This window comes from Emydura macquarii, unplaced genomic scaffold, assembly GCF_026122565.2.
Source record: "Emydura macquarii macquarii isolate MOO-44397 ecotype Brisbane River unplaced genomic scaffold, CSIRO-AGI_Emac_v2 contig_2422, whole genome shotgun sequence".
In the NCBI taxonomy this organism is placed as follows: domain Eukaryota; kingdom Metazoa; phylum Chordata; order Testudines; family Chelidae; genus Emydura; species Emydura macquarii.
This window is the reverse complement of record NW_027132559.1, coordinates 19566863-19626445: the sequence shown is the minus strand read 5'-3', so window position 1 is coordinate 19626445 and position 59583 is coordinate 19566863. Positions and strand designations below refer to the sequence as shown.

The 59583-nt window shown below is 42.0% G+C and overlaps 1 protein-coding gene across 1 annotated transcript; it reads left to right on the top strand.

Moving 5' to 3' along the window:
• Positions 1-21658: 21658 nt before the first annotated feature.
• On the top strand, positions 21659-57480 carry KLHL7 (kelch like family member 7). Its single transcript, XM_067562076.1, has 11 exons — positions 21659-22158; positions 30593-30695; positions 31526-31619; positions 32964-33088; positions 33855-34030; positions 36291-36465; positions 38032-38174; positions 47175-47415; positions 49795-49996; positions 51150-51247; positions 55014-57480. The coding sequence occupies exons 1-11, from the start codon at positions 22039-22041 to the stop codon at positions 55295-55297; spliced, it is 1761 nt and encodes a 586-aa protein (XP_067418177.1). The 5' UTR covers positions 21659-22038; the 3' UTR covers positions 55298-57480.
• Positions 57481-59583: the final 2103 nt, after the last annotated feature.

The following is a 59583-nucleotide window of genomic DNA, read 5'->3' as shown; positions in this document are numbered from 1 at the left end:
GAGCAACTCTTGATGAGCCAGTCGTCAAGGTAAAGATAAATTTGTATTCTCTGACGTCTGAGGTAGGCTGGAACTACCACCATACATTTTGTGAACACCCTTGGTGTTGCTGGGAGCCCAAATGGGAGGGCTGTGAATTGGTAGTGGTCTTCTCCCCCCAGGAACCATAAGAACCATTTATGGCCATGGAAAATGGAAATATGGAAGTATGCGTCCTTCAGGTCGAGGACAGCATACCAGTCCCTAGGATCCAGGGAGGGGATGACGGAGGCCAGGGAGACCATACAGAACCTCGGCTTCTTGAGATATTTGTTGAGGCGACTGCAGTAGAAAGTGAGAGCTTGGAATAAGAGGCCTAGTGAACAAGCATAACAGGACAGGAATGAGGCCTGAGGCCTAGTGAAATAGGCCAAGACAGAAGGCCTAAGGTGAAAGATTGGCCAAGCCTGATATAAAGCCAAGTTAGCTTTAGTTCAGGCTGTGAACTTACGATCTCACAGAAACGGGCAAGAAGTAAGTTGATACTGCAAACATATATATTTCCAAACAGTAGTTGGTGTAAGAGTCGGCAGAAGGTGCCAAGACATCCCAGCTCCAGAGATAATAAGGGTCCCCTCCCATGACACTTTAATGGATACATTAAAGTTCTGCCCACACATCATCTCTAATGACATCATCACTGGTCCTAACCACATCAATCACACCATAAGGGGCTCATTCACCTGCATATCCACAAATGTTATATATGCCATCATGTGCCAGCAATGCCCCTCTGCCATGTACATTGGCCAAACTGGACTATCACTTCGCACAAGGATAAATGGACACAAATCAGACATAAAAAATAACAACATCCATAAACCAGTGGGAGAACACTTTAATTCCCCAGGGCATTCTGTCTCTAACCTGAAAGTTGCTATACTTCTCCAAAAAAACTCCAAAAACAGACTTCAAAGAGAAACTGCTGAGTTAGAAATGATCTGAAAACTTGACACATTCAAACTGGGTTTAAACAGAGACTTGGAGTGGCTAATTTGTGAGTCTTTAAAGTGCCACAGAACTCTCGTTATCTCCACTAAGGTGTTATAAGTGCAAACAGATATGGGCATGTAGCAACTGTTTGTAAAGAGAAAACAAGATGCAGTAAATATGGGGGAAGAGCATTCCTATAAAAATTGTATAGAAGCAAGAGAGGTCAAATGTTGTAACTGCAGTGGTAGTCACTCTGGCACATAGAGGGTGAATTGCGATAAGTCAAGCTCAAGAGATACAAAAGACAAAAATTGTTAATATATCTTATGTGGAAGCGGTAAGGACATTCTCAAAGTATCAGGTGGCGTAGGAAGAGACAATCAGCACAGAAAAAGGGGAACTGCAGACAGCTTCATTCTATGAAGAATATCATAAATACTGTGGAAGAAATAGGTGATGATATACTAGTAATGAAAAAAGAGAGGTGTATTGCATTTATGATACAAGTGATAAATTGTACATCACAAACTGGGAAAAAATCAGAAAAATGAAAATTATAGCAAGGGCAGCAGAAAAATATTCGTATGTTAGCAACTTGTCAATGGACCATATTCATGTAATTTTGAATGAAGTTGATGAAATATGACGAGTATGGGGATCTCAATCTTTTGTTGGAATGGACACATGGTCAAGAACTAAAAGAAAATATCGTGGAAATGAAAACTAAACCAAATATCGTATTTATCCAGGAAACATGGTGGGTTGAAGAGAGTCTTTTAAATTCCAAGATATATTGCCATTAGGCAAGACTGAAAACTAAGAAGAGGAGGAGGTGTTTGTATTTTCATAAAGGGAAGATTCAACTACATAGCAGCAGAGAATGAAGAATTAAGACTAAAATATAATGCAGTTGAGATCCCAATGCAGTAGAATAATATATAACAAGAAATTGTGAAGAATACTAAAAGACCATATATCATGCAATGACCTAAACAGTCATAATAAATTGGTTTTAAATGCTTTTAAAAGGTTTAGTGGTTTTAAACAATGACACCCCAACTAAATTTAATGCAGCAGATGGTAGTTTTTCCTGCTTAGACCTGGGAATTATAACAACAGATATTGCAAGTAAATGCAACTGGGAAATATATAAGGAAGAAAGAATGAGAGCAATCATTTCCCTATACTTATTAATGGTAATGGAAAATTGCCCACCTGAAATTTTAAGAAAGTTTACTGGGAGCTATTTACAAGTGAATGTACTGAAATTGTGAGTTATCATTGTGTGAGTGATGACATAGAGAATTTCAATGATAATGTAAGAAAGGGATTAATAGCAGCAGCTTCTGTAGCCATAACCTAGGATATTGAAATAACCCACAAACTAAAAACTCTCTTCCATGGTGGAATGAGGAGTGCAAAATGGCAGTTAAAGAAACAAAGCCTATAAAAAAAGTGAAAAACACAAAGAATAGTGACAATCTAATGAAGTATAAAAGAAGTAAGGTAATAGCACATATAATTAATTTTAAAAAAAAATCAGAGAAAGACTTGGAGGAAGTACTGTGGGTAGATAAACAAAGATACCAAGACATCAGAAATATACAGTCAAATTAGAAAAATGAATAGAATTCAGACCAAGAGTAGCCACATCCCAGATCCTATTGGGACTGACAACATAGTTAGAAGCTCTGATAATGAGAAAGTAAAAGTTTTAGCAGAAACTTTCCAAGGAGTGAGTAATGATGAAAACCAAAGTGAAGTTTTCCTCCACATAAAAAGACAATTCATTAAAGAGATTCATGAGCTACTCTGTAGTTGAGATAGTCAGGGTAAACATGAAGATACTATACTGAATAAATGGTTTGTATGCGAGACTTGAGAAAGCTATTGATCAGAAAGAATAGATCCCCAGGTAAAGATAATATACGTAACAATGTTTAAATAGCTCTCTGAAAGTAGTTTGAGGGATATCTTGGAATTATTTAACACTGTATGGGGAAAAGGAGTGATACTGGTAGGAGGGAAACATGCAGTAGTAATTCCAATACAAAAACAGGCAAACTGTCCACAAAAGTAGATGCCTGTAAACCAATTGCCCTTGCATCCTGCATGGGTAAAATTATGGAGAGAATAGTGAAGGAAAGATTGGTTGCTTATTTGGAAAACAATGGCATGATAGACAAGATGCAGAGTGGTTTTAAGAGAGAAAGATGCACCACTGAGCAGATTGCTAAATTAGAAACTGAAATGCATAAAAGTATGAGGCACAAGGGTTTCATGATAGCTATCTTTCTAGATACTGAAAAGGCATATGACATGCTATAGAGGAAAAGTTTATTGTACAAAATAGGTGCACTAGGGATAAGGTGAAGAATATACGGGTGAATCAGAGTTGGGAAAGTTATGTTGAATATACAATATTAAAAATATAGCACCACAAATAAGTGTTATCAGCCTAACCTTATTTAATATTATGAAAAATGATCTCTCAAAACAAGTAAGTGCCTGGCAGGTGTCACCCTATTTGCATATGATCCTGCTCTGTGGGTTAGGAGCAGGAATATTGAGGTGGCTGAAAAGAGAATCAACAAAGCATTATGAGAGACCTCTAAGTGGGGGAATGCATGGGGTTTCAAGTTCTCAGTTGCTAAAATCAAAGGACTGATTTTTTACAAAAAGGAAACTTCCAAAGGAATGTGAATTGTATCTGTATGGAGAACAAATAGCTATAGCTACAAGATTCAAATTGTTAGAGGTAATATTTGCTACTAAATTACTTTGGAAACATCATATAAACTACACAGGAAGGAATAATCTTTTTAAAAATCTTGCTGGGATTAATTGGGTGGTGGAAAGAAAACACTGCTGATGTTAAACACAGCCTTAATCAGACCAACTATTGATTATATGGCTGCCAAGCTTTTGGGTCAGCATCAAAATCAGATCTTAAAAAATTAGATTTAATACAAGCCCAGGCACTATGAATTGCATGCAGTGCATTTATTACACCACCTATAGGCATACTACAGAGAGTGTGATTGGCATTTCACTAGAAGCTACGAATGAAACTACTGGACCTAACTTTCTGATCAAAGTTAATGGGAACTGCAATGATAAAAGTACCAAACAAATATGAAGATGGTTGGGAATTAGATAGGCAAACTATAGCACACGATGTTAAAACTCCACATGCCATTTGAGTTAAAGTGTGAATGCAGGAGTTAAAAGACAAGGAAAAGCTGAATGAAGTAAAAACTTTTAGTCATGGGAAAATCAGTTATGGATGGAAAGTCGCGTGTCCAAATGTGGATTTAGATTTATTTTATAAACTTAAGGATAAAGAGACAGTCATTATTAAAAATGAAGAGTACCAGTCTGTAGATGAAAAGAGGAGTTGGTTTTGTCAAATATATACAGATGGGTCCAAACAAGACAAAAACAGGAAGAGTAGGAATGGCATATTATATACCAAAATTGGGAATTAGTACATCTAAAAGAATATCTGATTATGCAGCTGTCATAACAGAGGAACTAGTAGCAATCATGCTAGCATTAATTTGGATCTGGGATGTATGCCCAGTAGCAGCAGCAGCAGTCAATTTTTCAAATTCAATCTCAGGCCTTATGGTGATTAAAAAAGGGTGTCTCCGTACGTAGAAGCGATTTAATCAATGAAATTGTATTTCTAATAACAGACTTAGTACAGATGGGGATACATGTAGCAATAGCTTGGATCCCAGTGCATATTGGGATAACAGGGAATGAAATAGCAGACAAAGCAGCAAACACTGTAAGAAATGGAAGGATTGACACAGAACTAGCCTTAAGTAAACAGGAATTCAAAAACCTAGTACAGAACAATTTAAAAGGGAAAAGCAAAAAATTTGGATTAATGAAAAAAGAGGAAAAAGACTTTTTGAGTTGTCCCCTAGAGTTGAAGACTATGACGTACTTTAGGGCCTGAATATGACTAATGAAGTGCTTTTGTTTCGAGCACTAACTGGCCATTGTGGCTTAAACAAAAATCTTTTTCAAATAAGTAGACACAACGATGGACTATGTGCACACTGTAAGGTGGAAGAAAAAACTGATCACCTTTTATGGGTATGTAAGGGCTTTGATCAAGAAAGGGAAAATCTTTCTGAAAAATTCAAATGTCTTAAGATTTCAAAAATTGCATTGTTATTTAGTAAAAATATAGGGGAAAAAAGTATTATTAAAAAGGTGCTGTTACATTACCTGAAAGACACATAGCAGAGTGAGAGAGTATAAAACACTAAGTATAGAGAAATTATAGTTGGTGGCTATAGATTATTCAGGCAAGTTTGTTTCGCCATAAAAAAGAGAAAAAGGAAAAGATCTGTAGCTGCTCAATACATACTATAACATCAGGGGCACTTGCCTTTGTTCCAGCCTCTGCTCCCCTCCAGCTTCAATATCTGGTTCTGCCTTTGGCTTACGACACTGGTTGACCCTCTGGTTCCGGCATGTTTCTGTGTCTCTGGTACTGATCCTGAGCTCTACCTCTAGCTTACTACTCCAGTTTACCCTCCAGTTCTAGCATTTGGCTTTGTTCCTCTGGTAGTGACCCTTGGCTTCTTTCCTAGACTCTGGCCACCCTGGACCCAGCTCTAACTGGTAGTTCTACTATTAGGCCTGACTGTTCACTAACCGATTGGTTACAAACACAGATAATTCAAGAAAAAATGGCAGTAAACTTTCCGTAACTCTTGTTCTTCATGATGTGTTGCAACTGTCCATTCTACTGTAGGTGTGTGTGTGTGTGTGTGTGTGTGTGCCCCAAGCATGGTCGCCAGAAATTTCTCCTTCAGTGGTACCCATCAGGGCGGCTTGGGCGCCTCCCAATGCTGCACACTCACAGCACCGGTGGAAAGGGCCCAGCCAGCTCTGATGTAGAGGGGTAGGAGAGCTGGTTATGGAATGGACACATGCAACACATCTTGAAGAACAACAGTTATGGAAAGGTTAGTAACCATTTTTCTTCTTCAAGTGATCGCACATGTGCATTCTACTGTAGGTGACTCCAAAGCAGTTGAATAGGAGGTAGGATTGGAGTTTATGGGCATGCTGACTGCAAGACCGCTCAATCAAATCTGGCATCATCTCTAGACTGCTGAGTGATGGCATAATGAAAAGAGAACATATGCACTGATGATCAAGTCATTGCTCTGCAAATGTCCTGAATAGGGATCTGTGCAAGGAATGCCACTGCTGATGCTCGTGCTCTCAGAGACTGTTGGGTGGATTTCTGGAATGATTTGGTCCCTTCTGTGTAGAACACTAGGGCATTGTCTATTCACGTGTGGTTTCAGGTAGAACACAAGTAAAAAGATTGCCTGATTGCTATGAAACTGGGAAACTACCTTTGGGAGGAAACTAGACTGAGGATATAACTGCACCTCAGCCTTAAAGAAGGCTGTGTATGGAGGTTCCGATGTGAGGGCATGGATCTCTGAGATCCAGCTAGCCAAAGTCATTAAGATAGCTAGCTTCCATGAAAGGTACAATAAGGAGCATGCTACCAACAGCTCAAATGGGGGACTCAGAAGCTTTTATAAGACCAGGTGTAGGTCCAAGTGAAGGACAGGTTCTTGCACTTGGGGGTATAATCTTTCTAGGCCCTTGAAGACATGGATAGACCTCTCATGTGAAAAAACAGACAAGCTATCTATCCGGTGGTGGAAAGCCAATATTGCTGCAACGTGAACCTTGATTGAGGAGATAGCTAAACTTTGCTGTTTCAGGTGTAATAACGCAGGAATGACCTGCAGCGATGACCCCATGGGCAAGACCCTGCATTGGGAAGCCTAGATGGACAACTGCTTCCATTTTGAGAGATAAGTAGCCCTGGTGGAGGGTTTTCTGCTACCTAATAAGACCTGACGAACCTGCTCTGAGCAGGCCAGTTCTCCGGGATATAGCCATGAAGCATCCAGGCCGTCAGATGGAGGGAGCTGAAATTGGGGTGAAGAAGGTGGAAGAGTGATCCCCAGCCTGCCTGCTGAGATAGAACATGGCTGCCATGTTGTCTGTAAGAACCAACACAATCTTACCTGTAACGTGAGGCAAGAAGGTCTGACAGACCAGGAGAACTGCCCTGAGCTCTCTGACACTGATGTGTAGAGAGAGCTCTTCTGGAAAACAAAGGCTTTGAATTCCAGGGCCCCAGGTGAGCTCCCCAGCCAAGCACTGACACATCTGAGACCAGGGATCTCAACAGTTGGGACTGTGAAAATAGAACATCCATGCAAACAGCAAGCAGATCCATCCACTAGTCAAGGGAGGCGGAAACTGGGGGAAGTACTGTGAGAACTAAGTCCAGATGGTGGTGGTTTGACTGAGGCCAGCCATGCCTGGAGGGGATATGAGGTGTAGTCTTGTGCGATGTACTACATATGTACATGAGGGCCTGTGACCCAAAAGCCTCAGACCATTCTGGGCTGTTTTAATTGGGTGGCTCTTGAGATGTACTATCAGGGATGTGATCGCTGAAACCAGCCTTCTGGGAGGAAGGCTTCAGCCTGGGCAGAGTCAAGCACCGCTCCCATAAACTCTGTCCTCTGCACCGGAGTGAGAGTGGATTTCTGTACATATATTAGCAGGCCTAAGGCCTTGAATGTTGAATGGATGAGGTGGACACTGGACTCCACCCAGGCCCTGAACTGACCCAAAAGGGCCACTGAATTGCCATAGGGCCCCCAGTGACCACTAGGCCAAGAACTCAATGGCACTCCTGTTTCTGGATCCACAGCAGGATAGGGAGAAGTGGCAGGGTCGACTCCTCCAATGAGAGGAGTATGACCCAACCTCTGCCTCTGAAGATGAGAAGTCTTTGTCTGGCGACCATGGAGGAGCAGTTCCCACTAGTGCCGGACACCAGTGCTAGGGCAGGGAAGCCTGTGTCAGGGTTACCATAGTCAGTTTCCCCTCTGATGGTACCTCAGGGCCCAGTACCAAAGCATGGCCACATGCTCTCTCCTGCCTACCAATACCACTGACTCTTGTATTGTCAGTGACACTCTTATTGACAACAATAGTAGGTCCCTGGCAGCAGCAAACGCCTCCAGCGTGGACGGCATCACAATATCACTATACAGTGCTGTTCCTCAGGAGCTGATGATCTACAGGTACCGGACTCAAGGGTGCCTGTGTAAGGGCTGGAGTCAATGGCACTGACTGCTACACTGCCAAGGCAGAGGAGTGGCCTGGCTTAGGTCGCACTCTGCTCTGCTCCACGTTCCTGGCCTTCTTAGGTGTCGTGAATGTCCCCTTTCAGCCAGCTGCTTCTTGTGTCTCTTCCTTGGCACCAGGGATGGTGAACGGTGCTGGGACTCCCACACAATAGGAGGACTGCTTCTCACCAAAGCCTAGGTAACTCAGTGCCGAGTCCAACTGGCTTGACTCTGAGGAAGGTCTCAGTTCCACCTCCATAAGTAGGAACTTTCATCTAGCCTCCTGGTCTTTCTTCGTATGGGGCTTAAGGTCCCTTCAAACCCACCCCGCTCCCTGATGTGAACCTCACCCAATCGCTTCAGGCAGGTAGAGTGTGGGTCGCTCAGGGGCATAGCCTTATTGTAGGAGGAACACATCTTGAAGCCCAGTGACCAAGGCAAGCCATGGCACTGGGTGCAGAAAAAACTCTACTAACTGAGATATACAAACTACTAAAAAACTAAATAACTAACTAGATACAATATCAGAGGAAACAAAGACCACTGAGACAGCTTGCCAAAGCAAGAGGAATAACTCCAGCAACCATCATGGGTGATAAGAAGGAACTGAGGGGGTGCGAGGTCAGCTGGGCCCTATATATTGGCACTCTGAGTATGCAGGACCAGAGGGTGCTCAAGCCGCCCCAACGGGTACCACTGAGAGAAAAATTTCCAGTGACTGTGTTTGGGGCATGCACACACCTATGGTGGAATGCACATGTGCAATCACTTGAAGAAGAATGAAAGTCTTTCATCTTTCCCAGTTTTCTTAAAAAACGAATACTACTTTTTTTATATAGCCCCATTTTCCTGATGTTCATATGAGGTGTTGCAGTGGAAATGTCACTTTAAGGCCTTTAAATTTTTCATATGAATACCCCATTTCGATGGCACGCTCTTTGCACTCCCAAAGATGATCAACTGTTTCCTGGACCTTGAATGTCCCACATAATCCATCTTTCTCTTTTTTTTTTTAAATAGAAACAAATTACTATAAGGTACAATGGCCAGTTAAAATTCTAAATACAGCCGCTTCACTCTTTCTCTCAGGGCCTTGGATATACCAATATTTTCTACTCTCAGACATGTTTAATGGAATCTTTTCCCCTTCATTTCTTTTGCTCATATTTTCTGCCATTCCTCTCAACTCATTTTTAATTAGAATATTAACCTCTGGTTTTCTTAAAGGGATTTCTAAATCAAATTGTTCATGTTTGACAGTATTTTTTGCCACTTTGTCTGCTAGCTAATTGCCTACTTCCCCTACATGTGCTGGGATCCATTCTATTACTATGATTACATCCAACTGTGTCAATTCTGTGGTTAGCAGTAACATTTCATTAAGTATATCATTTTTGCTATCTGAAGTTCCATTTATGATCACTAGTAATCCCAATAAGGAATCAGACAGGATGACATCCGCAGCTGGGTGTACATTTATGGTTTAGTGCCAGCATTATCTCTGCCAATTCAGCCATCAAAATGGCTAAAAAAATTTACAGCCTTACAGCTTTCTGGATTCTGAGTGCAGAAACACAATGCTGTTCCCACTCTTCCTGTTCTTACAATAGTAAGAGGAACAGATTTGCTTCTTTGAGCCTTGGGCAACTACATAGGTAACATAACACTGTAACAGTACTATGTTAACAGCTGGATATTTTAGTTGGCTATACAAGGAGGCACCTCAATAGCATGTTCTTCGAGTGCTTGCTCATGTCCATTCCATTCTAGGTGTGCATGCACCTCTGTGCACGGTTACCGGAACTTTTTTCCCCTTTAGCAGTACCTGTAGGGCTGGCTCTGGTGCCTGCTGGAACCCCACACACATGCCACAGTATATGAGGCGCTGCCAGCCCTATGCCCTCTCAGTTCCTTCTTTCCGCCTGTGACAGTTGCTGGAACTGCTACGACTTGCATCACAAGTGTTCTCAATCCCTTTTGTTCTCATTAATCGTTTGTTGTTTGTCTTAGCTAGGTAGATTAGTCCTTAAGTGTTATTAATAGTGGTAGTTAGTCACTTAGGATAGTCCCAGCTGGGACTTTGCCAGGAGCAGGGCATGCCCCGGTCACTGGGCTTCAAACCTTGTGCCTCCTGTGGGAAGGCATTACCACTGAGCAACCCCCAAGATAGTTGCCTAAAGTGCCTGTGGGAAGCTCATTGTAAGGACAAATGCAAGATTTGTAAGACTTTCAGACCTCGAATCCAAAAAGACAGAGATCCGCTTGAAAGCCTTACTAATGGAGGCAGCACTCAGACTGGCCTCCGAACCAACCCATTTTAACCTGGAACCAAGTGTGGCATTGGTGCAGAGCACGCCATCGGCACCAGCACCACCCTGGCACTGGACTTCTTCCTCTCCATTGGGGAAGAAGCAGCGCGCAGAGCAAAGCCACTTCCCTGCACTGTCCAAGAAAGCGGGGTCGAGCACGGGGATGCACCAAGGTCAGACAGTGGAGACTCGCTTGCCACTGCTGGAGCCTACGTCTCCAACCAGAGAGCCACCCCCAACTCCTGGGAATGGGAGAGCGTGTCTGCACCTGCTGGTGCCATCGACACTGGAGGTGTTTCATGTGGCACAGACCTTGTTGGCCTTGCCCACACCACCCACACCCTGACCTCTGCCCAGAGAGAAGGTGCCGGTGTCGCAGGGGAAGCCCATGTTGGGACCCTCTGATTGGCTTAGGCGATACCCAGAGCCTGGGTAATGATCTCCAACAGCCCAGTCGCCCCAAGTGGAAGGGTCAACATGGTGCCGCTCCCCAAGAAGTCACTCCGGGTCACAGTCACTGGAGGATCCCGCATTCACGAGGCACAGAGCAAGGTCGCCCTCTCAGCACCAGTTGCGGTCCCCAGCACCAGGCGAAACTCGTTCCAGGAGATGGCGCCCATCTGGGTTGCCTGCAAGAGGCCACTCCCCAGAAGGAAGTCGGCACTGCTCCCACTCCCTGGCACCGAGGAGTTTGCCCGCACCAGCATGGCACAGAACCTGGTCGCCGAAGGCAGACTTGGCACCGAGAGGGAAGCGGTGCCGTAATTCATCGGTGCCCAGGCGCCCCAGTTCGCCATTGGAGCATGGTTCCCCGCGTCAACACCGGTCGCAGCACAGGCACCGCGGATTGTTGTCATCATGATGGATGATGCCAAGAGGTCATTCTACAGAGCACCGGAGCATCCACAGATCAGGTCACTGCTTCCCCTCCACTCGGTACCGTACAGCAGGAGCCTCCAATGCAGCCTCATAGTGGTCATCTGACCGTGAGTCCGCATCCTCTCAAGAGGGCGGCCACCAGGAGAGTCGTCACTGCCAGCAACAGATGCCAGAACACCCCTCTGCTCAGGCAGCCCTGGGATGGCCTCAGGGGCAGTGGCCACCCCAATGGCCATATTAGGGATCTTGAGGGTTTCCAGTGGGGCCAGGTCAGCAGTCATTCAGGTCATCTGGGGTACACTCTGCACCACCAGTGCTGGAGAAAGGCCATCATTCGGCTTCTGACGACAATTCAGACCCCCAGGAGAGGGACCACTGTTGGGGCCCCTCATCAGCAGGCAGGGATGCCACCACACATCGCGCCCCTCCAGTCCTCCTCGTCTTCCCTAGATGAGGCGATCACCCAGGGACCACTGGCGTCCCTGGATGATTTCAGGGCACATCCAGAGCTTCTCGAGAGGGTGGCTTCCAACTTGGGGTTGGAGGTGGAGGAGCTGAAGGAAGCATCAGAGAGTCTCTTTAATGTCCTTTCAGCGGCTGCTCCAGCCCGAGTTGCCCTCCCCGTACATGAGGGGGTATTAAAGATACTGAAGGCCCTGTGGCAGACCCTTTCATCAGTGGCTCCAACTTCTAAGGGGCCGAGAAGAACTATTATATCCCGGCCAGAGGATTTGAGTACCTTTTCACACACCCCTCCCCCAGTACCCTGGTGGTAGATGCTGCCAACCAGCGGGATAGGCAGAGAAAGCTCGGTTCCATACCCAAAAATAAAGACAAGAAATTGGACCTGTTCAGGAGAAGGATTTATTCGATGGCAGGCCTGCGTTTCGAATTGCCAATCAGCAGGCTCTCCTGGGCAAGTACAGTTTCAGTCTCTGGGACTCTCTTTGCCCCAGGACCAGGCACTAGACTGTAACACCATCCTGGAGGAGGGTATTACCATGGCCAGAGCAGCACTGCAGGCGACTTTGGACACAGCAGACTCGGCGGGCAGAGCCATGGCCTCTGCCATCTGCATACGCAGGTGCTCAAGGCTGCAATCCTTGGGGCTGTCCCAGGAGCTCCAACAGTCCATCCAGGACCTTCCCTTCGATGGGTCGGCCTTGTTTTCTGACCAGATGGATGTGAAGTTGCATGGTCTGAAAGACTCGAGGGCCACGCTCCACTCCTTGGGTTTTTATGTGCCCCAGGCCCCTAAGCACCACTTCCGTCCTTAGGGCCAGCAACAGCAGAGATACCAGCCACAGCGGTTCAAGCCCTACAGACAAGGACAGAAATAGGGGGTCTAGGAGACGTCGACCAACACCATGGTCTTCCTCAGCCCCCCCAGCAAGGGTCGTCTAGGCGATCCGTTAATCAAAGACGGTCATTTTGAGGATGCACCCCAGGGTGGTATTCCAGCTTGTTCCTTGGATCCCTCCCGTCCCTTCTTGAGCCGCCTAGCTCTCTTCCTATCCGAATGGGCCAAGGTCACTTCGGATCATTGGGTCCTTGGCCTAGTTTTGGCAGGCTATGCCCTCCAGTTTGCTTCTATCCGTCCCAACAACCCTCTCTCCCCGTCCCTCTTCAGAAACCTCTCTCATGAGCAACTCTTGCAAGAGATAGAGACCTTTCTCAGCCTGGGGGCCATAGAAGGGGTTCCACAGGACATGAGGGGAAAAGGGTTTACTCAAGGTACTTTCTAATCCCCAAAGCGAAAGAGGGTCTATGGCCTGTACTAGACATGTGACGTCTCAACAAATATCTCAAGAGCCTGAAATTTCGCATGGTCTCCCTTGCCTCCATCATTCCCTCCCTGGATCCAGGAGACTGGTATGCCACCCTCATCCTAAAGGACGCATAATTCCACATTTCTATTTCCCCAGCCACAGACATTTCCTACGTTTCGTGGTGGCCGGCTCCCACTACCACTTTGCAGCATTGCCCTTTGGCTTTTCCTTGGCCCCAAGGGTGCTTACAAAATGTATGGTGGTAGTGGTGGCGCATCTGAGGTGCAAGGGGGTCCAAATTTTCCCCTACCTGGACGATTGGCTAATCAGAGGCAGGTCCAGGGCCAAGGTCCAGAACAGTGTAAATCTGACATGCGCCACCTGCTGCCAGCTGGGCCTGCTAACAAACGAGCAGAAATCCACATTAACTTCAGTGCATAGAACTTGAATAGAGTTCATCGGAGCAGTCCTGGACGCTTCTTAAGCCAGAGTTTTCATACCCCAGCCACGCTTCGAGGTGATGTCTGCCATCATTGCTTGCCTGCACCTCTGTCCGCCTACAACAGCCAGGCACTGTCTGCAGCTGTTAGGCCATATGGCAGCCTGCACTTATGTGGTGAGGCTGGCTCGGCTAAGATTCAGACCACTTCAGTCATGGCTTGCCTCGGTTTATGCCCTGAGCAGACACTGCCTGGACCGGGTGGTCACAGTCCCCCTGCTAGATCCTGGCCTCACTAGGCTGGTGGCGGAGCCCCCGAGCACTGTTGAGGGGTGTGTTGTTGGAGGAGCTAGTCCCCTCGGTTACTCTGGTATCGGATGCCTCAGACTTAGGGTGGGGGGCCCATATCAGTGTCAACTTTGGCACACAAGGGGTCTGGTCAAGGGAGGAGAGGCACATGCACATCAATGTGAGAGAGTTACAGGCTATTCGCCTAGCCTGTAGAATGTTCCTCTGCTTTATTGCGGGCAAGGTGGTGCAGGTACTGACAGTCAACACAGCGGCCATGTATTACATCAACAGACAGGGTGGAGCCCATTCATCAGCCCTCTGCAAGGATGCCATTTGTCTGTGGAACTTGGCAGTGAGGCACAATTTTCACATAATAGCCTCTCACTTCCCTGGAGCAAGGAACATGTACGCATTTCCACCCATTCCTCTTCTTCACAAAGTCCTGCTGAAAATCTAGAGGGACAAGGCGGACGTTATCTTAATTGTACCAGCCAGTACTGGTTCAGCATGTTGCTGGACCTATCGATCGTCCCCCGCTGGAGCTACCAAGATGGCAGAATCTCCTGTCCCAGGACCACGGTTGCTTGCTACACCCAGACCTAGACTCCCTACACCTCATGGCATGGAGGCTCCATGGCTGAGTGCAGATGAGTGAGCCTGTTTGGCGCAAGTCCAGCAAATCCTGCTGGGTAGCAGAAAACCTTCTACTCAGGTCAAGTATCAAGCAAAATGGAAGTGATTTACCTGTTGGGCAGAGTCCCAGGGAATCTTGCCTGGGTTGTCACTGATACAGGTGATCCTGGAGTACTTGTTGCAATTAAAATTCCAGGGACTAGCCATGACCCCCTGAAGGTCCACCTAGCAGCTATATCGGCATTCCACCAGCCTTTAGAAGGGAGATCAGTTTTCTCCCACCCTATGATGATTAGGTTCCTGAAAGAGGTGGAGAGGGTCTATCCACAGGTTCGTGACCCAGTGCCTCCCTGGGATCTCAACCTGGTCCTCTTACTGCTCACAGGGCCCCCCTTCCAGCCCATAGCTACATGCCCTTTACTGCTGCTGTCATGGAAGGTGGCTTTCCTGGTGGCCATTACCTCAGCAAGGAGGGTCTACAAGATTAGGGTGCTGACCTCGAAGCCTCCTTATACTGTGTTCTATAAAGACAAAGTTCAGTAGTGCCACACCCGGCCTTCCTGCCTAAGATGGTTTCCCAATTTCATTATAACCAAGATATTTTTCTCCCCATGTTTTTTCCCAAACCACATGGTTCAGAGGAGGAGAGGAGATGGAACACTCTAGATGTTAGATGGGCATTAGCATTCTACATCAAGTATACGAGTCTGTTACGGAGATCTACACAACTCTTCATTGTGGTGGCTGATCGGATGAAAGGCTTACCTGTTTCCGCCCAGCGTATCTCATCGTGGATAACTTCCTGCATCAAGTTCTGCTATGAACAGGCAAAGGTGCCACTTCCGGGGATGATTACAGTCCACTCAATTAGAGTTCATACTTCATCCACAGCCTTCCTAGAGAGAGTGCCTGTGCAAAACGGTGCAGGGCTGGACCACCTGGTCATCTGTACACATCTTCATGTCCCACTACGCCATCATCCAGCAGGTGGAAGATGATGAGGGCTTCGGCAGAGCAGTGCTGCAGGCAGCTCATCCGTAACTCCGGCCCACCTCCAAGGTATTGCTTGAGTCACCTACAATGGAATGGACATAAGCAAGCACTTGAAGAAGAAAAGATGGTTACTTACTTTGTAACTGTTGTTCTTCAAGATGTGTTGCTCATGTCCATTCCATGACTGACCTACCACCCCCTGTCCCTGCTGCTGGAGTTGGCGGCAAGAAGGAACTGAGGGGGCATAGGGCCAGCAGTGCCTCATATACTGAAGCATGTGTGCGGGACTCCGGGGGCGCCGGAGCCAGCCCTATGGGTACTGCTAAAGGGAAAAAAGTTCCGGTAACTGCACAGGAGCGCGCACACACCTTTTTCAAGATGACTCATGCATCCTTTTCTTGAAGGCAACCCTTTAGAGAACAAGTTTGGAGTTGAAAACATGTTTTACTTAAAACATTTACAGAAATATCATTAGGATCAAGGATATATTCATGGGGAAATAGTGCTCCTGAGTTCCTTTAAATTATGGTGATAGTCCAGGATATATAAAGATTGTCCTTTTTCCACCATTTTCTGGCAGTGTCCTACTGTTTTAAAAAACTGTGTCCAAATTCTTTTATGATGTGTGATGCCTTACAAATGCAGATAAATCATAATGATTACAATGATAATTAAGAACAGCTTTGTCTTAAAATTCAAGAGCCAGATTGTTGTTCCTCTCTGTCCCCCACAGATTGCCATATGGAAGGTCTTTCCCATACACAGATCTCTCTGTTCCTGTGCAAAAGTGGGGGGTCAGTTCTGCTCCCTGATACACATCTTTATTCTCTAATCCCATAGAAGTTCTCTGCAGGGGTCAGAAGATAAGACAGGCAATGAAAGATGTAATTGTCCCTCCACCAACCTCATGTAGAATCTGCAGAAGAGTTAATACAGTCTTAGGCTGCAGCAGGTATGGGAATCCATAGCAATCTACATGAATTATAAGGTATTCAGATATCTAATCCACCTTACTTTAATTGATCATTATTCTTTGAGCAGTTAATGAAAATAATTTTTTCACCTGGGAACTTCCTTTCTTTTGTATTCCTTTAAAAAAGAAAAAAGAACTCATAGACTGCACCAGGTGGGACAGAAAAGAGATCAGGGATATATTGATTTTATCTGGGGAGAGCAATATAAAGGTGTGAGGGCACAGTTGAAACCGTTTGTACAAACATTTTTCTATGTTGAAATCCAACATTTGCAGGAACCAATTTGTATGTCACAATGGAGTAAATAATGTACAACTATTACTGGTCCATTCTCCTTTCCTGCACTTCAGTGTAACTCTCTACTGAAATACAGACAAGTTCAGTCTTTGCAGGATTTTTTTTTTTTTTTTTTTTTTGAAAGCATCCCACATGGGGCTCAGCAAAATTTTTCAGACAAATAGTTTATTCCATGAAAAATACAGTTTCAGTCAGCCCGAAACTATTCATGAATTTGGCATGAAATTGCTCAAAAGTTTTGGCCAAATTTAAAAAAAAAAACAAAAAACTAAATTTACAAGGGGACTTAGGTGCCATTCACAAAATGGACAGGAGTAGAAGTCCCTCAGAGAGCCTTTTAGCCCAGTGGTTAGAGCACCCATCGGGAAGGGGGAACACTCAGCTTCAAATCTCTACTCTACTCTGGAGCAGAAATTTGAATCCAGGTTTCTCCTTCCCTCCTCTACGTCCCAGGTGGGTGTCCAAAGTACCAGGCTATAGGCTATTCTTGGGTGGGGCCCTTTCAGTTTCTCATGTTGAAACTATTCCACTTTATATAAAATATTTGAATAGTCATTGGAACAGGGAATTGACTATGGGGTTCCCTCCACATGGGTGAGTCCCTAACCATGGGGCGGTGGGGTATTCTGTAGTAGGTCTTTCTCAATCTTTCCTGTTGAAGCTGTTCCACTTTGTAGAAAATACTTGAACAGTCTCTGGGCCAGAAAGAGAGAGACTGGCTCTATATCCTTTTTGTTTCTGTTTCCAACTTTAACACTGACCCACTGTGAGAGCTAAGACAAGCTATTTAACATCATATGGCCTCAGTTTCCCATATTTATATTTTGGTATGTTAATACTCATCTCCTAGCATTCAGAGACAATACAAGGAGATAGCCCCCGCTGGCACTTAATTAGGTGCAACTAAGTCCCTTAAAAGAAGGGTGGATTAGTCCTAGACAGAAGAAAGATAGCAGTATGGGCATTCTGTGTGCTAGAAGTCAGGGCAGGGAGTGCTGATGAAATACAGAAGCTATCCAGTTTACTTGTATTTTGTAGTTTTGAGTTTACTACTTTTAAAACTGTGTGGAAAAATGCAAGTAGAAGCTTTTGTCAAGTTGATGTCCACCCTTGTAACAAAATAAACTAGAAAGGATAGTTGTTGCCCACACTTCAGCCTCCAGTTGTTTTTGTAGGGATGGATATAGGGAAGTTAATTGGTTTAGCAGCAAGGTAGATGATAGTGATATTTATCCTTCCTGAGAGAGTGAATGAGCTCGCTTCAAGAAAAGGTCTTGAACAAGCTAATACACTAACAAAACAAAACTGTTTAAAAGTCAAACACTCATGATCAGAGAGGATAATGTTGTATAATAAGTATTATTACAGCAATAACTTTACCCCACCCATCAACTGGTTGACCAACAGGTCAGCCAAACAGGATTCAGGGTTTTTTCTTTCTTTTGTTTAGTTTGTTTTATCTGTTCCCGTAAGAAGATTATTTTCACAATATTTACATGTATTTGTCACAGATGTCTCCTTAGGGTGGCCCTGAGAAGACGTTGTTCCACAACAAGCTAGAACAGGCATGTATTAGTTAGAAGAAGAGCATTGCTTGACTGAATGTACATACTGAACTGAGCTGTCAGAGCAAAGGAGATACCAATTGTTAAGTTATCAGTCACTGGAACTTTAACAAGAGTGTTTAATCTGACTGCTCATGAGGTTCTTGATTTAAAATGGGGCTAAAAAACAAAATGGGTCATGTAGTCTGAATAGTGTATGGTATCTCATCACAAACTCACTAGTTCTCCAGTTAAACACTTCCAGGAAAAACAGAGAACAAAACCTGAACGCATAGTGTAAAAAGAAAGAAGAGGCTGGTGGGAGGGAGAAATAAATTCAGGTCTTCCTTCTATCTCATGAAGGAGAGAGGCCACAAACCCACTTTTTTCCCCCACTGAGATAATTTTTAAAACTCCAATGCTATTTAAACAGCTGTCAGGGCAACCATAATTTGTAGCACCAATTTCCGTTGCAAACCGCAGCTCAGAGAGCTGTAAAAGTACAGCACTTCCCCCTTTTCTTTGGTCATAGACTCATAAGCCATAATTGCGTAGGAAGAAAACTAAGGAACTATTTCTGCAAGAAAAAGGAAATAGAAGTGTAGAACAAAGACCTGCACAGGACTAGAAACAGACAATAAGTCATTTATTCGAGGTAATAATAACCCATTCAAGGCAAGCAATTAGGAAGACTTTTAATAACAAATTGTGCAAGCAGGGGAGTATGCCAATCCAAGCAAGATACATTGTTGAAATACAATTCCCCTTAGATCTCAGCACAGCTCAGAAAGGATCAGGAGGGATGGGGCAATGATTTTTCATGGGAGAGAAAATTGGCATCCAACAACCTGCTCCCACAATGACTGCTGTGCAATTTTTGACATTTTAGATATCCCTGTGCTTAGGCAGCCACCTCTTGGGCATCAGATTCTGGCCACGGGTGGTTTTACAGCACCCTGCCTCAATTTTCCCTCAGCAGGGTTTTTCCTCTTTCCCAGGAATTCACAAAGCTCAGCCCTCCAGCTAGGTCACCATCAAAGTTCAATTCCCTGTCAGGGTAATAAAAGTCCCAACAAACAAGAAGTTCTTTTGTCCCACTTCTGCTCATCAGCTGGTCTTCTGGCCTTCTTGCTGTGGGACAGAGCCCTAACTCCTAAGCTGCTTCCCTGAATTCTCTCCCACAATCTCAGCCTTTCCAGGCTACCTTTCAGTCATCCTTGCTCTAGCATGGGGTCCAGACACCCAGGTTACTTCACTGGAGTCCCCTGTTTCTTCCAGGGCCTACCATAGAACCCCAAGTAGCTTCCTCTGGTTCCTCCTCTGAACTGAGTTCTCTGCCCTTTCACAAGGCCCAAGTGTTCATCAGTCTCTCATCTTATCCCAGTTAGTCCTACCCCCTTATGTTGGGAAGCCACTAATTATGGCACAGGCAGAGTTGGCTCCATTTCCACTTACTGCAGCCAGCCAGCCCGTGACAGTACCAAACTAAGGTGGGGTTTTGATTGGGGCAATTCATGCAAGAGCTCTCTGATGCACAACTGGGAATGCACAAGCAATATGAAACCTGCTCCCCTCAATACATTGAACCAGCACCACAGGCTGCTGTAGTAGAGGTGTAGCCCCACAATCTCCCTGACCTCTTTGAGGAAATTTACACCTCAGGATACACAGCAGTCTTTGCCTTTCCCTGAGTGCAGAGACTGTGGTGGTCTCTGGCCCTTGCATAGGGCCCACAAGGTGGTGATGCTCCTTCACTACCTTACTTCCTGCACCCCCATGAAAATGCCAAGGACCCTAAAATCAGTGCTTATGTTCAACAGGGGGATGTTATTAATATTTAATGCTTGTGCCTATTGATACAATTATTGTCAGAGTTTTGCTCAAATTTTAAATATTTCTAAATATCTTAGTTTTTAGACACACCAAAATAATTTTTGAGATTCCCATGGGATGACCCCATCCCTTATAATAAAAATGAAGAATTGATCTTGCATACATAGTTGCCACAATAAATGTAGGATAGGGGCCTTAGTCTTCTGCATGCCAGCACAATACATTACTGCTGATCCATCAGAAAGGCTGGTTGAGATGTTTCTACAAAGTGGATTACAGATTACTGGAGTAACCAAACAATGTGCACTTAAACATTTCAGGATACCCAGCACTAATGCACAAATCTGTTCAGCAGCACTAGTTGAAAGCTCACAATGTAATATGATGCATTTCTTGAGACTGCTCTGAAAAAGATGTTTGTACCAGTCCAACTACTTTCCCACTCAATCCTGTGAATAAAATATTCTTTGGGAGGACAGGAATCCTTTCTAAATTTCTCTTATAACCTCAGTTTGTGGGGTTGGAGTATAAGACACTGTTGACCCCAAAACCCAAATTTCCATTGACTGGACAAGACTAGCTGCTTCTGCTAAACCAAAAACCCAATTCCATCCTGGCACAACAGTGCTGCAAAAACATGGAACAGGTACATTTTGTATCATATTTTGAGATCTGTGCTGTTTGGGTGGATTAGGACATGCTGCATGTTTACTAAATGTAGATGCTAAAACTGGGGGGGAGAGGCCAGTTATGCAGCCACAAGTAGCCATATCCATCAGAATACAAACACCACATTAAAGTTAACATAAATGGATATGCTAAAGTCCAGATTATTTTGGTGGCATAGCTGAAAATTTGGCAGGATCTAGCAGGATCCAGGTATTTATGGTATTATTGTTCCGGGATGCATCAGTACCCAGTTTTGTTTTGTTTTGTGCAAGCAAAAGCAGCAGGTACCCTTGTTCTCAGCTTGTGCAGGATGAAGGTGATTGTGACCCCACAGTGGCTTGTTCCCTGTTGTGCAGTGATGCCAGGATGCTCTAGGTTGGATTGGTGCCCAAGCAGTAACTAGGTTTTCCCACCACATAAGGCAACGGGATTTGGGGGCCGAGGAACAAAAACGGTCAGAATCCAGCTTTTACCTTTCCCCCTCCGAAGCTCTGCAGCTGGCTCGGACAGTAAAAGGCATGCGGGGTGAGGGCGGGATTTGCACAGCCCTGCAAACCACAGACACGCGCACACAGCAGCCGCATCACGGCCACACCCCTTAGGGTCCTCAGCACAGCTGCATTGTACCACCAACCGGGCTGCTCGCGACCCGAGCTACACACTCAACCGCTCCGCTGTTAATAAACCAGTCACGTGCTCTATCCCATCTCCTCGTTCTTTGTCTTGCTCCGCCACCGCCCGGGGGTATGTGTAGATATAGACCGCGCGCCGCTCTATGACGTCAGTGCGCGCCGGTCCGCTCCCTCCCTCCCCCCTCCCGCTCTGGGAATTATGTAGGATCCTCTCTTAGGTTCAGGGGCTTGGCTGCATTCTATCGGCAGAACGTTGGTGCTTGATGTGTCGCGCGCTCCCGACCCCGGAGCGCTGCAGCCACAAGCCCCCGGCTGCGTTCCCCGGCGTCTGCACTAGGGGCTGCTTGGCCCTGCTGCAGCTTCTTCTGGGATCCGATCGGCCTTGCTCCTCCGGCTGTCGCGGCAGGTGATTGCCTAGCCGGCTCGTCCTGCTGGCTGCCCGGTTGCAGCAGCACGTACTGGAGTGGGTGGCTGCGCAGCCTTGTCGTCCGCCTGGGATCTTGGTTAGGACTGTTTGGTGTGTTATAATTGGCTTCCTTTGGCTGCTGTGTATGGGCCTGTGTGGGTCTTCCAAGCCCTTGTTTTCTTGGTGGTGAGCGGAGGCGAGCATGGCAGCCTCTGGGTCGGAAAAAAGCAACAAGAAGAAAACAGAGAAGAAACTTGCAGCCCGAGAAGAAGCTAAACTGCTGGCAAGCTTTATGGGAGTCATGAATACTATGCGGAAACAGGTAGGGCAGGAGATACATCTGAAGGAGCAGGGCGTCCTGTGTGCTTTCGCTGTTCCTGGTGAAATCTCCCTGAAAAGACCCAACATGCAGTGTCTCTAGTAGGCAACTCCACCACCACCTAGTCTTTTTAAACTGATCTCAAGTTTCCCAGTAATCCTAGTTAGAATATGACGTCATTAGTCCTTTGTTTTTGGATGCATGTGTGGACTTTCCTTGACTTCACTGCTAGCTTTGACTATGTAGCAGAGTCCGAACCAAGTAAGCCACCCAGTACCTCTTGGAGGTCTGTATTCTTATTCTTCCGGTTTTACAAGCACCAAGCGTTTAAGTAACTTTCACAAGAGCACACATCCAGTCAGATGTTGAATCCAGAAATCTTGCTATCCCACTTGTATTCACTAGACCATTCAGCTTTGTTAGATCTTTGATAGATGACTGTAAAGTGGTTGCCCAAAACAGTGTTCCTGTATTAAACCAGTGTTTGCTCTTAAGTATTTTAATAGGGGCAATTAACCAATTCAGAGTTTGAGCGCAGCCAAAGCTAGTTTCTCAACTAGGCTTCAGTATCCTTTATTAAATGAATATGTTCGTATAGAATAATCTAGATATTTTGCGGACCTGCTGAAAAATCTTTTTAGGGATGGACAAAATCCCTTTCTATTTAATCCTTACACATAGTGGACTTTAGGAGGAAGATGTCACAAAATGAATTGTATGAAATACAAAGAATAAGTATTCTCAGCACCCAGTGTGCTTTGGGCATTGTAAAAATAATAAATAGCTGCTGAGATACTTTTGTGCTGTGCCATAGTGAGCATCCTCCTGTACTGAAACTTTTGTTGTTGTTGTTCAATGCTTGTTGCTGATACTAAAACAGGAGGAGTTACTGCCATGGATCCACTCTCTTATCTGAGGGACTTCTCTGCACTAAGCCCAAAAGTCAAGTTTGAGTAGAGTGCTGAATTATTTTAGGTTGAAACTGCACTAACACACAACCCTCTTTCAGAGACTGTTGGAATTGAGGTGGACATCCATTGTCCAGTCTTTATGCTGAGTCTAGGTGGAACGGGTGTTTAACATGTATTCTCCCTAATGTGGAGAGGAAATATGACTCTTGCTGGCTAAATCAGTTGAGATGATTCTGCTTAAACTTTGGCAACGCTGCAACTAAATTCACCAAAATGTTGTGTCTCTTGTGCTCTGTGGCTGCTATATCTAACTGCTTACCCAAGAAGCCCATCCCCATGTTTATAGCCTGGCAGGTAGCTACAGAGTCCACCTCTCTTCTTTTGGATTGCTGAATCCTGGCGCTTTCCTTGTCTTTGGATTGATCAGTCTTTTAGGCCAATAACATGATGAGTATCTAGGCAGGCTGCCACTTGGGGAACACAGTTTCACTGTCCAAAATCATGAGTGTACAAGTGGCTTTCAGACAAACTGTCAGAATTCAAGAAGTGCCAATCACTACTGGAAAAAGATTAAATGGTTGCAGGTTTGGTGCAAGAGCATCCAGAATAACCAGAAAGATCTTCCTTTGCATCAGGGAGTCAATCCTTTTTCTGTGAGGAAGTGAATCATAGAAATGTGGGACTGGGAGGGACCTCAATAGGTCATCTAGTTTAGTTCCCTGCACTGAGGCAGTACTAATTATTTTCTAGACCAGTGGTTCTCAGCCTTTGGCCCACTTTTGGCCCAGTCAGCACACAGTTGCAGCCCATGTGACATCCTCGGGGCCATACAGGTAGTATATATATTGTGTGGATGCGGCCCACATAAGAGAGCTGCATATGTGGCCCACAATGGTAAATAGATTGAGAACCACTGATCTAGATCATCCCTGACACATGTTTGTCTAATAATCTGTTCATAAAAACCTACAGTGATGGAGATTCCACAACCTTCCTAGGTAATTTTGTTCCAGTGCTTAATTACCCTTACAGTTAGGAAGATTTTCCTAACATCTAACCTAAATCTCCTTTGCTGTAATTTAAACCCATTACTTCTTGTGCTGTTCTCAAAGGTTAAGGAGAACAATTTATCACCCTCCTCTTTATAACAATCTTTTATGTACTTAAAGACCTTATCATTCTCCCCTTAGTCTTCTCGTCTCCAGACTAAACAAACCCTTCTCCCCCTTCTCCCATTCCCCAGGTCGAGATATATAACATCTACTACTTTTCCTCTAACCACAAGGCTTGTTACCCTGCCAAAGAAGGATGTTAGGTTGGTTTGACATGATTTGTTCTTGACAAATCCATGTTGGCTATTATTTATCACTTTATTTCCTTCTAGGTGCTTGCAAATTGATTATTTTGCTTATCTGCTCCATTATTTTCCCAGGTACTGAAGTTAAGATGGCTGGTCTATAATTCCCTGGGTTGACCTTATTCCCCTTTTTATAGATAGGTGCTGTATTTGCCCTTTTCCAGTCCTCTGAGAACTCATGGAGGAGGGAGAGATATGAAAGATAATTGCTTGCAGCTCAGAGATCTCTTCAACAAGTTCCTTAAGTATTCCACGATGTCTTCGAGTCAGCAGGGCCTGAAGACATCTAATTTGTCTAAGTAATTCTTAACTTGTTCTTTTCCTGTTTTAGCCTCAGATTTATGCTATCCCATTTATGCTGATGTTCACTAAGTTAGTCATCCAATCACTGCTAACTTCTTTGGTGAAAACTAAAACAAGACTGGCATTTAACACTTAAGCCATCTCTGTGTTTTCTGTAATTGTCTTTCCTTCCTTATTGAGTATTGGCCTGTCTTGTCCCTGGTCGTCTTCCTCTTGCTTCTCATGTATTTTTAAAATGCTTTCTTGTTACACTTTATATCCCTACCTAGTTTAACCTTGTTTTGTGCGGTGGCCTTCCAATCTTGTCCCTACATACTTGTGGTGGTGGTTTTTATATTCATTCTTTGTAATTTGATCTAGTTTCCACTTCTTGTATGACTCTCTTTTGAACTGCAGGTCATTGAAGATCTCCTAATTAAGCCAATGTGGCATCTTACCATGCTTCCTGCCTTTCCTGTGCAGTGGGATAGTTTGCTCTCATGCCCCTAATACTGTCTCTTTAAAAAACTGCCAACTCTACTTAAAACAACCAACCAACTCCTCAAAAGTGAACTTAATTCTAGGAGTAAAGTACCTTAGAGGTTGAGGATAGGAAGCCAAAGCTACAAGTGACTCAACAACCAGAGGTAGTATGGTGACTGGAACAACTGGGGGAATGAACCGCCCTTCGTACTAGCTGTTGTGCAGTACTCTGTCTACTAATAAAAGTATACTCCATCATGGATCTCTCCAAAGGCCCAATCCAGCTCCCTTTGATTTATATGGAAGTTGGATCTTTTCCCCAGCTTGCCAATAACTGACATCAAGCTAGGGAATCTTCTTTTGGGGGGGATGGGGAGAGGCCTCACATCTTTCCCACTGTGCCTTTCTGCTCCCACTGGCCCATCATCTGGATATTACTGTGTTGGGCCAGAAGTTATAAATTCCTTTTGTACAAATCAGGATTTCTTTCATACTACTTACATCTTTTTGTGGTTTGGAAAAACAAGTTTGCTGAAATGGAGGCTGTATAATGGGTTCTGGTACTCAATGCAAATTGAATTAATATGTTCAGCAAACCACTCCTATTTCATAGGCAGACTAAAAGTATTTCATCTTGTTGACCACATATGTTTTTGTTTGTTTTCATGTGGATACACCATTTTTCAGTGTGTAACTTCAAGGTCATAATTCAGAGGATGTGCCTTTCAGTTTTGATGATATAGTACTAGGGGAGAGCATCTGGTATTAAGGTCGTTTTTATTTTATATGTAGAGCGCCATTCACTCACACCACCAATTTGAGTACTGAATGGTGCTATTCCTTGTTCCCTTCTCCAAACTGCTTCCAGACATCTTCTCAATACATGTGCGTACAGTGCCTAGCACAAAGGGGGGTCCCAATTCTTGGTTGGGGTCTCTAGGTGCTGCCACAACACAAAAATAATAATGCATTGGCATATGGGTATGTGGTGCTTTATTATAGCAGAGCACAAGCACCACTATGGTTAAAAATGAACATCACTTTCAGTTGTAAGGCTGACTCATGGAAGTGTTTTTAAAATCTGCATGCTTATTCAGATTATTTTGAAATTTTCAGTGACACACAAGGGTGCTGGGTAATGTTAGTAGTCCAAATTAGAGATCATCTGAGCAAAGGATTCCTTAGAAGTAGGACACCTCTTCCCCTCCAAAAAATGCACAGCATTTTTACAAAATCAGTTTCTGGTTTTTGCCCATGCTTTGGGCTCAGACTTTGGCTATGGTCCTCCCCCAAACTGATTTCAGTCACTTGGGATCTAGTTCAGCTAGTGCAAGACATTCACTGCCACTTTGCAGGGTTATACTGTAGAACAGTGGTTTCTAAAGTGGTGTCCTTGGACTCCTGGGACTCCACCATGGGTTAGGCAGGGTCTGTCCTTTGAGCCAAGGCTGGAACATGCCCCAACAGTGCTCCGGCACTTTGTCCGCATGGAGGACAACATTTTGTTCTCTAAGTGGCATCTTTGGCTGGGGAAAAGGTTTGGGAACCACAGCTGTCGAATGTCTTCAAGGTTAGGTTAGGAAAGTAGGTGGAGCCAAAGAAAATTAAATGCACATATGCAGCAAGACTAGGGCTCTGTTGAAACGAGGATTTGCAAGCACCCTATTCTCACAATAATTTGATGGCTCAAGGGGATATGCTCTGGCCATTGAACCTGAGCTGTACCCATGCCCTGTAAATTCAAACCCTACCCTTGGCAGAAATATGTAGGCAAGTTGCCATACTCTGCCTCTCTCATGGGGATTCACGTACTCTGGGGAAATAAGCCCTGAGTAGTACAGCTAATTTAGAAGGGGCTCTAATTTTTCTAGAGAGTTTCTCTACCTGCCCTTCCACATGTGAGCTGGCAACTGGGATATCCTATCCCTCTGTGGGTGGTCTAAGCCTCATCTCCCCAACCTCCCCCATGGGAGCGTGGGGGATGGTGGGGGGGCTTGCCTTCTGGGCAGGGAGTTGAAAACAGGCATGTTTGGAGCATGCATCAAGCACACAGTGCTGAGATGGGAGAGTGAGAGTGGACGTGTTTGGTGCATAGGTCAGGTTTACGAGCGCTGATGCAGGGGAGGGGGAATGAGAATACCTACTGAGGCCATGACTACACTACAGCCTACATCGGCAGAATTTACGTTGCTCAGGGTGTGAATAAACCATCCTTCTGAGCGACATAAGTTTCACCGACATAAGCGCCGGTGTAGGAGAACTTCTCTCACCGACATAGCTTCTGCCACTTGCAGAAGTGGTTTTATTATGCTGACAGGAGAGCTCTCTCTCGTTGTCATAGAGCATCTTCACTAGACACTCTTCAGTGACACAGCTGCGCCACTGTATGTGTAAACATGCCTTGAGACTAATGGAGCAATGCACGCCTCTCAGAGCTGTTGTTTCTGGCTGTATTTGTCTCCATGATGTGCTGTCATTCAGCTGAGAAGCTCTCATTAACAAATTGGCCACTTCACTTTGCATTTCCTGGTGTTCAGAAGTTTAAATTAGCCGTTATCCACATTCTGGAACAGCGTGAGGCACCACTGGGCAAACTAAACTCTGCACTAATGCGGTTTTGGTACTTTTTATAGACAATTAAAATGAAACATCATGGCCCTGAGGAGCTTAAAGTCAAAAGGAAGCAATAGTAGTGGATATTGAGAATATCGGCCTTGTGCTGCAAGAAACATAGCTGTGCTGCACCTGTCAGTCAGCTTTTTAAAGGCATATTATGCCGATATGCAGCTCTTCCTGTGATGAGAGAGCTGGTCTTTGCTATAGTGTGTGTATATATAGAGAGAGAGAATGCTTTCATCAGCAAACCAAGCATAGTGTGGCTGCCTGGATACAGTGAGCCATGTTAAGGAATTCCAAACTCAAATTTTTCAGAAATCATGTCCTATCATGTATTCCAAGTATAGTGAAGGTAGAGCCTGAGGAAATAATGTTCCGCTACTTCTTAAGAAAAACTTTATACACCTTTCTTAGCAGAGAATGTGCTAGAATTAATCTGTTTGTTACTGAAAAAGGTGTTGGTGTTAATGCATTTAATTATACAAAGAAGATGTGGTAAATAGTGAAAGAGTGAATTAAAAGAAAAGGCTTTTCAGTGAAAAACAAAAACTAATCTGTTCCTGTAAGTAAGTGCTTTGGAGCAAGACAGGGTCTTACTATAAATTTTCGCAGAAACTAGCAAAATCTGATCCTAATCCAGATGTGGGCTTCCTGGCAACAGTGCTAAATAATAATTTTAATTGTTTATTAATAAATATCCTATGGTTCGGTGACTGGAGATTTAAGGGTGCAGAGAGGAACAAATTCTTCAGTCACTGAAATTTTACAGTGTTAGTTTATGGTCTGTAAAATAAACACTTAAGCATGCAATTTTAAGCTAGTCAAGTGAGTAGCCCAAAGGATTCAATGCAACTACTCACAAGTGAAATTACCTGCTTAAATATTTGCAAGATTAGAGCCTTGTGGTAGAACTATTGTCTGATGCTCTAGAACCATTGGGTGGGAATGAATGAGTGTGGAAATATTTCTCATCCCATAAAGCTACCAATTTTGATTAAAAAGAGACATTGTCGGGACTGGGAGATTCCAAATTTAACAAATCTTAAAATAAAGTACAAAGTGCTACTGTGTGTGTGTGTGCGTGCGTGCGTGTGCGCGCGCGCACAATAGAGAAAAATGGCTTTGTATCGAAGCGGAAATCAGTTTTCTTCTCCTAGGGCTTTATTTGGTTTTGTTTGCGTTCACACACTCACGCTCTCACTCACACAAAAAAAAGTGGAAGGAAAGCATTTTAAGTGGAAAAATTAACTACCATCTTTGAGTACACAATCTGACTAAGAAATAAAACTTGTTTCTATAGAAGCCCCACCTTCTCTAGGTAATTTTCAAATGGCAGTGTGCTTATTTTTTTTTTTATAGCAAAGCAGAGAAAAGGAGTTCGCAATAGGTCAAGTTTCCAAAGTATTGTGCAAAAGTGTTGGTAGCTCTTAATACCTTCACTAAAAATCTTGGCTTTGGTCTCTGCTTGGACCCTACCATCTGAATTAAATGCAGAATATTACAGTTGTGCTTTTCATAAATTAGACAGCATTTCTGTTAAGCCAGGTGTGTTTAGGAATTTCTAATTCATTTGTAAAATAACTTGCTCTGAAGCTATGCATACAAGGTCTTGGATTTGGAGCAACTTTTTTAAGACCAAATTTGGTCTTAATTGCTTAAGTATGTTTAAGCTACAGGTGTGCAAAGGACGTTTTTCCTAGCATACACTTGTTATTCAAACAACTGTTTTTTAATATATGCATTATTATTGTATATCTGATACTGTAGCTGTAGGTGCTTCTGATCCATGTTGTTTCCTGAGTGAACCAAAAACTACTAAAAGAGCATTAGAGATCTGGTTGAAACTCAGATAATGGGATATTTAAACTATCATTCTGTTTTCCCTATCTAGTTGTTCTAGAGATGCGGCTCATATGGGATTTATTTTCACACACAGTTCTGACTGTGCACATTTCCTTCCCACAATATTAATGGGTTGTTTTGGTTTAAGTTTTTTTTTTGCAATAAGAGAACTTCACGTAACAGAATGACGTTCTAATGCTAGACAGCAGTAGTAGTGAATTCAATGAGAGCCTGATGCTGTATGTCCTCAGCTCCCATTGAAGTCTGACATAAGTCAGTGTTCGTGTTCTTAAAAAAGTCAATCTTAAAGGAATGCCAACTTTAAATCTATTCATTTATAGATATTCCACCCCCACACACTATCCTTGACCCTCACAACTTTTCTAGTTTTACAGTTGGTTTCTCTCCCTGTCACTGTGTGAAAAATCACACAAACGGGAGAAACTGTCTAACTAGAAATGTGCAGTGCTGTCAAAACATACCAGGTAATCAAACTGAGTAAACAGAAAATAGTTTTTCAAAACAGTGATCTTAAATGTTGTTTATTTAGTCAATGGCAAGTAAAAAAAATAATTTCTTTGTGGAAACTCTTAAACTGACAACTGTTCCTTTAAAACCTTAACTTGCCTATATTCGAGTTGATGCTTAAGAGTTCTATTTGTCTCCAGTATAAGATGCATTATTGTCTTACTAAATGGGGTAAACTAAGATTGATATGTAAGCCTTAACTTTTATCTTCCCACCTTTGTTTGCCATATCTAAACTACTAATTATTCTTATATTTAAGAATAGTGTGTTTTTTTTTACTTTACCATTATGTGATAAGCGTGCTAGCACAAGAGCAGAGAAAGCAATGGATTTCTGAAAACCTCTTAAGATTTAATATTTTTTAATATTCTTGTGCGTATTTCTCACAAAGTTGAACTTTACTTTTTCTTTTGATTAGAAAACTCTCTGTGATGTCATTCTGATGGTCCAGGAAAGAAAGATCCCAGCTCATCGGGTTGTGCTTGCTTCAGCCAGTCACTTTTTTAACTTGATGTTTACTAGTAAGTCTTCTCAAAATTGGCTTATTTTAATGTTTTAATATTTAAAATAAAAATAACTTTTTGCCATGAGTCTCTAAAGAAGGTAACAGAGACTGGCTCTTAAACAATTATACGTTCCTCTCTCCATGATTTCTCTCCTTCCCTCATTTAGCACTGCTTTTTATCCCTTTTATCTTCTCCTGTTGAAGTCAGTGGGGCTACTTATATGATTAAGTATCTTCCTTAATGAGAGAGACAAGGTGGGTGAGATAATCTTTTATTGGACCAACTTCTGTTGGTGAAAGAGACGGAGACAAGCTTTTGAGCTACACAGAGAGAGCTCTACTTCAGGTCTGGGCACATATGCTATTAATATAACAGACAGTTCAGCTCTTTTTGGTTGTTTTTCTTGTTAGTGTCTTCATAATGCAATGGTTTTTATAGAAGGGTTTTAAACCTGTCCCTTTCTTTCTGCTTTGACTAACCTTCTAGCACCTCTCACGTTAAGGCACTTGCTTACAGAAATGTGAGTCTCTTTGGATGTGCAGTACCTTTACAAGTTTAGTTTTGTAGTATCTTTATCAATATGTGGGTAGAACTTACAAAAGAGAAGTTATTATTGGAATATTAGCAATAAAATTTTATATTCTGGTAGAGCATAGACTAATTTCGTTTCTATTTAAAAAGTTCCTATGAGTGAATATTTAGGTTCTGGAAATGCTGGTTTGTTTTTTTGTTTTAGTTTTTTCCACTCGGCAAGTTGCTTTACTGTTGAGTTTTGTGACTGGTGGAAAAATAACTGATCTGAGAGTGATACACTAATATAGTTCTATTGTTACTTTTCATTGCAGCAAATATGCTCGAATCAAAGTCCTTTGAAGTGGAGCTAAAAGATGCAGAGCCTGATATTATTGAACAGCTTGTGGAGTTTGCTTATACTGCAAGGTAGCTTGTTATTTAAAAGTTTGTCATTTTTGCCAGGAAGCTGGCAGCTTCGTATGCCATTTATAAATGATAAAATCTCAAAGAAAAAAATGCTGTGTAGTTCAGTGACTTCTTACTATTTATAGCTCCTTACTTCAGTCTTTCTTAAAATCTTTTAACATTGGTAAACTTTTTTCTCCATACCATAGGCATTCAAATAGTTATTCCAACTAGAATGTTAATAATGTGTGCCCTGATCCTGAAAACACTTAAGCATGTATCTTAAAGGGGACTACATGTGTATACATCTACACTAAGAGCTAGGGGTATGACTTCTCCTGCTCATGTAAACATACTCACACTAGCTCTCGTCTGACCTGTGTGGAGTATGAGCCCAGTCAAACTAGGCAAGTATGTGGGCATGAGCAGGGAATCACATGCCTAGTTCCAAGTGTAGACATAGCTTAAGTATGTATAATTTAACTCTAAAGTGTTTGTGGGATCTGGGCCATAGTGATGTAACTTATTAAACAGGAATTCTGTTGTTCCAGGTTAGGAACTCCTTTTTTTTTTTTTTTTTTTTTAAAGTTGAATTTGTAATTGACAAGTCTTTGCTTTTGTTTCTAAATAAACATTCCCAAATGCTTAAATGTGCTATGTTTGCGGTACCTTGTGGAGTCTCAAAACATCAGTCTGACAGCACCTAAAACTGATTGATATTTGCAGCTATGAAAGAGAGAGCAACGGCTCTGATCCTGCAAGCTGCTGTCTGTGGGCAGGGACCTGCACAGGCCGCTGTTAACATCAGTGGGGTTCTATGTGGGGACTGGTTACCAGAGTCTGTCTATGCAGAATAGGTTGCAGGACTAGGGCACGTTTCTAGGCAGACTAGACAGGTAATTATGTAAACTTCATAATATTTCTTTTCTCTTCTGCTTTTAAATAGTACTTCAGTCATCTGGAATGTTTATATAGAGCTTGTTTAGGCTAAAATGACTGCGGGGTGACACTTTAAAGGACACTTTGCTACTACTTGTGTAAGGGTTAATTGTACAAATGAGGGTTGCAAGATCAGGCCCACACTGACTACAATGTCCGGAGGTTAACAATCATCCTTTAGAATTAAGGGCCAGAGTTTCCCACTTGCCTTTATTTGCTTATTTTTACGTAAGTTATTGTATTTGGGGAGGGCAGGGAAGGACCCAAAGGAAGAATACTTCTCACACCTTAAATGTAAGGTGGAGCTGTCTGGGAAGAGTGGGGAAATAATTTTGCAGATATTTTCGTGTAACTTTGTTTAAATGTTCAAACACTACCAGCTTAGTAGTGTGGGCTGCTCCTTTTTTACTAAATGTGTTTTTGCAGAATTTCCGTTAACAGCAATAACGTCCAGTCTTTATTAGATGCGGCAAACCAATATCAAATTGAACCTGTGAAAAAAATGTGTGTGGATTTTTTGAAAGAGCAAGTTGATGCTTCAAACTGTCTTGGTAAGCAATTACTTTAATCATTTTAAAGGTATTCATTTTAAATGCATTTTTTTAAAGGTATTCTTTTTTAAAAATGCCAATGAATATTTGGAGGTGGGTGTTTTTTCTTTTTAAAAGACCACAGAATTTATATAGCTCAGGTATCTCTCATTCAATATGCCACAAACCCTTGAGACTTTATTTGGAAATTTTATGAACTGATAATATTACTAAAAACTTATCCCACCTAGATCAGCTTGTTAAAGTTTAAGTGGCTTCTTCAAACAATATTATTTATAAGAGGTGCAGTGGATTTAAGTATAGGATCCTGTTTAACAGAAATAAAGATTATAGTGTCATATTCTTGACACTTTTTAAGGAACTGATGTTGTTTTCATTATAAACTGAGGTCCCTATTCTACAGGTCCCTATTCTCTGCCTGTGCAGAGACCCATTAACCTGATCCAATTATGGGTTTCTACAGGGTTGGGAACCAAAAGGGGAATAGCATCACATGGAAGTAGCAGTATTTCTTTCCCTCTTTTCCACTGAGAGAGATCCATAGGTTTGTGTTTGTCTCCACTTTCAAAAGAAGAGAAGCATTTAGCTCTTTCAACTTGAGTTGCAGGGGAGTTATGGGTGCTATGGGTAAACTGTGTGCTATGCAAGTTATAAGAATGCCATCATTTCAAAGATACTTATTCCATTGGTGTATATGAACACTTCTTGCCGTACAAACTTTAGGAAACATCAAACATCTTTTTATATTTTCTGCCTGCCTGTATAGGTATAAGTGTATTAGCAGAATGCTTGGACTGTCCAGAACTGAAGGCCACTGCAGATGACTTTATCCATCAACACTTCACTGAAGTTTACAAGACAGATGAGTTTCTGCAGCTTGATGTTAAACGTGTGACACATCTCCTGAATCAGGACACACTGACTGTAAGGGCAGAAGATCAGGTAAGACTCCAGTTTTCTTAGTCATATGTGTCTTCTATCACCTAAATATATCAATTGAAAGGTTTAAACACTGACTTACAATGTATTACATTTACTATTTCCATAGTGCTTCGTAGGTCATGGAATCAGATACAGACTCTGACCAAGAAATCTTTCAGTCTAATTCAGAAAAAATATATGGGGCAACATTTCCGGTGTGGGAAGTCATGTAGTTGTCAGGATGGCTTCAATGAAGTAAGGATATGATTATGGAAAGGGTTCTGTCATGGGCGAAGTTTGGGGGAGAACATTGGCGGACAATGCCCCCCCCCTCAAATTTATAATAATTTTTTTAATCCCTGTCCTCTCCGCACCGCCCGGCGCTGCCCCCCTGCCAGGCGTCCTGGCCTCAGTGGTGTACCAAGAGAGGGGGCCGTGCCACCGGGTTGGGGGGGGGAGGTGTCACTGGCCAGGCCCTCGGAGGAGGAGCTGCCCCCTGCTACATCTTGGCGGCCACACTGGCCCACAGCTCCCTCATCAAGCCCAGCACGGGGTGGGAGGCGGAGGGGCTGGGTCGGCATGGCCACCGGGGAGGGGAGATGGAAGGGTTCCTCCGAGGAGGGCCTGGCTGGCGCCTCACCCAGGCCGGTGCCCAGGGGCATGGCCCCCTCCCTCAGTACACCACTGCTCCTCTGGCTGGCAGAGCCTCCTGACCGGCTGCGAGTGCCTGCTCCCCAGCCCAAGGCACAGTAGTGTTCCGAGGGAGGCGATGCTCCTGGCGCTGGAGGAGCCGCCCACTCGCTGACGTCCCCGGCAGCCATGCTAACCCGGCCTGTGTCTCCCACATTGAGCCCTGCGTCGGAGGCAGAGGGTCCAGGTTGGTGCGGCCACCGGGAATGTCAGAGGGTGGGTGGCTCCTCTGAGGAGGGCTGGCTGGCACTGGGTGTGTGGAGACTTACGTTGCATAAATTGTCCTGTTAATACAGAAGGGAACTTACTCCCAAACTGTCTGCCAGCCAAGCAGTCCTGCTGGACGGGAGATCGTTGGGGTGTCTGGATGATCTTTGTTCATACGGTAGCCTGTGTACAAGTCCAGAGTGCATTTCCTTTTAGCTAAGGAAAGATGACTTAGTTTAAACTACCTTTCATATTTTTTCTATATATATTTCCATCAGTAAATGTATATCATGTTTTCTGTTCCAATTATACATCTGTTGGGTTTACTTAGTTTATTACAAACACTACATGCTATCTTTTTCATTCACTCTTACTTTCTGATTTATAATTCATAGGTAAAAGGATTATAACTGAAATGTTTTAATCTGATCAAGGAGACAGTCCTTTACTAAATTACTTTAGTAATTTAGAATATGGAAAAGGGGTTTGGTGGCAGAATACCCATCCAGTTTGAACTCTAATTACTTCTTATGATCAGTTTTCAGCTCAAATGAGTAGGTTCTGGCAGTGTGATCGGCCATAATTCTTATTTAAAGTAAAGACTGTATAATGTAAACACACTGGGTACAGTAAAGAAACACTTTGCATGTCTGTATGTAAATTTAGCAGCTGTGCATTCAAATATTTTAGCATGCAAACCCTGGATGCTTTAAAGAAAAAACTTCACCCAAAGGGACAATAGGAAAAAATGCCCATATGTTGCATATTGACCTACTTGGATTCTTTACCAAGCTAACTTACCATAATGAAGAATTTGCAGTAATCTGTTGTTAATTAACTTGACCCTCCTAAAAAGTTGCTGTATGGTTGTATGGAAAAAAAATAATACAAATGTGTTCTGAGACACAAAATTCCACTCTAATTGAGATTTCCCTCTCACCGTAGACTAGAAACATATTTTTAAAAACAGGTCTGAGATATTTAAGATAAGGGCAGAATTATAAATCATGTGTTGTATAACAACATCTGTTTTTTGCTTTGGTCCTGGTCATGCAAATCCTTATGCTCATAAGTAGCCTTGATATTAATGGGGCTATTCAGTTGAATAAGAATTTCAGGATTGGGTCTTTCATTTGAAAATAGAATTGATTGGTATAGACCTCACAAAATCTGAAGTTTTTCTGCCTGTATTTACCTTAAAGTTATATGTTTGTTTTGTTTAGCATTAAAGTCTGATGGATTTTTTACATTTTTGTGAAATTCGCACATTGTGGAATAATAAATTAGATAAATTTTCAACTACACAAGAAAAATTGTTTTGCAGTGTTAGTGACTTCAGTGTGTGGTTTGATGTGTGTGTTTTGTTTGCTTTGGTTTTTTTTAGGTTTATGATGCAGCAGTCAGGTGGTTGAAGTATGATGAACCTAACCGCCAGCCATACATGGTCGACATCCTTGCTAAAGTCAGATTTCCTCTTATATCAAAGAACTTCTTAAGTAAAACAGTACAAGCTGAGCCACTTATTCAGGATAATCCTGAATGCCTTAAAATGGTGATCAGTAAGTTGCCTCTGAGTTGCATATTCTAATATTCTATATGATCTGTTTAGTTACATAATTTTTTTTTTGCTCTGACAGTTGCTTAGTCTAATATGAAAATATTTACACTGCATTTTAGTTTAAATATGGCAAGAACCATATTCCTTCTAGGATGTCTCATTTAGCGAAGTTGATTAGCTGCTTGTCAAATAAATAGCACTTATTAGAGTATAACACGGATAATGAGAAATGAAAGTCAGCAGTAAATGATTCCAACTTAGCGATAAGTAATGAAACGTGGCTTCCTTGTCAAAATTATTGGGGATAATTGGGAGAGTTAGTGCACCTTTGAGACTAGCTAATAACTTTAATATTTCTCAGGTTTAGATTAGAATTAATAAGAAATGTTTATGTCAAAATGTCAGTCTATGAAGCTTCCCTAGGTGACTTAAAATTAAACCTACGCTCCACCACCTCTGACACTAATGCAGACTGACAATTGGGACAAAAGATACAGCAATCTAAAGGTGTTGAATGAAATATCTCTTTGACGTAATGTGCGTTTATTTAAATAAATAATTTTTTTTTTAAATGGAGGAGACAAATCCTCTCACCTCCCTTCCTTGACGTGGATACCTAATACAATCCCTAAAACTTCATCAAATGCCAGTGACGAATCCAGGTATTCATAAAAATTATTCAGGTTTTTGGAAAGGAAATCCAAATTTAATTTTAGTCTTTCAGTTACTGCTGGAATAAACTACATGACACAGCTTTAAAAGCAACACACAGCCATTCTTTTCCTGCTAACCTCACTCTTACAAACTTAAGGCTTGAACCTGCAGGGTGCTGAGTGATCTTGACTCTCAATGCCAAATGGAATTTAGAGTTCTCAATATAAAGCAGGGGTAGGGTTGAAGAGAGAATATACCACTGCTGATGTTAGTAAAATTTTTGCACATATCATAGTATTTCCTAAACAGACAGTAAAATAAGTGCTTGGATTATCTTTGAAAAGGTCTTCTGGATACTTTGCTACAAATAAACTAGGGTTTTGGTTTGGTTTTGTTGATGAGGAGGGGAACACAAACAGTGGTCTCTCATCTGTGTGTTATTAACTGGAGATTAAAAGCAAGTCAATGTCTTCCCAACATACTAGTATCCCCTATCTAAATTTTGCTGGTAAGGTTTCTCTTTTCTTTCTACTTTGAACCCTCCAGTTCTGCCTTTTCTATGCATGTTTCCTTCTGCCAATTTCCATGTGGCAAATGTTGGTTATGCCTTTAAATAAACGGATAGATTTTTAAACCAATAGAGCATGCAGGCAACTTTTTATCCTTATTCTATTTTGACATTGCTGGTAGACCTGTCTGGCATGGATCCTAAACTGGGTATCTGTTCTATCCCTATAGTCTACTACATATTCTTTCCTAAATGGAAAAAAAAAAAAGGTGAATATTTTCATGAGTTAAAAGTAGGTTTAAGAAAAATGCTAGATATTTGGAAAATGTAACTTAATTTGTTTCTATACAATTATTATATACAGCCCTATCTTTCGCTGTACAAACTGCATGGATTTACTTGTAGGTGGAATGCGATATCATCTGCTGTCTCCAGAGGACAGAGAAGAGCTAGTGGAGGGCACGCGGCCACGAAGGAAAAAACACGATTACCGCATTGCCTTGTTTGGAGGATCACAGCCACAGTCTTGCAGATACTTTAATCCAAAGGTACGCTACTACATCCGAATACATGAAACTTTTCTGTTGGAATTTTCAGTTGTTGTTATAGTGGTGGTGGTAATATTAACTGAGCACTGATGACATACTTGGTGCTGTACAGTTAGATACAGAGAAAGATGTGGACCAGGCCCCAAGAGCTTAATTTTTAAAGAGCAAGGTTAACTTTGATATTCTTAAAACCACCTATTTTTATACAGTACTTAATTTTTATTAGTGTTAACAAACTTATTTCTCTGTAGTACTTGATATAAAACTGATTTAGTATATCAGTAGTGCCATCCCTGTTGTTGGAAACCAGATGAATATCAGGGGTCGGTCCTGGGGCCACTTTTGTTCAACATCTTCATCAATGATCTGGTGGATGGGGTAGATTGCACCCTCAGCAAGTTTGCAGATGACACTAAGCTAGGGCAAGTGGTAGATACCCTGGAAGGTAGGGATAGGATACAGAAGACCTAAACAAACTGGAGGATTGGGCCAAAAGAAATCTGATGAGGTTCAACAAGGACAAGTGCAGAGTCCTGCTCCTAGGACGGAAGAATCCCATGCACAGCTACAGACTGGGGACTGACGAGTTAGGCAGCAGTTCTGCAGAAAAGGACCTGGGGGTATCAGTGGATAAGAAGCTGGATATGAGTCAGCAGTGTGCTCTGGTTGCCAAGAAGGGTAATAGCATATTGGGCTGCATTAGTAGGACCACTGCCAGCAGATCGCTGGAAGTGATTATTCCCCTCTATTCGACATTGGTGAGGCCGCATTTGGAGTATTGTGTCCAGTTTTGGGCCCCCCATTACAAAAAGGATGTGGAGAAGTTGGAGAGAGTCCAGCGGAGGGCAACAATAATGATTAGGGGGCTGGTGCACAAGACTTATGAGAGGCTGAGGGAACTAGGCTTGTTTAGTCTGCAGAAGAGAAGAATGAGGGGAGATTTGATAGCAGCCTTTAACTACCTGAAAGGGGGTTCCAGGGAGGATGGAGCTAGGCTGTTCTCAGTGGTGGCAGATGATAGAACAAGGAGCAATGGTCTCAAGTTGCAGTGGGGGAGGTCTAGGTTGGACATTAGGAAAAAGCTTTTCACTAGGAGGGTGATGAAGCACTGGATGAAATGGGTTACCTAGGGAGGTGGTGGAATCTCCATCTTTAGAGGTTTTTAAGATGCGGCTTGACAAAACCCTCGCTGGGATTATTTAGCTGAGGTTAGTCCTGTTTTGAGCAGGGGGTTGGACTAGATGACCTCCTGAGGTCCCTTCCAACTCTATGATTCTGTGATTCTAAATACTAGCATAAAGCAATTAAGTAGGAATGCTCTGCATGAGAGATCATAAAGAGATGTAATCAATTTTTAAAATTGTACTTTTCTTTGTGGGTTTTTTTAATATTGACTAGATTTCAAGTTGGTGTCTCTTAGCCAGTTTTGTATTTATCTTAATTGTACCTTGTCACATTTACTGATCAGCCTTTGATATAAAAAATTAAACTAATAGATTCCAGAATCCAGTCTCAGAATGCAAGGATATTTTTTCATCATCTGAATATCAAGTGCTTGAGCTTTGCATAAAGATGACAGGTGATTAGTACTGAGTCACAGTGGTGGGTGCATCTTGTTAGTTGTAGTGAGGATCTAAGTGGAGTAGGAGCCTTTCTGAAACAAAGGGAACTAACTGTTAGACAGACGAGGCTCTTTAATTTAAATCCTAGAAACCAGCCAAGCTTGAAGATGCATAGATTAGACCATTAGATCATCTAGTCCGAGTTTTATTATAGGCACTTAAATTTCACCCGGTTTTGCCTGTATTGAGCCCAACAACTTGGGATTGGCTAAAGCACATTTTCCAGAAAGGCAACCAGTCCTGATTTGGAGACATCAACAGATGGGAGAATCCACTACTTCCCTTGGTAGTTGGTTCCAATGGTTAATCACCTTCACTGTTAAAAACATGTGCCTATTTCCAATCTGAACTTGTCTGGCTTTAGTTTCTAGCCACTGGTTCTTATTATGCCTTTATCCACTAAATTAAAGAGCCCTTTAATACCCAGTATTTTCTCCTTGTCAAGATACTTATACCCTGTAGTCAAGATACCTTTCAGTCTTCTTTCTGATAAGCTACACAGATTGAGTTCTTTAAGTCTCTCACTGTAATGGAGAAAATGTCTTACTTAAATAATTTTTGTGGCCCTCTTCTTCATCCTTTCCAGTTTTTCAACATCCTTTTTTAAAATGTGGACGCCAGAGCTGTACACAGTATTACCATATTGGTCTCACCAATGTTGTATACAGAATTAAAATTGCCTTCCTATTCCCCAACTTGCACCTCCAAGGATCACATTAGCCTTGCTTGCCATAGCATTACACTGGGAGCTCATGTTAAGTTGCTTGTCCACTTCAGACTCCCTGATACTATCCCTAATTCTATAGCTATGGCCTGCCTTCCTTGTTCCTACATATATCCCTTTATATTTGGTTATATTAAAATGTGTTTTGTTTGAATGGACCCAGCCTACCAAGAAATCCAGATTGCTCTGTATGAATGCCCTGTCCTCATCATTTACCATTCCTACCAATCTTGGTATCACTGGAAAATTTTATAAGCAGTGACTTTATATTTACTTCCAGATGATTGATGAAAATGTTGAATAGTGTCAAGCCAAGTACTGATCCCTGTGGAATCCCATTAGAAATGTCTCCATTCAGTGATGATTCTCCATTGAGGACTATTTTTTGAGAACTGTCAGTTAGCCAGCTCTTATCCATTTAATGTGTGCCTTATTTTATTTTGTATAGTGCTAAATTTTTATTTTAGTTACTAATACAGTAGACTCTCAAAGATACGAACACCAGAATTACGAACTGACTGGTCAACCAAATACCATGTGAAACCGGAAGTAAGCAATCAGGCAGCAATCGTGGGGGGGGGGGAAGCAAATACTATACTATGCCTGAATTGCATCTTAAAGGTCAGCATGCAGAGCAGAAACAGTCCGGGGTGTTTTTCTGTTTCCTGTAAGCCAAGGGTGCTGTTTCACCCCCTCCTATCCTACCCCACTGGGAGGGGGAAGCTATTTTCACACACACCCTCTTAGCCCAGGAAAGAAAGCTGCTGCAGGGAGCTGCTGATGCTGCAAGGAACTGAAGATTGCACCCGAAGCCTGTCCTGGAGCTGGAGTGGGAGTCAGAGCTCTGGAGGAGTTTTAAAGGGCCACAGCCTGTGCACCGATGCGGCCCAAGCTTTGCCTGTGGTTGCACTTTTGGATCTTGCCAGCTCCTCTGGGAGTGCAAGGGGCAAGGGGAGGGAGCAGTGCTGGCAGCAGGCTGACACCAACTCCCTGCCACATGCTGCCTCTGGAGCACGGCAAGCAGTACACCGAGCAGGGCGAGTCCTGGAGAGAGGCAGCTGAGGGCTGGGGCTTGTAGTGCCAAGGGTGTGGGGTAGCCTCCCCCAATTCAGCCCAAAGGCAAGAAACAGGAATAGGGCAGGGAGCTGCTTGCAAACCAGGCAGTGCTGCCAGGTGCCACCTTTGCAAAGATCTCTCCCAGCCTCAGCTGGAAGACACTGACTGCAGAGTACTGTGCCATAATGTTTTGTTCAGAGTTATGAACGACCTCCATTCCTGAGGTGTTCATATCTTTGAGGTTCTGCAGTAAAGCCAAACCACTGGAAGGGAGTAAATTTGTATGGTATGCAATGTATATATACTCTGGTAACATTAACTGCTTACAGAAAGATTATCTGTGTTCTTCACTACCGCCACTCCCCCCCCCCCCCCCCCCCCCGCACAAGAATCCTAAAACACTAAAACATGTTGCTATTTATTTTAAAAATTAATTGGGGCAATATGATTTGTTTTTAGAAAAATACTACATAGGACTATACAATACCAGACTTACTGTTATAAATTGGCATATCAAATATGTGCTATAGTTCCAAATGGCTTTATGCTGCGCGCGTGCTTTGCGTGGACTGTGAAGGGCGATTTGAGGCCGTAGAACTTATGATTCAGAGTGAAGGAGTCTATGGGTGAAATCTTGGGCTCCATTTGAAGTGAATGGCAAAATTCCCATTGACTTCACTAGAGTTAGGATTTCATTCTGTATCTCTCTTCCTTTTTGTGCACAGATAGTCTCCCTTGTAATCCAGGAAAATATAATCAGACTTGCTCTTTCTTATACCTACTTCTGTTGCTTGGCTCTAAGAGGGCACTTAAATTCTATGTCTCCAAATAGGTGATTCTATTAGGAACTATGGATTCCTAAATAATTACACTTTACCCCTTTTAGCACATGATTCACATACTAAAGAAAGTTATATGAACACTGATTTTTGTATGCCACAGAGTAGAGGTTTGCATACTAGGATATCATTTCCAGGATAAAATGAATTCTTCAGCAAGGAATTATTCAGAAAGGTGTAGTCCACGTTTGAGAACGTGCCTATTATCTTTGATCAGTCTCTTGGTCATCTTCAAACAATTCATTTTTTCTGACATTTTAACAAGGCTGTGATGTACACAATGTGCTTTGACCTGTCTGTGTTAGATCAAAGTAGTTCTCTTTACCTCAGATCACATACTTAAAGTATGACACTATTTTAAGAATGGAAACTGGCTCTGAATATTACAGCTTCAGTCATTAATTGGTAGTTTTGTTATCTTGGCTTAGAATATGTCCAGACTCTTTGCCAACATAACTAATAAAAAGGCTAAATTCCAGGATAAGTACTTCCTGTTAATTGAGTAAAGCTTTATAACGGCAGGGGTGGAGAGAGAGGGTTCTATCTATACCTGTATACCTAGTACAAAATCCCTAAATTTTCACTATGTATCTTTTTATTACTTGTTTGGGGTTTGTTTCGTTTTTTGGTTTTTTTTTCCTCGTTTGTTTTTTTGTTTTTTGTGTTTTTTCTTTGAAGGCTTAATCTTGTAAAAGCCCCTGGTGTGTGTGTGTGTATGTGTGTGTGTTGGTTGCAAGGTAATAACTTGTAACTTGAAGAAATGTTTGCTGTCAGGTGATCTTCCACCCAACCTAAATGAACTATTACAAATCAAATGACTTGAATCAGACCTCATGGAGCCTTTTGAATTTCCCAATGTTCTGCAATAATTACTCTAGCCCAGCACCAGGGCAGAATTATTTGACCCGGGATGGAGCTTTGTGCAGCCCTACTGCTGAGTTTATCTGGCTTCGAAGGTGGGACATTAAAGAGGAGTGACAAGTGGGTAATTGGGGATCTGGGGATCAAAGTAAAAGTGTTTTGTAAACACTGGCTGGTGCTCAAACACTGGTATTATTAACGTGCCCTATATTAGCTGTTCATTGGGTGTGTTGTTGGGTAGTTCTGTATTTACTCTAACACCAACAATACTGAAAAGAGCTTTTAATAAGTCTCTCATGCAGCAATGTAATTTAATCTTTTATTAAGTTGGTATTGTGGTATCACCTAGAAGCAACCAAGCAAGGATTGAGGGCCCAGTGTGCTTGGCATGATATCTGCACATGGACACAGTGTTTGCAATCTAAGGCACTGATTCCACAAAGATGAGCACACGTGCTTAACTTTACGTATTGCAAGTAATCTGATTGAAATCAGTAGGATTGCCCGCAATGCAAAAAGTGAAGCACATATGTAAATCTTTACAGGGCCTTTGTAAAGAAACTCAGTTACGTGCTGCCTGCTGAACGCAGGTTTGATTGAGAGCTAGTCCTTCATATTTGACTTTAATGCTGAGAGGTTCCTACACTTCTACTGAAGAAACACTAGTAAAGGTTGTTTTCAATCCACTAATTTGGAAGGGGAAGCTATACATAGTTGGCAGGAAAGAGCATTGCCTTCTAAGGGGGTGATTAAGCATCTTCCTCAACCTGTCATCAATATTTTTAAAAAACAACCCCATCACCACTTAACAGAGAATTTCAGATGACAAATCACAAAAGAATTAAATTCTGTGTAGCAACCAACACTGTTGTTAATGCTTTCATTCAGCAAAGCAGGTGCTTAAGTGTTTTACTGGATTGGGGTTTTAGAGTATTATCATTAAATAAACCAACAAGGATCTCAGTTAGTGTCTTCTACGGGTTATAGAAGGATCATTGAGTCCCGTGTTACTATCCTCTTATTTTGGGATTAAGCTGCTGTTGACCTTGGAAAGTTCTGCCTTTCCCTATCTCCCTGATTCATCCCTGGCTGTGATTATATAATACTTATCCAAACTAGATTGTTGAGTAGCCTCCTTGGAATAATATTAAGAAATGTAGTAGAGTACAACACTGTAGTTGAGCAAGATCTGCTATCGGGGGAGAAAAAATAGAATTTAAATCCCACAAAAGTGAGAAAACTTAGAATTAAAGGGATACAATCAACTTGCAAAAATTGCACATCTCCCTGAAAATGTTTTCTCTACTAGTGTTACAAATAACAAAAATTTAAAATAAGTGGATGCAAAAGATTTCTTTCAGTTTGTTTATTTTGTACACAAAGTGCTGTCAAATGCAGTTTCTCCTGTACAGACTGCTAATCAGTTTTCCTGTTTTGTTCCTTTGCCATAAAACAGGGAAGAGGAAAACCATTTAAAAATAGAAAAATGTGATTATACATATTGGCACAGAAATCAGCAGGGCTAGAAGGGGTGGTAGTTAGCAATTTCTATCTTTTGTCAACTTGCTATCTAGTCAATCAACAGTGTTCTTTTAAAGTTAAATTCTGCTTTCCTAGATGCACTACAGCCAAGGACTCCTATGATGCATTTCCCTTGCTAAGAGGGAAAAAGAGTGGTGCATCATGGAAGATGTAGTTCAGCTCATAGAGGAGAATGAATGCATAACGCATCTAAACTACAGCTTCCAGGAGGCACTATGGCACCATTTTAATGAACTATTTCAGTTTTCAATATTTCATTGAAAAAAATCTAAGTCATCTGCAGGAGAGAGGGAAAAAAATTATTTTCTAGCCAACTCTACTAAATAGTAAGACAGATGGGCAACAGCCTTGGCCTCTGATTAAGCCGAGAGTGCAGTTCTTGTATGCATTACCCTTGGGTCAGCTTTTTTTCTCCTGACAACCTGAACTATCAAGTTCAAACTTCCTAGCTTCCCTTTTTTACTCCCCTTTACCCACAAACCCAACCAGGCCTGATGCAGGCTAGTAATAGGGAGCAGTACCACATCTCTAGACAGGACCTTGCTTGCCTCTAGTTAGAGAATGATGAGTCTGCTGAATAGATCACTCCACGGGAATGTGATGAAAGGCCATGGGCCTCCTTACAAGGTCTGAAGCAGGATTCTGGAGAAAATAGGAGTTGTGAATTGAGGCTACTGAAGTTGGTCAGACCCTCTAGATCTCCTCTGCAGTTGAGGGAGAGAAGCCTTTTGCAAAACTACTAGAAATCAGGTAACAAGATGATCTTACACAAATCAGCAAGAGAACTTGCAGGTTAAGTATTCATTATAAGATGGGTTTTCTTCCAGTGCTGTAGCATACCTTCTCTGGGAGGTTGTGGAAGGGTCAGCCTCACGTGGTGGTACTGATAACTTAAACAGTAGTTCCAAAGGTGACATAAAATAGAATGGTCTTCCCTTACCCCCTCAGGGCTTCTCCCTGAAATCTTTTCCATTAGGCTGGATCCCAATTCCTAATCTCTCTCCCAGCTATCTGCCTGGGAGTTAGCCCTTTCTAGGGCCTGCCAGAGGAGCCTCCTCTTCCGCCAGCTTCTCCCTTCAGGGCCAGTCACAGGAGCTCTTCTCGCCAGCTGAGTGCTCCCAGCCCTTTATGGAATTCATCTGAGTCCTTCCTAGGTGGGTGTGAAACTGAATTCCTTCCACACAGGCCCAAGAGATCAGTGCTAGTCCATTGCTTATCATCACCAAGGTCCATGCGCATCTTGTCAACCCTTCTTGATGCATGTGAAGCTTCACATGCGTATTGCAAGATGTTCTGGGCTGCAGTGTTGTCAGTATATTGATTATACTTTTCATTGAATCCAGGTACTGGTAACATCTTTGTCTGTGTCTGACCAAGGTATCATTCATGTTACCACCATGTAATTTGTATACTTAGGATTATCTTGAAGAGCACCCAGCAACTTTAGCTAGCACAGAACACAGCCAGCCTCCACCTGAATGGAGTAAGGTGATACACATATAATCCCTGTGCTCAGATTTCTTCACTGGCTCCCTTTGCACCACTAGGTGCAGTGCAAGGTGTTGCTGATAATCTTTTAAAGCTCTGGTTGATCTGAGATATAGCTGTTCAAAAGCTGCCTCTTGAGCTATATACCATCACAGTGCATGGTCAGCTCCTTGGTTGGCTATTTCCAGGACTTTCCCAGGAAAGGTCCCCTGCTCATCACCATCCGTATTTGGCATTTGTTTCTTCTGGAAGTCCATCCGAGCTCAGGTCCCTGACAATGTGGCTGCTAACATTTCTGCCAGCAGCATTATCCGTCTTTATCCACTGTGCATAACTATGTATAACTTGTGGTGGTAAATACTGTAAGCAAGCTCCCAGCTGTCATAAAAATTAGAGCTCTATGTGAAATACAAATGTTTAATATTATATTTTGTAAAATTGGGCATATTTTTATTCTATAGTAATGTGTTCTTTTTCTATATTAGATGTCACTTCTTCCGGTCCCATAAAAGAAACAACTTTTAATCTTTTTATGGACAGCATGTATAGTTTCTGACATGATGGTAATAACAGGTCAATTTTGTTTTTAAAAAATAAACCCTCTCAGTTCTCAGAAGTTGTCTTGGGTGCATGAAAGAAATGAGAAAATAGAAATTGATACTGCCAGGGTTCATTGCAGCCAACAGTATGTGAGTCAAGAGAATTTTTCAAACAGTACTTGTTGAGGAGTGTCCTTAAATTCACAGTACTGGTGTTGGTTTTGAAAAGGAAACTTAAAACTGATCATGTCTCAATTTCTGTGAAAATCTTTGTTTGAAAATGCTCACTGCATGTAGACATTAGACATTATCTGTTTTCTATAATGCAGGATTACAGCTGGACAGACATCCGATGTCCCTTTGAAAAGCGCAGAGATGCAGCTTGTGTCTTCTGGGACAATGTAGTTTATATTTTGGGTGGTTCCCAGCTCTTTCCTATAAAGCGAATGGACTGCTACAATGTGGTGAAAGATAGCTGGTATTCCAAACTAGGCCCTCCAACGCCTCGAGATAGCCTTGCAGCCTGTGCTGCGGAAGGCAAAATATATACATCCGGTGGTTCAGAAGTGGGTAAGACACAACTTTTTTTAAAAAATGCTTTAAATGCATGACTTCCTTGTTTGACTAGAATATACACATGTTACTGTAATACTAGACTATAACGTTCTCTGTTCAATAACAATTCTCTCTTTTCCCAGATGCTGAGAGGTTTTATCAATTTGTATTGCATTTTTAGATGCCATTTTACCGTGTAAAAATTAAGGCTATCTTTTTTATCTGTGTCATAAAGGAATTACTACAACTGTCTGGAGTAAATTAGCTGCAAGCAAATACATTTTGGGTGTCAAATTCTGCTCTCTGTTTACTGGTGTAACTCCCAGACAACTCAACTGACTTTTGATTGCTCAAGATCTTCTTTGTCACATATCACATTCTTTGCTAATGCAGCACCATGACATTATATTTTGGTAGCTAGTGTGAATAAGATTTCTATTAATAGTCTTTGCTATAATGGGCCTAACAAATTTGAAACCTAAATATCAGCCAACTTAATAATGTTATTTAATGTAATTGTATAGTATTTTTAAAAGTTATCCATTTTTATTGGTGGGAAAACCCTACTTAACTGTTCATGTAAAGAAGGATTTCCTATTCCCCAATTTTAGGGAATTTTAGGGAATTAAGTTTGCTTTTTCCTAGCTTGTTTTTCTCTAATTCTCTGTTAGCCTCTGCCTCATTAGCTGAAAATAACTTTTTCCTTCAGAAACAAATGTTGACTATGTAACAGAGTGGAAAAGATCCTGTAAACCACAGAGGAAAATTAAAACTACTGCCAAACAAGTGTTCTGGTTCTGATTTCACACTTTAGTATTAACTCAATTCATTTCAGTTGGCTTATGCCTAATTTACACTGATGTAAGTAAGGTCTGCCTCAGACCAGTTGCTGCAATATAATGTGTGTAGAACCACACACAGTTTATTGCTGTACCAGAGCGAAAAGCTCTTTAGTCTGCCAAAATATCTAATGCCGTGACAGTACAATTCATAGTAAGTCATTTTGAGTTCTGCCTTGCTGCAGAATAAAGCAAGCAGAAGATAAATAGCCATCAACAGTGGTTAATGCTGAAATATTATTCCCTTGATAGGAAGTTGTGATATTTAGATGGCATTTGATTTTAAAATACTTCATCAGATTTGACTTTGCACTTGATAAGGCAAACAGTTCATAGCTGCCATCTAGTGTTGTACACATGAAATAACTGTTTTCCCTCTTTCAAATCTTTTATTTCTATATGAATTCTCAGCATCTCATGCTGTGATATGCAAACCTGAATAAGGCCTCACCTTCTCTGTCCAAAGTGACAGTCCATGAAGATAGTGTGACCGAAACTGACTGAATAGCCATAGGCTCTTTATCTCCCGAGTATATCATATTAAGTTAATACACCTGTAATAGGAAACTATTGTAGGATCTGTGTGTTTTTTGGTTAAATAAAATTTATAGTTCTCCTTTTCTAACTATAAATGATCAAGATAGAATATTCAGAGGATAACTAAGATTATTAGAATTAATTTTGGCAGTATTTTTTGGAATCTTTTACAAACACTGGCCAATTGTCCAAAAGAATATTTTTATTCAAACTTATGACAAACTTTTACCATCCTATTTTAAGATCAGAGTGAATAATTAACATTTTATCTGACTTACGTCTACTCTCAAGTTATTTTTTCCTAATCTTCCTATAATTCTGAGTTGTAACTTTCAGAATTTTCAATATGTTCCTTTACAAGTCAGTAAATTATTGTGTGTTGTTGCATTGGCTATGATAAGAGTCTGGGAAATATGGTACCATTTAATCCAGGTCAAGGATTTCACTGGTTGATTTCTATTTACTCACTGTAGACTGTACTTTGGCTAATATGGACTTGGTGGGAGTGCATCTTAGTTTTAACTTGTAAATCTTGTTAGCCATTGCAAGTGATGGAATTCTTTACCATATTTAGACAAAGAAAAAATTAATTTATATTGTATTGATTTTGTACTCAAAACTGATGTTATATTCCAGATTTTTTTAAAATAAAGTTAGATGACCATTCCTGTTCATGCTAACTTGCACAATGCCCGTTCGCTAACTAATTCCTTCCTGTTAGAGAGAGAGAGTGTGTTTTGCACCGCTATATGGAAATAAAGTACAACACTGCCTGCTTCATTCTTAGTAAATGTTCATTTTGAATAGTCCTATAAAATATATATAGTATACAAGTACAAATATCAAAACTTGTCTGAGGTTTAAGGCTGGTTAAGTTTTTGTTGTTTTCGTCTTTTGGGGGGGACAGGATGGGATAGAAAGCTGCTTTCCCCTTTAACTAATGATTGAAACAGTTATTGTTAGTTTTTTTTTTCTTTCAAATACAACTGCTAAAGTAAATTACTTTGTTTTCTTGAAGGAAATTCTGCTCTGTATTTGTTTGAATGCTATGATACAAGAACAGAAAGCTGGCACACAAAGCCCAGCATGCTGACTCAGCGTTGCAGTCATGGGATGGTGGAGGCAAATGGACTGATTTATGTATGTGGAGGAAGCTTGGGAAACAATGTTTCTGGAAGGGTCCTGAATTCCTGTGAAGTTTATGATCCAGCAACAGAAACGTATGTACCAATTCTAATTCCCTTTTGTCACTAGCAGCTCTTGTGGACTTGCTCGCTTTTCAGATAGCTAAACTGTATAGACAGACAGTCTATAACTGATGAAGTGCAGTAACTGATGGAGTAGGAATACCGAATAGGAATCCAGGATATTTATGACTGACTGACTGCAAACTGGAAGTTGGTGCTTTAGGAAGATTTTCTTCTCCATATCTTGCATTTCCCCAATCACAGAAGATGGAAAAGAAATGTAAATAAATGAACAAGAACTAGCTGTGACTTGACTACAGAGACTAGATCACTGCAGAGTGACCTAGACAAATTGAAGGATTGGGCCAAAAGAAATCTGATGAGGTTCGACAAGTGCAGAGTCCTGCACTTAGGACAGAAGACTCCCATGCACTGCTACAGACTGGGGACCAACTGGCTAGGCAGCAGTTTTACAGAAAGGACCTGGGGATTACAGTGGACAAGAAGCTGGATATGAGTCAACAGTGTGCCTTTATTGCCAAGAAGGTTAACGGCATACTGGGCTGCATTAATAGAATCATTGCCAGCAGACTGAGAGAAGTGATTATTCCTCTCTATTCAACACTAGTGTGGCCACATTTGGAATATTGTGTCCAGTTTTGGGCCCCCCACTACAGGAAGGATGTGGACAAATTGGAGAGAGTCCAGTGGAGGGTAACAAAAATGATTAGGGGTCTGGAGCACATGACTTATGAGGAGAGATTGAGGGAATTGGGCTTGTTTAGTCTTCAGAAGAAAAGGGGGGGGAGGAATTTGATAGCGGCCTTCAACTACTGGAAGGGGGATGGAGGGAGGATGGAGCTAGGCTGTTTTCAGTGGTAGAAGATGACAGAACAAGGAGCAATGGTCTCAAGTTGCAGCGGGGGAGGTCTAGTTTGGATATTAGGAAAATCTTTTTCATTAGGAAGGTGGTGAAGCACTAGAATTGGTTACCTAGGGAGGTGGTGGAATCTCCATCCTTAGAAGTTTTTAAGGCCCAGCTTGACAAAGCCCTGGCTGTGATGATTTAGTTGGGGTTGGTCCTGCTTTGAGCACGGCATTGGACTAGGTGACCTTCTGCGGTCCGTTCCAACCCTAATATTCTATGATTCTAGTTGAATAACTTTAATTTTTCTCTTTTTTTCAGGTGGACTGAGCTATGTCCAATGATAGAAGCCAGGAAGAATCATGGACTGGTGTTTGTAAAAGATAAAATATTTGCTGTGGGTGGACAAAATGGCTTAGGTATTCAGTTTTTTAATTCCTCAGTTTATCCACAAATTGTTTGATCATGTTCTTTACACATACAAGTTGTTAATAATTAATAATCCATGTTTTATTACAATAGTACCTAAAGACCAACCAAGAATGGGGCCTCATTTTGCTAGACACTGAGCAAGCAAAAAGAGTAACAGATAGTCCTTGCCTTGAAGATCTTACAATCTAAATAAACAAGAAAGAAACAGGAAGGGGGGAAAAGGTAAAACACACAAGCACAGTGATAGTAACAAACAGCATATTAGTTCCACAGATTTTTTCAGGGGGATGGGGATGGATTTACTTGAGGTGATCGGCTGAAGGAAAGAGAGGTAAGGGGGGCAGAGCAGGGAGAAACGGGGCAGGAGTGGAGTGAAGCTAAGGTGAAGAGACTGGGCGGGGAGGAGGGTTGAAGCAAATTCAGTTCAGAACAGGAAAATCCACTGCATTCATGTTCACACCATTGAACAATTCTTCTGAGCAGATGGGTAAAAGACAGGTATGCAGTCTTCCAACTAAACTAGTGGATAAGTTATCTCAATAGCACGAACATTTTTTTTTTTTAAATTGGAACTATGCCACTTTGTAACTTGGGAGACTAATTGTGTTGGTTTGGTATTGTTTTTTTTTAAATACATCAAATTACTACAATTATTGATTAAAGCCACTGATACTATTTTTGGAATGTATTGCTTGGCAGCACTGCAATCATGCAAAATAATAATAGAAGCTATATAATATTCCTTTTTTTTTTTTTTTTTTTGTATACTCACAATGTAAAATTGGATCTAGGTCAGAAACTAGGATACAGTCAATCTAGTATTTAGTACTTTGCCCTATGCTTGGTAGAAATCTGGTACCATGCAGTTACATAAAGGTATTATTAAAACACTGAAATTGGAATTTAGTCAGGACACAAGGATAACCACCCCTCTTATATGAAAAGAACCCTGGAATCTGAACGACCTTAGGTTATCAAGGGCCCTCAGTATTGCATCATACCCAAAAGACAGCAGCTCCTTCAAACAAACCCTCCTCCCTTGTTTTCAGCTCCCTTTCTAGCAGTATGTTGGGATTACTGAGTCATTAAGAACAATGAACCTACCTATTTGTTCAGCGCTCTATTTCCCGCTCTCTCCATTTTGAAGTCCCTCCAAATGCAGTATCTCTGGATATGCAAGACATAATCTTGCTCAGTTTAAGAGAGCTAATGGGATCACAGCCAGGGGTGGTTCCCCTTGCAGCTACGTTATGGGAATTGCTAAGCTCTCTAGTTGCTAAGCTTCTTGAACACTGCCACTGTCAGAAACTCCATTTCTTCATTAGATATTTATTTGAAAAATGGCAACAGATTTTATGAGATAGAAAGATACAGTCACTGCCCTGAGGAACTTAGACTAAAGGATTATTGCAAAGCAGTAATTAAAAAGGGTGAAACTATCTGTTTTGATTGCCCTAGATACGTAACAGAAGATTTGCTGCAGTCTTGGGCAAGTCTCTTATCCTCTGTCTCTCCACATGTAAACCAGAAATAATACTTACCTACCTCACAGAGGTGTTTGAAAGTTAATTAGGTAATGTTTCTAAAGTGCTTTGAAGATGAAAAACTACTCAAGTGCTAAATTTATTTTTATTTATTCATGCTGACAACTGGAATATTTTGTTTCAGATTAATTGCTAATTAAATGACAAATTATAAAATCCCAAAATATTTATTAACACCATTCCAACGTAAAGGGGTTTCCAGTGCAAAGAGGATATATGTAGATGCATCTTACATGCACATAATGAGACAATCAGAGTTAGGAATTCTACCGTCTGGGGCTCCTAGTTGAATACCCAGTTTGAAAACGTACACTACACACTCAGTAGGCCAAAATGCTATTTTGCAGTTAACTTTTCGTTCAGTGATAATTGGCCTGATTGGCTAATTATTTCCTTTCAGTGCAGTCACTGTGGTATAACTTGTAAGTAACATTGCCATAGTCACGGATTACATATGTCTTCAGGTCATAAAGTGTTCTTAAAATCCCATGTGTCAAAGCAGTTAGAATTTGTGACTGGGAATCAAGATTTCTCTCTGGTTTGGTTTCCCCATTGGTTGAATGGTGGTGATAAAATGTTGTGAGGCTTAAAGACAGTAAAGTGCTATTTTAAAGGTTTTTGGATGAGGTGCTTGTGATCCTGTCCGTACCAAGGGTAGCCCACCTGAAAATGCCAGGGTCAGGGCAGGCTGCAAAAAGACAACAGGTTCTCCCAGAACTGGTGGATAACACTGAAGTTAGATTCCCCAACCAGTCACAAACAACAATGCTCCTGATTTTTCCCCCACTTGTTATCAGGAAGCTAAAACAAGAAATTACACAGCCCCCTCTATTGCATTTCTTTCTCTGGCTCCCAATTAGCAACTGGGTCCAGTAAAGAGATAAGTTATTTAAACTCTATTCCCTTTACCAAAATGCTCTCCTAATCCCAAAGGGTCAGCCACATTCATTGCCAGATCAATATAAGTTTGGATCTTACCCAAAATACCATGCTGCCAGCCAATCCTTTAGTAACTAAAACTAAAGGTTTATTATAAAAGGAAAGAAACAAATAAAAAGGGAGATGTTAAATGGTCAAAGCAATCAAATAAATACAAATGACTTTAAAGTCCATATATATCAGATTCTCAGCAGAATTGTGGAGTTTGTTGGCTTGTACAGTTCCTCTGATGTACATCCAGCACCTGGATGAGTCTCAGTCCTTTGTTTCATAGCTTCAGTTGTAGATGAGTCGATCCAGAGATAGGAAGCAGGAATGAAGACAATATGGAGATGGTGCAGCTGCATTTTATAGTTACTGCCATAAGGCTTGCACTTCCTTTGTCCCAAACACAGCCACTCAGCACATGGCTTGGAAAAGCCTCAGAGTCCCCTGTCCATAGGCATGTTCCTACATGTCATGGTGATTTCATAAGGTGTAGCCCCTGGATTCATGAATCTTTCACTGGATTCATTGTACATTTGAGTTCCCTTGATGGGCCATTAAGCAGGCTTAGTGCTGCTGCCATCCTGTCTGGGGATATCACCCAGAAACACAGCACAAGTTTGAAATACAAATATGCCATACATATTTACAATTCATAACACAAAACTGATACATACATATAAACAATATTATTATACTTAGCAAATTACAATCTTTCCAATGGTACCTGACACGGTATATTTTGTCAGATTCATTGTAATTTTGCAATATTGATATCAATATTATAAATGATCACTTGTATTCTAGACAGTGTCACGCTGCTATAAATTCAAATTGAATTGTTTGTGATCTTGTAACTGCTTTTCAACACTTCTTCCACCCCTTTCCTCCTGTCTTTTGAAAGAAAAAGCAACTAATCCCAATTAAAGTATGTGTTTCCTTCTATGAAGGGGGGGAGGATTTTAATTTTTTTTTTTTTTAATTCTCTTTTTGGATGCCAAGTTTCAGCCCAGAGTAAAACTTTAATAGAGAATTATCAAATAGCAATTTATAACTGGAAATGATACACAACTGGAACTCCAGCAGTACAAACATTACCCATATGTGTAGTTATGAATATTTTCCACAACTGTGTGTTTTGTAAATATGCCCACAGGGAGAAGATGTATAATAGATTAAAGAGCCCTCTACTGCTATCAATCAAAGGCATTTTCTGTGAGATTTTTATGTAAGCAGCAGTGTTTATATTGCTCTGTTAATAGTTACTTGTTTGGTTCATTTCAAGGTGGCCTAGACAACGTGGAATACTATGATATCAAGATGAATGAATGGAAGATGGTATCACCAATGCCATGGAAGGGTGTGACAGTGAAGTGTGCTGCTGTGGGCTCTATAGTCTATGTCCTGGCTGGCTTTCAGGGTGTGGGTCGATTAGGGCACATCCTTGAATATAATACTGAAACAGACAAGTGGGTAGCCAACTCCAAAGTCCGTGCTTTCCCAGTGACAAGTTGTTTAATCTGTGTTGTTGATACTTGTGGAGCAAATGAAGAGACATTAGAGACATGAAGACCTCAAGGAGATGTCCGGACATTCTTCAGAGACTTGGAAAAGATGGCCATTGGTGCTTTGCATCTGCATTTTATTGATTCTTGTTAAACTGAATAATCTGAAAAACTGAGATGCAGTCCTCACATTTGTATATACAGTATGTGCCAGTTTAATTTTACAGTTTGTTTTAAAGAGTCCACTAACCTAGAATATATGACAAGTTTTCTTGAAAAGATTTTTTTCAACCTCCTCCCCATAGATGCACCACTCAACCCAGTTACTTAGAAAATGTTTGTGCATTTGAAGTAGTTGAGCCTAAATCTCATCTTTACTTTCTACAGCTCAGATACAGATATTCTCCAGTTAGCAAAGGTGAGTGAATATAGTTTTGGTCATAAGCAAAAATGAATTTGCTTATCTGTTCCGTCTCATTTATGCACATTGTACAACCACCAAACAACTTGTATGACTGTAAGTACCCAAACCTTGCAACAGGAGGGGTATTGTGGATTAGGATTGATATGCAGAACTCAAATAGTTTCCACAGCTCCTGTCTGTACTGTGATTGGTTTATTCCAGTGCTGTTCATCTCTCACTTTCATGACCATTTCAGTGCACACTGATTTTTAAAAATTAAACAGGCCATATATATGTACATTACAGAGACACTGATGCCTAGATATTTGATTTGGCATTTTGAGGCCCTTATACAAAAAGACCTCTAAATTATCACAAAATTCAGAATTTTGAGATTTGATTGTATATTTCATTCATCACAATAGTGCTCTGGACTATCAAGTGGGACACTTAGGATCAATTCCCAATCTGTTTTCCAGTGGCAAATGTGCTATAAGCACTGTGGAGGCCAACCCATTTGTGAAGATTTTTTGGGGGGTAAAGGAGTAATCAGTAAGATAGTTATATTGACTTTCTTCCTATTGGAATTGACTATGTAAACATAAAATTCCTTACAACAATTTTATAGAGATTATAAAGTTGGAAAAGATTCTGAAAAATCTGTGGACTATAAGCATACAGTACTGTAAATATATCCCAATCATCAAAAACTTCACTATAAACATGGTGACAATATAATCTTCCAGTTCCTCCATGCTCCAGTTCACACATCAAATAAGTAAAGCTTGTTAGCTAACCTCTCTTGTACACTTTTGAAAGTCAATACTGTATACACTTCCCACTTTGAAAGACTATACAGACTGATATACATAAGTTTGTACTGATGTGCACATTAGTTTAGTTAGTTCATGAAAGTTTTCACCCTAATTTTATCTGTTCTATAATCTGCTACCTTTTAAGATCCATCCCTGCTAAACTATCAAGATAGCCTTGATTTTTTTTTTTAATACTTACATTGGTACATACATTTTTGTGGATACCCTGCCAAAAGGAAAATGGGATGTCCAAAAGATGCTCTCTCTACTTCATGTTCTGTATAAATTTGGTAAAATCCTAGCTTCCAGATCTCTCTACCTTTTTTTGAATCTGTGTGCTAAAGTATCACACATACTGTCATAGCCTGGATTAAATTCTACACTTTCTGGGTTGAAGAAAGAGGCTGATTTTCATAAATGTTAGTATGTTTTTAAAAGTCTGTAACATTTCTCTAATTTTATTTTCGATGGGTTAATTTTCTTAAACTACTATCAAATTTATAAATACAAAGAATGAAAGGATTTGAGAGAATTTTACTATCTTAGTACAGTTAAAAAGCAGCTTCAGTTGGACATTTTGTTAAACTGCTGTACAGTACTTTTGGTTTTAGCCGTTTCTTTATCTTCTCTAAAAGTTCACTCCCCCCATTAATCAGTCTCTCACAATATTTCCTATAATTTACTGACTTAAACTAGTGCAAAGTAATGAAGATCTTGCTTTTGTACATCTATTAGAGCTTATTATTTGGGTTTTCTCATGCTATGTATTCTAGCTTGTAGTCTAGAGTGTGCTAAACCTGGTTCGCTGTCTGAATGATTGCTATCAGTATTTGAACATTACTGACAGTGCAACAAAACTTTTCTTAGATAATTCTGTGTATCAAGCACGTCTACTGCTAAACCTAACTACTGGCTTCTGTGTTCAGTCTCAGAAGTACCCTTTGGAACTTTCTGATGGAAGTGAAACAAATACCTCAGTGAAGCTTGTGGGTCAGTAAACTTTGTTCAGTAAATATGTTTTCTTCAGTACTACTAGTAAAGTGTTAAAGCTTGTCTTTTCTTTGCACAAAAACTTTTAAAAAACACAGCTGTTTATCATTTACTATTTTAGTTACAAATCCATATGTAGAGCCCTGCAAATCAGCAGCTATCATCTTTATATTTGCGGGTTTGGATGTGGATATCTGAAAATCATTTTTTGGCAGATGGTTGATCGGATGTGGATCTCAAAGGCAGGGAAGCAGTTCTGCAGCTCCTAGCCTTTGAGGCTGCTTCTCTGCCTGAGAGATCCTGGGGTGGGGGCTGGTTGCCGCTCAGCTGTTCTACTGGGCTCCCCTAGGGGCCTGGGCTACGCCGTGGGGGAGGAACCCCGTGAAACAGCAGATTTTGGCAGACAGCAGGGGAGCCCAGTGGAACAACTTATTGATTGGCAGCCGGCAAGGAAGCCCCCTTCCCAAGAGCTGTTTAGCAGGGCTCCCCTGCTGGCCGCTGATCAGCTGTTCCGTGGGGCTTCCCTGCATGCCAATCAGCTGTGGACAGCTGCCTGGAAGGGCTTGGGGGCCCCAGAGCTGTGGATGCGTGTGGGCGCAGATGCCTACACTCCGGATGGTAGTTGGCGGTAAGATGATTGGGGTGGATGCGGATCCACAATTGTGTATGTGCACAGGGCTCGATCCATGTACCCTACTTAGTGATGCAGCTGTGAAGCAGGAGTGAGCCGGCATCAAGATAACTTTAGATACAGCTTATCTGGCAATTCAAAATAGTCTTAAAACTCTTATGTAACCCCTCATGCTGTAGTGTTTTTTAGATTATGATTTAAAAGAGCTGGGCCTATGGCTGAATAGGGTGAAAGGGAACTTTTGAAAGAGTGGGTTCTGACGATTTGAAGGCCACCACGAACTAACTATCCCATTGTGCTGCGGTGGCTGTAATTTTCTTTCTGCTTTACAGGTGAAAACATGATTGGAAGGAGGGTGTAATTAATGTTTGGAACAGGAGGAGTCTGGTTTCCCTCGCTGGGGGAAGATGCTCACTGTCTCTCGGCGCGGGGAGTGCTGCAGGGTGGGGCCCGCTCTGCGACAGTCTCCTCAGGGTTTGGGGGTAGGGTAACCAGACCTCCTGGTACGAAGAGCTGTGTCTTAAGCAGGCCCGTTCCCCACTTCGCCCTGAAAAAAGTCCGTTTTTCACACGTGCTCGCTGGTGCCCTTAAATGGGGGGGGGAGGTGTCAACGTGGGTCAAGCTGCTTGTGGAGGACTCCAGGGCAGCTGCCCCCGGGGGAGTGGGTCACAGTCTCTCGGGGGGGATCCATGGTCTCCCCCCGTGCTGCTCCACTGGGAGCGCCTGGCGCGCCGCCCTGCTCTATCCCTGTCCCTGACCAGTCCAAGCTGGGCCCTAGTGAGCGCAGGACGGTGACAGAGGGAAACGGTCGGATAATGATGAACAAGGGCTGCTGCTGCTGGCTGCGGATTGGGAATGTAAAGGAGGGGGAAGGGATAGGGGAATGTCGGGGATTGATATCATACGTACGTATTAGGTTGAGGCCTTTTGATTGGCTCAGTAAGGGGCGGAGCTACAACACCGCTGCTCATTGGTTTGCTTACCTGCCAGTTTCCTCCACAACCGGTAAAAGTCGGGTATCGCTTTCTTATCCCCTCTCTTGCGGGGGGAGGCTTGTAAAAACGCCATTCAGAAGCGCCGTAATGTCCGCGGGGAGGCGGTTATGGGCCTTGTCACGTGACGACAGTGAGCGGCTCGGTCTGGAAACTGGCGTGCGTACTCGTTACTCTTTGTGCCGGCGGTGGATTGTTATGACGCAGCAGGGGGCGGCGGCTGTGATGGAACAATTACAGCGGCCGGTGTGTGTGTAGTGAAAAACTGTATTCCGCGAGAATGTGTGTCCCCGCTCTGTTTCTCCCATGTAGATGGCAGAAGAGTAAACCTGTGACCACTGCATTGTGCGCATGCTCACCGCATTCAGCAGTCAGCAAGCAATGACACACAAAATCACGGGAAAAAGTGTGCCCCCACTTCTCATAGCCTGTATCACTTTTTCCCCTCTCCTCTTTCTTCTGGACCACTTCTTCACATTCCTTGACACACAAAATCACGGGAAAAAGTGTGCCCCCGCT

Coding starts and splice junctions, on each gene's coding strand:
- KLHL7 (XM_067562076.1), top strand. CDS start 22,039: ATGGCAGCCTCTGGGTCGGAAAAAAGCAACAAGAAGAAAACAGAGAAG. Junction 22,159..30,592: donor TGAATACTATGCGGAAACAG/GTAGGGCAGGAG, acceptor TCTTTTGATTAG/AAAACTCTCTGTGATGTCAT. Junction 49,997..51,149: donor TATGATCCAGCAACAGAAAC/GTATGTACCAAT, acceptor TCTTTTTTTCAG/GTGGACTGAGCTATGTCCAA.